Source organism: Manihot esculenta, chromosome 7 (assembly GCF_001659605.2).
Source record: "Manihot esculenta cultivar AM560-2 chromosome 7, M.esculenta_v8, whole genome shotgun sequence".
Lineage (NCBI taxonomy): Eukaryota > Viridiplantae > Streptophyta > Magnoliopsida > Malpighiales > Euphorbiaceae > Manihot > Manihot esculenta.
In genome coordinates this window covers 30,706,839-30,778,927 of record NC_035167.2, presented here as the reverse complement: position 1 = coordinate 30,778,927, position 72,089 = coordinate 30,706,839, and the positions used below count along the sequence as shown (strand labels likewise).

General features: G+C 31.3%; 6 protein-coding genes across 8 annotated transcripts in view; 2 read left to right on the top strand and 4 right to left on the bottom strand.

Annotated features, from left to right (window-relative positions):
- LOC110618546 (protein GET4) overlaps positions 1-413 on the bottom strand; it is a 7,234-nt gene extending 6,821 nt beyond the window's left edge. The window contains exon 1 of the mRNA XM_021761690.2: positions 258-413. Coding sequence (XP_021617382.1) covers positions 258-305 — 48 coding nt within the window. The 5' untranslated portion in view covers positions 306-413. The remainder of the gene's footprint in view (positions 1-257) is intronic.
- A 20,961-nt stretch (positions 414-21,374) lies between these two features.
- Positions 21,375-21,966, top strand: LOC122724077 (salt stress-induced hydrophobic peptide ESI3-like). Its single transcript, XM_043958597.1, has 2 exons — positions 21,375-21,661; positions 21,777-21,966. The coding sequence occupies exons 1-2, from the start codon at positions 21,581-21,583 to the stop codon at positions 21,858-21,860; spliced, it is 165 nt and encodes a 54-aa protein (XP_043814532.1). The 5' UTR covers positions 21,375-21,580; the 3' UTR covers positions 21,861-21,966.
- Positions 21,967-22,140: 174 nt separating this feature from the next.
- Positions 22,141-22,544, bottom strand: LOC122724076. The gene has a single exon (XM_043958596.1). The coding sequence runs from the start codon at positions 22,507-22,509 to the stop codon at positions 22,225-22,227; it is 285 nt and encodes a 94-aa protein (XP_043814531.1). The 5' UTR covers positions 22,510-22,544; the 3' UTR covers positions 22,141-22,224.
- Positions 22,545-25,632: 3,088 nt separating this feature from the next.
- Positions 25,633-27,446, top strand: LOC110618635 (40S ribosomal protein S23). Its single transcript, XM_021761810.2, has 4 exons — positions 25,633-25,777; positions 26,358-26,513; positions 26,602-26,728; positions 27,126-27,446. Exons 1-4 carry the CDS (start codon positions 25,773-25,775, stop codon positions 27,264-27,266), a joined length of 429 nt encoding a protein of 142 aa, XP_021617502.1. The 5' UTR covers positions 25,633-25,772; the 3' UTR covers positions 27,267-27,446.
- A 1,588-nt stretch (positions 27,447-29,034) lies between these two features.
- On the bottom strand, positions 29,035-31,916 carry LOC110618596 (floral homeotic protein APETALA 2). Its single transcript, XM_021761763.2, has 9 exons — positions 31,100-31,916; positions 30,940-30,965; positions 30,826-30,856; positions 30,648-30,735; positions 30,392-30,537; positions 30,216-30,319; positions 30,068-30,141; positions 29,724-29,840; positions 29,035-29,590 (listed from the first exon to the last, which is right to left on the bottom strand). The coding sequence occupies exons 1-9, from the start codon at positions 31,681-31,683 to the stop codon at positions 29,303-29,305; spliced, it is 1,458 nt and encodes a 485-aa protein (XP_021617455.1). The 5' UTR covers positions 31,684-31,916; the 3' UTR covers positions 29,035-29,302.
- A 23,774-nt stretch (positions 31,917-55,690) lies between these two features.
- Positions 55,691-68,525, bottom strand: LOC110618587 (regulator of nonsense transcripts UPF2). Of its 3 annotated transcripts, none has more exons than XM_021761752.2 (18): positions 68,344-68,525; positions 67,975-68,054; positions 67,639-67,726; positions 66,112-66,314; positions 64,994-65,344; positions 64,664-64,768; positions 64,381-64,508; positions 63,077-63,253; positions 62,878-62,959; positions 61,955-62,245; positions 61,647-61,844; positions 61,409-61,510; positions 59,928-60,179; positions 59,624-59,842; positions 58,555-58,725; positions 57,908-58,093; positions 56,987-57,466; positions 55,691-56,715 (listed from the first exon to the last, which is right to left on the bottom strand). In XM_021761752.2, exons 2-18 carry the CDS (start codon positions 68,035-68,037, stop codon positions 56,203-56,205), a joined length of 3,609 nt encoding a protein of 1,202 aa, XP_021617444.1. In that variant the 5' UTR covers positions 68,038-68,054; positions 68,344-68,525; the 3' UTR covers positions 55,691-56,202. The 3 variants fall into 3 exon arrangements, with proteins under 3 accessions (XP_021617444.1, XP_021617445.1, XP_021617446.1); XM_021761753.2 differs by having other exon boundaries at positions 67,975-68,050; XM_021761754.2 differs by lacking the exon at positions 68,344-68,525 and adding an exon at positions 68,205-68,222 and having other exon boundaries at positions 67,975-68,050.
- Positions 68,526-72,089: the final 3,564 nt, after the last annotated feature.

Genomic DNA, 72,089 nt, shown 5'->3' with positions numbered 1-72,089 from the left:
ACCCAATCCCAACCGTACAGTGCACAAGAAGAATAACAAGAAGAACAACCTTATTCTAAATTTTGATTTCTTATAAATTAGGTTCCGTTGGGGTGCTGAGAAAATGTTATTAATATACTAGGGCCCAGAATCACAAACAGCGGAAAAAATAATTCAAATAGACGAAAGTCTGGAGAAACAGGGCAACAAAAGAGAGTAAAGGATCGATTCATTTTCTCAGAAACCAAACAGAGAAAGACAATTCGTAATTCATGCACCTCTTGAACAGGAGGTAGATTGGCTCTTCTCAATCTTTCTCGCGACATATCGTCTCCTCCTCCTCCTTCTTCTTCCTTCTTCTTCGATAACAAATGGATCTAATCTGTATATCAATTTTTGTATATATATATAGGTGTTTGTGTTAAAAGCTCAGCAATGAATTAAGCAGAATTCGACACATAATGTTCTCTTTATTTTTTATCTTTTATAAAAAAAATTTTATTATGTTAAATATTCAAAAAAATACTGGTTATTTATTTTCGAGAGTATTTTAAATATTTTAATTTTTTTAATTTTTAATAATTAACTATTAAAATTAATTAATAATTTTTTAAAACTTCAAAAGTACTTTAATCTGTTTTTCAAAATTAAAAATTCAATAATGATTTTTTCTAAATTATAAAAATTAAAGAATAATTTTCTCAAATATTAATTTTATGTGTACATTATAAATTTTAATTTTTACAACCCTTAACTCATATAATGAAAAAGCATCTAAATTCTAAACTGATTAATTATAATTAAATATATTATAACTCTATTAATCATTATACTATATATAAAAATAAAAAATAATGATATTACTTAAAATGCCCTTAATTTTTTAATTATTAATAATTATATTAAAATTTTAAAGCGCACAATAATTTTTTATTTACATTAAATGAAGTTAGTAAAAAATTTGAATTTTTAAATACACACAAATACTAAAACTAAATTTTTAATATAAAATTACGAAAATTATATATTATTAGATAAGAAGTTTAATTTTTTTTAAAAATTATAAGATAACGAAGAGACCATTATAATATTTTGTGTAATACTACATAAGGCATATTTAAATAGACAGTGAATTGTTATCATAAAACAGTGTCACGTGACAAGTATCTTATCATTCTATATGCGGTCTCATCTGTAAAAAAGAAAATATGAGCATTTTAAGTCTGTCTCAAGATAGGTCAGACCCAGAACGGACAGACTCGCCCTCTCAACTTTAGGACAAGACTTCATAAGAAAGTTACCGTTAAACAACTACAATCCAATAAATTCCCTTCACGCCTACGATCACGGAATTTCCAACTAATTAGCCGGCGAAAATCCTTTATCAATAAACCGGCCACATCATCGTCAGATTATCATGAAATATTATATTTATCTTCATTTTTTTATAGTATAAAAGGAGAACTATCATAGAGACAAATATACGCTATTCTCTAATACAAATACTCTTAAATTCTCTATATTCGCCTCATTGCGTTAGAGTGGCTGTTGTGGCCACCCACCACCTCACATTCTCTTTCTCGCAAGTTTAGCCAATCACAGCACAACTTCATTTCAGTACCGTCATCAATTTAGTTTCAGCAATATCATTTGGTTTCGTAATCAGGAAACAAACATTCATAAAAGGTCGCAAGGCCATCCAGACATGGGTCCTACATATAATTCGGGCGTTGGCCTATGTAAACAAACATTTATAAAAGGCCACAAGGCCATCGAGGTATGGATTCCGCATAACCAGGTAATTCATGCCATGCCACAAGGCGAGTATACGCCAGGCCAACTGAGTGTTAGTCCCGTTTCACAAAAAGATTCTAAGGAATTTGATGCCAAGCCATAAGGCGGTTATACACCAGGTCAGAAGACTAGGTGTTAATCTTGTTTCACCAAAAGTTTCTAAGATATTTGATGCCAGACTATAAGGCGGATATATGTTAGGTCGACCAACCGGGTGTTAGTCCCTTTTCATGAAAAGATGTCAGGCCATAAGGCGGGTATGAGCTAGGCCACGCGATTGAGAGCATTGGTCCCATTTCACCCAGATAATCACAGGCATGTGTCGCTGCTCTTACAATCACTTCCAGAAATTTAAAATTTTTTGCAAGGAGGTAAATGACCAAAAGCTTGTCAAGGCTGAAAAAATATACGTAAGCCCTTTAGGGTTATAGAAAATCAAGGAGTACATCGAGGCTGAGAAAATGCTCGGAAGCTTGTGAGGACTGAAAAAAATACATGTAAGCCTGTCAGGGTTGTAAAATGCCATGAAGCTTATTAGAGTTGAAAAAAATGCTCGGAAGCTCGCCAAGCTAGAAAAATGCAAGGAAGCCCGTCAGGGCTGTACAAAGCCAAAGAGCACATCGGAGCAGAGAAAATGCTCGGAAGCTCGTCAGGGCTGTACAAAGCCAAAGAGCACATCGGAGCTGAGAAAATGTTTGGAAGCTCGTCAGGGCTGGGAAAAATACACGTAAGTATGCTAAGGCTGTAAAAGGCCAAAAAGCTGGAAAAATTCTCGGAAGTTCGCTAAAGCTAAAAAAATGTAAGGAAGCCCATCAGGGCTGTACAAAGCTAAGGAGCAAATCAGGGCTAAGAAAATGCTTGAACACTCGTCAGGGCTGTAAAAATACACGTAAGACCGTCATGGCTATAAAAGGCCGAGAAGCCCATCATGGCTATAAAAAGCTAGAAAGATCGCAAAAGCTAGAAAGATCGCAAAGGCTAGAGAATGCCTAAAAGCTCGTTAGGGCTGATCGGGCAAGAATGAAACAGCCCGGCCCAAACTAACCCAAAAAACTTTTGGACCCACTTTCCACTTAGCCCAAAATGGTTAACCTAAGTTATTTAGTAGTTTCATACTGCTATTATATACAATTCGAAATTGCCGTAATTCGCCGATGTGGGACGATTTTCCACAAGCTAGCAGCTGACCGTTACACTCGGTCCCGCTAAATTTGCGACGTCCTCGTCGCAACTAAATCGGATATAATTGCTAACCAGGACCGGACCCTTGGGTATTGTGGTTCGCTAGTACCTCGGGTGGCTCCACCTCGTCTCACACAGGTAGCCCTTTCCTCACAGGTCCACTAGCTCTGCACAATTTATCTGACCCAGGGTGGCTCTGATACCAATTGAAACAGTTCGGCCCAAACTGATCCAAATAACTTTTCGACCCACTTTCCACTTGGCCCAAAATGGTTAATCCAAGTTATTTAATAGTTTCGTGCTAGCTGTTATATACAATTCGAAATTGTCGTAATTCGCCAATATGGGATGATTTCCCACAAGCTAGCAGCTGACCGTTACAAAGAAAATGCTCGAAAGTACGCCAGGGTTGAAAATGCCAGGAAGCTCAATAAGGCTGGAAAAGACCAAGGGGCTCATAAGGGCTAGAAGACGCCTAGATGATCTCCAAGACAAGAGAAAGTCTGGAAACTTGTCAAAGCATTACTATATCACTTGGATCAATTTTTATCAATAAAATCTTAGACTTGAGTGGTTAGCAGGGCAAGTACGAAGAAAGTAAAGATATCGTGCGCATAGCCCGGACAAACAAGCCATATGCCCCATATTATGAATACAACTGTCACCTTCGAATCTATAAGGACGATACGAAAAGCTATGTATCTTCCTATTCATTTTTTTCTTTGGAATTACATGGATGAAGGAACCATCATCTTGAGGCGTGGTCATCTAGAATGACCTTGGACCTGGTGAAATATCAACTTTGAGTATGTATATATAGCTCATGTCACGTAGTTGTTGCTCAGCCAGAAGGCATGGAAAACGAGTTTATGGCAAGGTGCATTAGTCGATTGGCAGCACATGATCATTGTCTAGTCACAAATGTCGAATAAGTAAATATCATTTCTGCATGCATGAAGAAGGTTTAATTTAGAGAAAAAAGGTAACCCATTTGATTGGTATTAATCATCTTTCAATATTTATTATTATTATTTATGTAACATTATTCCAAAATAGCTCATCTAGCTATGGATGAGTCAATCGTAAGGCTCATTCAGTCATGGATGGGTCAACTATAAGGCTCATCCAGTCATGAATGGGTCAATAGTAAAGCTCATCCGGCTATAAATGAGCAATTGTAAGACTCATTTCGCCATTGATAAGTCAATTGGAAGACTCGCCTAGTCATGGATGAGTCATTATGAATGGATTGCCTAATATTGAAAGAAAATGCTATCTTTTTTCTTTGAAATTATGAAAATATTGTCATGAAAGTAGCTAGAATGAACTCTTAGTTTGTCTTCTTGCTGACAACTCATTTTAAATTGAGTTATTGTGCCAAATGTCATATTTTTCAATGAAACTAGATAACATGTGCCATCTGTATATGCTGAGAGTAAATATAGAGTCTTTTATAGAGGTTTTGTCATGATTTTATTGGGCCTCTGTTATTGATCATAGGTAACTTTAAACCATTTGAAATAAGAAATAGATACATGGTGTATTATATTATTTGTTAAAAAAATTGAATAACTTCTCAATTATAGATTACATCAATTAGACTAACAAAATATTTGTATAAGCACGTTTTTGCCTATTATACTCAAAAGGCTATAATATCCATCAAAGAGTCGATTAATGAATTCAAGGTGAAAGTCTGACAGTTCACTAGGCCATGAGGCAGTGATTTGCCAGGCCATAAGGAAGATGATAGTCTCAAAAAACTTATAAGGCAGTTATCTGCTAGACCACAAGGTAGTAATCTATCAATTCATAATCAGGGTGTTAGTCCCTATACTAAGGCAGCAATATGCCAGGCCACAAGGTGGTAAACTATTAGACCAAAATCAAGATGTTAGTCCCTGTACCAAAGCGGCAATCTGCCAGGCCATAAGGTGGTAAACCATCAAGTCAAATCAGTATGTTAGTCCCTATACCAAGATGGCAATCCGCTATGCCACAAGGTAGTAAACCATCAGGCAAAAACTAGGGTGTTAGTCCTTATATCAAGGCAGCAATCCACTAGGCCACAAGGTGGTAATCCATCATGCTAAAGTCAGAGTGTTATTTCCTATTCTAGGTGGTAAGTCACCAAGGCAAAAGTCAGGGTGCTAGTCCCAAAATTAAAATATTCTTCCAAGCTAAAAAACGCAGTCTTCCAATTCAAATATAGTCTCTAAATCAGGACACCAAATCAAGGCTAGCAAGGAGACAGTTCTCAATTATAACCATCGAGTCAAAAGGGTGATAGCCCGCAAAATAAAATGAGTATATTTTATGGATATTCACTATAGTTTAAACCAAATGAACCTAAAGATTCATACTTGAGGGAGGGATTAATGATATAATATCATCACAAAATGGCTCATCTAACTATAGATGAGTCAACCGCAAGGCTCATCTAATCATGGATAAGTAAATAGTAAGACTCATCCTATCGTAGATAAAACTCATTCTGCTTATAGATAAGTTAATTGTGAGACTCGTCTAGTCATGGTAACGACACATTTTGTAGCTTATTTATATAATATGGTAAAATAATAATAATAATAATGCAATAACCATATGTTATATGTAAATTTAAAATGGCTTGATGCATACTCTAAACAATAGACATGTTGTAAAAATTGTTTTTGAAAATGTATGGTGTGCAAAAAAACATTCACATGTCCAAAATGCTTATAATTTTTTTTATATCTTTCATCAAATAATCCAACTTTAACTTTAAAATTTTGACTAACATATATTTTATTTCAATCCAAGTTAGATTATATATAAATGTAATAAATAAATTTTGATGATATAGAATTTACATATAGGTATTACATCAGAGTAGTACTTTAACTTGTATCTAAACTTCTAGGCTTGAGCATCGGTTCCCAAAATCGAAATAACAAAACTTATTAATTATAAAAATCAAACCGAACTAAATTAATAAGAAACTAAACTAAATTGAACCGTAAAATTTTGATTTGGTTTGGTTTGAAAATTAATTTTATATCAAGCATCAACAAATCGCCCATATTTGTCAAATTAATGAAAATTGAATACAAATCAAATCCAAAATTCAATTAGAAATACAAATATGCTCATGCTTCCTTTGAAAAATTTCATCAAACGGGATTCAAACGTCAATAATTATCCATATTCATACATATCATCAAAATTGCATACAAATCATACAAATATAAATTAGAAAACAAGTGCTTTATTCATGAGCTTGCTTTCTAGAGTGAAGATTAACGAAAATCATGATTCAATGACCCAAAAAAAGTCAAGGGCGTGGACTTGAAGAATTGGTGACCATCAGCTTCGTCTCCATCATAGCATCAACAACTTTGTATCCATTATAACGTCGGCGTGGGTATTGAAATCATGACCTTCCAAAGGTTGATGTAGCTTCAATTACCATTAGGCTACACATGAAAACATATGCTATTGTTCTATATATCAAATGTCAGTCGATTTAATTTTATCAAATTTTTTAAAATTAAAACCGAATCAAATCAAATAAATGAAAGATTTTTAAATTTGAAATTGAACTGAACCAATTTATTATGTAAATCAAACCGAATTGTTAATTTAAATTGGTTCGGTCAATTTTTTTTTGTTCAAACCGAATAATGCTCACCTCTAAGAGCTTTCAATATAACTCGAAGGTAAAATCTTTGATTTGTCAATGTTATTTCTATTACAATCTCCTGAAAGAAAAACTTTTAATCTCCGTTTGTTTGCAAAAAATAACTTATAATTAGAAATGTTTTCTGTGAAAAATATTTTTATATATAAAGGTGTTAATAATAATTTCTGAAAAATGATTTTCTGTTCCAAAAAAGAAAGTTATTTTTCTTACAATGACTTAATTTTACCTTTAACAAGAAAAATATTATCTGTTAACTAAATATTTTGAGTGTTTAAAATGTTAAAAAAGGTGAAGCTTTTTTCCTAAAAAAAAAATGTTGTGAAACAAAGCCTTAGTTTCATATTAAATTACTAATCGGAGCTGGTGTTAGTTATGACGAATAAAATTTAACCACTTTTCTTCAACATATACAAATGAATCATCAATAAATTATTGAGATATTTATAGTATTATCATTAGTTACATATTTTTTATCAATTAGTTGTGAAGAATCAATATTTACATGCTCAAAATCTATTGTATATCTATCATTCCTATATATATATATATATATATTGCATAGACATAAGTGTAATATACTGATCCATTTCGACTTTCTATCTTTACGTTTTTTATAACCGCCGGGCTTCACGCGTCCCAGTAGGAGGTCGGACCCTTGAAGGCAGTATTGGCTCAAAGCCCATAAAGCTTCCCTAACAGACCGGTTCAACATCTTCGGCCCTGACTTAGGCCCACGGAGCAGACCGGATCACTCACAAACTCAGGTCCACCAACTACAAGCTCAGCCCAGTGACGTGACATGAGGAAGGACAACAGGTCCAGTCACCTCGCAGCCCTGCCTGCATGTGCACCGGGGAAAATTAAATGGTCGCCTGATGCGAAGAGGGCATTTGATGCTCCCTTACATACGGACCTGCATGACAGAGGCAGTTGATACTATGGCAAAGAGGCCATTAGGCGTCACTAGCAGACAAAAAGAAATGAATAAAAGGAGAGAAATAAAAAGGAGATGAACACCCTCCTCTCCAGCCAAACTTACATAACTATTGTAAACCCTATTCTCTGGATCTTAGAACATCACGTTTAACATATATATATATCATGGTTTTTATGTGGTACATAATGAAATCACTGACCGTGAATCTTGATATTTCAAAAATAAGTGGACTTGTATATTATGAATTGAACTCAATCATTTACCAGCCAACATTAGCTTTACCGTTATCAAATCATTTTTTAAAAAAATCTATCCTTTAGCAACCTAAACGGCTTAACGATTATATCATTAGAATTTAATATATATTAAATTTTGTACTATTATTTGGCCGATACGAAAATCATTTGAAAATAATAATTTTGGAGTTCATGATATTTGTCATACACAATATTTAACAAAATTTGATTTTTCTCTTTCAACTAGTAACAAAGATCAAATAGCGTGATAAGTTTGCAGATATTTGTAATTTTCCAATGTCAAGCTTTTGCAAGAAATCTTCTAAAAAGATTATAAATTAAAAAGTTTCAAATAGGGTAAAAAAAAAGGACTTGATTACTCTCTACACATGTCTAGTGAATCAATGCAATCACAGATGATGATCATACAATCATCAAGAAAATCTTCACTAGCATTGCTAAAGCAGCATCCCTAGTTATAAAATCACTATGTATAGGGACATCTAGGAGTGAGCATTCGGTTGGTTCGGTTTAAAATCAAATCAAACTAAATAAATCAAAAACTAAAATTTTAATAATTATAAAAATTGAACCGAATTGATTTTGATAAAAAATCAAATTGAATTGAATCAATCTGATTCTGTTTGATTCAGTTCAGTTTGATCAATTTGAACATTTAATAAATTTTTTTATTTTTTACACTTTATTTTTAGTATTTTAAAATTTAATTAGAATATTTTAATCTTGATAGAATCTAATCTCTATATTATTGAAAATAATATGCTATTATTAATCGATTTGATTAAGTTTTTTCGATTTTTTCTAATCAAAACCAAACTGAATCGAAATAACTAAAATTTTTAAAATTAAAAATTAAACTAAATCAAATCGAAATGAATAAAAAATCAAATTAAAATTTTAAATTAATTCAGTTCGATCAAGTTTTTCAATTTTAACAGATATCGAACGACTTTCATGAATGGAAAACTATTAAAGACGGTCTAAATGAAAAATACGGGTCAACAAATTGTCGCTTTTTATTGCATAATAAAAATGAATATATTCATACTCATAAATTTAGTCTGATAATAAATATATCTAAGTAAATATGAGGTTTCAGATTTTATTTCCGCAATCTTCGATCCTATTTAAAAACAAAACACATATTCAACTGCATCGTATTTTTTCTAAAAAGCAAAGGCTGTTTTACTTTCTTGTATAATAAGAAATTTAAATAGGCAATTCAAATAAATATATTTGTCTGCATAATATAATAAATAAATTCAGCAACTAAATAAATATATATAAAAAAATTTTAAAAAATAAAAATAGATATGCTTGAGATCTTTAATGATTCAAATACCCCACCAATCAAAAGGCAATGTTAGCATTTACTTAAATTTTTTATGTAATTAATATTTTTTAATAACACAAAGCACAATAGAGCAAATTAAAAAATAATTTTAAGCACAATCATTTTTAATTTTATATTTTGTTATTAAAATGAAGCATATTAAAGGCAGTAAAAAAAATTCAAGCATAAATGGCCCATTAAAAATTATATTTAAACTAACACTATATGGAAAGTAAATAATTATATCTAATTTTGCAATTTATATTCTATTAGTATTTTTTATCATAATTATAAAATATTCTTAAGTTTATAAAATAATAAAAAGGCAACATTTTTTTAATTCCAAAATAAATATGAATCAAATTAAATCAATAAAAATGTGTTTAGCAAAATAAATAAAATTAAATTTAAAGTATAATTAAAGGAAAAAAATAATTTAATTCATTCGAGCAAACGGAAGCTTTTTTAATTTAAGCTAAAACTATATGAAAAATAAAAAAAATTATATCTAACTAGTCGACACTCCCACGTTGCATGGATTTTAATTATATAATTATTAATTTTATTATTAAAAAATAAAAAATAATTTATTTATAATTAAAGGTATACCTCACCTCTAATTTTTTTTATATAGTGATTGAAGTTTTAATAAAGATAAAAAGGCTCAAATTTCTCTTATAAAATTTAAAATTAAAATTCTCAATCAAATTGCCCCACAAAATTATTAAATTTTTCAATATATCCTTTGAATTTATTTTAAATAATATTATAAATAAATTTTATTATTAATTAAATCACCAGTATCTATATTATAGATTTAATTTCTAACATTATATTAATTTATAAAAATTATGTCTATTTATTAAAGATATATGTAACATAATTATTTTCATAATTATATAATAATAATAATTTTTTAGTTAAAAAATATTTTATATGTTAGCTATCCATATGATTAATAAATATTTTTAAATTCTAGCGTTTGTAGGTTTATTGTTATCTTTGTTATATTAGATCTTTACGAAAAAAAATATAGCACTTCAAAATTATGTCATAGACTGTCCTTTCTTATATTGAACTGTGCTAAGAATTGTATGCCACCTAAGAATTTTATGCCACCTATGAATTTTCTTTTGATGTGTATAATTTCAATTTAAATGTGCCTATAGGTCGTTTTAAGTTGCAGAATAAATTGGTATATTGTTTGATGAACTGAGACCTAGAGAATATAGGGTTTACAATGGTTGAGTAAACTTGGGTGAGGAGAGGATGCCCTCTCCCTTTTATTCCTTTCCTTTTTTGCTGTTAGTAATGCCTAACGGCCCCTTAACTACAGTGTCATATGTCTCTGTCACACAGGGCCGTATGTACAGAACTGTCAGACGCCTTTTCTCCGTTAGGCAGCCATTTAATTCCTTCTGGCGCACGTGTAGACAGGACTGCAAGGTGACGTTCCAGGGCTGAGCTTGGTGTTGAAAGGACTGAGGCCCAAGGGGTACCTGACTCGCGGTTGTCGAAGCCGGTCAAAAATAACCTTTCTGGTTATCAACAATTTTACAACTGCAGATAGTGGTGAAAGGATCGAATCCACAGAGAATTGATTACTTATTTATTTTTCTCAACAAGACCAATAAAATGAACTGAAACAATAATAAATTAAAGATGAGATAAAAGACTGAAAGTGGGATCAAATGAGATAAACTGGAAACATAATAAAAATAAATTGCAATAAAAGTAAAATGGGGGGTTTGAGATTGATTGTAGTAACTAATAATGAAAGTAATAATAGAAAGCAAATAATTAAAATAAAAGAGTAAATCAATATGAGAAAAGCCTAGTTGAAGATATGGATCCACTTTGGTTGTTTGGGTTGATCATTGAAACTTAAATTATCTCGATTGGTTCAATAGATTAGTTATGGGGGTGGAAGACGCTTCTCACCACCATGTCTCTCCTTATGATTAAATTAATTAGGGAACGTCCTCTAATTAATTACTAATTAACAAATTGCCAAGGAACGTCCTTGGGCCATAGGCATCAAAACAATTGTCAATTGCATAAAGAAATAGAGAGATCCAATCCTAGCTACCCAAACGTATGGAGATAACGCTAGATCATGCAATTTCTTGGTTTTTACGCCAAGTGTTCTAAGGTCAGAATATTTCCAGCAATTACGGACTAAAAATAATCCCAACTAACAATCAATTAACTTTGCAATTAAAATCAAGTGGCCAATTTGATCAAAACAACAAAGTAATCATATAATTAAAGCATCAATTGCATAAATATTGAACAAAACCAAAGACAATAATTTATGTTCAGATCTCACAACCCATTAAACAACCTTAGTTTCAACCAATCCTCAACTAGAATTAAAAGATTTCAGCCTCTCATGGCTGAAACAAAACTAAAAATAAAAGAAAAGAAGAAAGGTAGAAGAAGAGATGTGAATTTCGTAGGTGTCTCCCAAGGGGAGCTTAAGGGTCATGTAGAGGCTCCTTATGTGGCTTTTTATAGTTGAGAAGTGTTGCCCTAGGTCATACTTACTGCCCAAGAGGTATTTTCTGCCCAAGATGTGTCTGAAAAGGAAAGAATCGCGCTTTTCGGCTTCAGAAGGAAGGCTGCGCGAAAATGCACTGCGGAAGGAAGTTGGTGCGCGCGGTTTGGTCTCAGAAAGGGAAGGAGGCGCAGATTGTGCTTCCTAAATAAGTTTAGATGCTGACCTTACTTCCTAATTAGTATAGAGGCTGCCCAAGATGCTGCCCATGTGCAACTTGTTGCCCAAGTTGTTACAGAAAAGGAAGGTGGCGCGCAGATGGCTCTCAGAAGAGGAAAGCGCGCAGATTGTTTCTGAATAGGAAGGATGCACGAATTTTGATCTTCAAAGGGGAAGATATGCTTGTCCATACATTCCTTTTTAGGTGGAGTCTCTTTTGAAATTTGAATATTGAATGCAGAAGAGGAAGAGCATCTCTTTGAGATCTTGCTGCCTAAATAGGAAGATATGACTGCTGCAGTGTGTGCACATCTTTGAACAAGGAAAAAAAGATCTGCGATTTGAATTTCAAATAATCTTCTGACTGAGCTTTCCTTGTTTGCTTTTGCTTCTACACTTTCCTCATTTAGAAACTTTCCTTTTCTGGAAACTTCCCTTATTTGGAAACTTTGCTTTTTTTGGCACTTTCCATATTTGGCACTTTTTGGCAGTTTTAAGAGCATTTTCTCCAGATTGTCTCTTTACAACTAATATCTGTAAAACATAATTAAAACCACAAAATTAAGCAGAAAAGATGTAAATAAACATCAAGAACATAATGATAAAATGGACTAAAATATGCTCTATCAAATACCCCCACACCTAGCCTTTTGCTTGTCCTCAAGCAAATAAACATAGTCAAATAAGCTTTCTTTGCTACTTGATCCTTATTTCCACTTAAGCTCTTACTCTAGACACCTATTTTGAATCATTGCAGTGAAGAATATATGCATGAAGATTATTCACCTTCTTTCCTTGTTTCCCTTTACTTACCATGGCTAGGATTTGTTTTCCTCAAGAGAGACCATACATGCACATTTTTGTTAAAAACTTTTTCTAACTTTCGGAGTGACTTGCCCTTACCTTGAAGTACTTTATTCAGGCTTTTGCACTTTAGATCTCGCTTGGAAAGGTCACCAACCTATTTTTGATTTGAAGGTTTTTATTTTTCAGTTGGTCACCTATCCAAGTGGCTACTTGCCTTGTTCATAGTCTTTTGACTATTGGAACAATTTTCAATTTGTGCTTTTGAGGTCTTTGCCTTTGCTGAATTTTCTTTCTCTCAATGATTTGGGCAAATCAACACCAATCGCTAAATCAAGTCACATTAAGTTCATTCACACAACTTTAATTTATTCTCAATCAATTGAGGGTCATCAATATATTTTTCACCATGGCAAACTCAAAGATTCAATTCAAAAGGCAATTCTCAAGCATGAATATAACCCACTGCAATTGATTCAACATAAGTTTAAAGAGTCATCACATCAATGGGGTCATGGAAAGAAAAACTCATCCAACATAGTCTATATGATGAGTAAAGCATCTCAAAAACGGAAACAAAAATAAATAAATAAAAAAAACTGTGGCTATCTGTGTGTGTTATTGAAAGCAAAACGAAAAATTGAAAATCACACTGAAAAATGAAAAATAAAAATTCAAACTGAAAATCAAAGCAAAAATTTAAAAATTCAGAAATATGCACCCCCACACCTAAATCATGCATTGTCCTCAATGTGTAAAAATAGCATAAAAGAACAAAGGAAACTGAGTACTCCCCTGGGTGTGGTGTGCATGGTGCGATCCACTAGATAAAGGCTCAAGTAATTGGAGAAGGGAAAAGAGTCCCAACTGCATTGAGCAAAAAGTGTAGCACTCTTTTTGATTTGGTCATAGCCCATCCTATTTTTTCCATGTACTCATGAAGTAACATGATTAGCTTCTCCTCTTTCAGATGAGGTGTGCCTCTAGCCCTTATGTTTTCATTTTTGAGCACTTCCGACTTCAATTGATATTTCTCCATGGGTGGCTGCAATTTGGCATTAAGTTCAGGCAAAACAAATTCTACCTTATCTGGAGGTTTGGGCAGGCATTGATCTGCATGCTCCTTTGGTTTGGGCCATTGGACTACCATTTGTTCCTCCTGGGCATGGACTATTTGCATTGGAAGGATGAAAGGAGTTTCAGTTTCCTCCTTCTGCATAGGACCTAACTGAGGTGGAAGACTGATTTGTGTTGGAAGCTGAAAGGACGCGTCTGAGAGGATTTCAGGTACTCCTTCTTGCACAAGATTGATCTGCAATGGAAGAATGAAAGGAGTTTCATGCGATGGAAGCTGAAGAGGTGCAACTAGAAGAGTTGTAGGACTGTCCTGCGGTCCAAGCTGAGGTGGTTCAGTTGGAGTTCCTTCTGACTGCGCAAGATTGATCTGAAGAGGTGTGATTGGCTCTCCTTTGTTCTGTGCGTGTTCGCAGTCCACTTGTTGCATGTAATAGTTAGTTTCTTTCAGTTCTGGCTCTTTTTGGCTCTCTTCCCTGCAAGAATCATTGTTTAGTATATCATATTGATTTGTATAAAAAATATCTTTGCTCAAATAATCAATGATATCTAAATCAACAACAGGTTCTGTTTGATCAGTTTGTTTGGACAAACAGTATTCTGGTTGTGTTTCTTCAGAGGCTTGTTCTTGTACTTGCCAACTTTCCTCATTTATCTCATCAGCTTGAAGCTCTTCCTCTTTTCGTACCATGTCTGCATCTTCCCATCGTTCCATCCACTGTTGGATGTTTTGCATCCTTTGTTGGACGCTTTGCAAAGAAATTGTAAATGTCTCCATCATCTCCTTAAGTTGTTGGTCGTAACTTGGAGGTTCTGGTTGGGCTTGATATTCTTGATAATCCTGGTAGTAGTTAGCCTCAGCATAGCCATAGTTTGGCTGGTCTCCCCAATATGGATTGTATGTGTCAGGGTAGGGATCATGCCTTGGCTGTTCATAGTATCTTCCAAACGCATGTGCTTGTTGGTCATCCTCATAAAGTGTAGGGCATTCAGAAGCTAGATGTCCCACATACGCACATATCCTACATGGCTGAGATAGCTCAAGTCGTCGAGCCCGTAGTTCTAAGACGTAGGTTTTCACACTTGAGGCTAGGTTAGGAATTTGAGAAGAAAGATTAGATGTACTTACCTCATCCATGATTCAGATCTGCGATGGAAGCTTTTTGTGCTCAAAATTTTTTTTTTTTTTTTTTTGGAATCTTAAGGAAGAATGTCCTTGAGTGCAGATTTGGCCCTAAAAGAAAAATAAACAAGTTAGATCAACTCCCCGGCAACGGCGCCAATTTTTGACTCGCGGTTGTCGAAGCCGGTCAAAAATAACCTTCCTGGTTATCAACAATTTTACAACTGCAGATAGTGGTGAAAGGATCGAATCCACAGAGAATTGATTACTTATTTATTTTTCTCAACAAGACCAATAAAATGAACTGAAACAATAATAAATTAAAGATGAGATAAAAGACTGAAAGTGGGATCAAATGAGATAAACTGGAAACATAATAAAAATAAATTGCAATAAAAGTAAAATGGGGGGGTTTGAGATTGATTGTAGTAACTAATAATGAAAGTAATAATAGAAAACAAATAATTAAAATAAAAGAGTAAATCAATATGAGAAAAGCCTAGTTGAAGATATGGATCCACTTTGGTTGTTTGGGTTGATCATTGAAACTTAAATTATCTCGATTGGTTCAATAGATTAGTTATGGGGGTGGAAGACGCTTCTCACCACCATGTCTCTCCTTATGATTAAATTAATTAGGGAACGTCCTCTAATTAATTACTAATTAACAAATTGCCAAGGAACGTCCTTGGGCCATAGGCATCAAAACAATTGTCAATTGCATAAAGAAATAGAGAGATCCAATCCTAGCTACCCAAACGTATGGAGATAACGCTAGATCATGCAATTTCTTGGTTTTTACGCCAAGTGTTCTAAGGTCAGAATATTTCCAGCAATTACGGACTAAAAATAATCCCAACTAACAATCAATTAACTTTGCAATTAAAATCAAGTGGCCAATTTGATCAAAACAACAAAGTAATCATATAATTAAAGCATCAATTGCATAAATATTGAACAAAACCAAAGACAATGATTTATGTTCAGATCTCACAACCCATTAAACAACCTTAGTTTCAACCAATCCTCAACTAGAATTAAAAGATTTCAGCCTCTCATGGCTGAAACAAAACTAAAAATAAAAGAAAAGAAGAAAGGTAGAAGAAGAGATGTGAATTTCGTAGGTGTCTCCCAAGGGGAGCTTAAGGGTCATGTAGAGGCTCCTTATGTGGCTTTTTATAGTTGAGAAGTGTTGCCCTAGGTCATACTTACTGCCCAAGAGGTATTTTCTGCCCAAGATGTGTCTGAAAAGGAAAGAATCGCGCTTTTCGGCTTCAAAAGGAAGGCTGCGCGAAAATGCACTGCGGAAGGAAGTTGGTGCGCGCGGTTTGGTCTCAGAAAGGGAAGGAGGCGCAGATTGTGCTTCCTAAATAAGTTTAGATGCTGACCTTACTTCCTAATTAGTATAGAGGCTGCCCAAGATGCTGCCCATGTGCAACTTGTTGCCCAAGTTGTTACAAAAAAGGAAGGTGGCGCGCAGATGGCTCTCAGAAGAGGAAAGCGCGCAGATTGTTTCTGAATAGGAAGGATGCACGAATTTTGATCTTCAAAGGGGAAGATATGCTTGTCCATACATTCCTTTTTAGGTGGAGTCTTTTTTGAAATTTGAATATTGAATGCAGAAGAGGAAGAGCATCTCTTTGAGATCTTGCTGCCTAAATAGGAAGATATGACTGCTGCAGTGTGTGCACATCTTTGAACAATGAAAGAAAGATCTGCGATTTGAATTTCAAATAATCTTCTGACTGAGCTTTCCTTGTTTGCTTTTGCTTCTACACTTTCCTCATTTAGAAACTTTCCTTTTCTGGAAACTTCCCTTATTTGGAAACTTTCCTTTTTTGGCACTTTCCATATTTGGCACTTTTTGGCAGTTTTAAGAGCATTTTCTCCAGATTGTCTCTTTACAACTAATATCTGCAAAACATAATTAAAACCACAAAATTAAGCAGAAAAGATGTAAATAAACATCAAGAACATAATGATAAAATGGACTAAAATATGCTCTATCAGTACCCGACCTCAAGGTTAGGCGGTCCAGGCTGGCTCGTTGAAGAGGCCCCTGACCTTTGGATCAGGGCTACTATCATGGGCCATGCTTTATACCGGGGTGGTGAAGCCCAGCGATCATCATTGTTCGATTACAAGTTTTATTTTGTATTTGGGTGTTTATGATGTTGGATATGTTAAAACTACTGAGTACCTAGACTCATTATGTGATTATCCAGCTGGTTAGAATCCAGTTTTGGCATAAAAAGAATTGATATGGAAACCTGAACTTAAATTTAAGGATGAGAAATCTAACACTAATAATATCCAGAGCCCTGCCCTTAGATTCATAGGTTCATTTGTTATACATTTTTTGGAAAAAATAAAGATCCCACCAAGCTAACAAAATAATTTGTATTTGGGTTATTTTTCCAGAATCTAACTCTACTAAGGGATAGGAAACTCTCACAAGACTATTTTTGTAATACCCGGCTAGACTCCGGTATCAGAATTCCTACCGTCCGGTGGAATCTCGGATGTCGGAAGCCTCTAGTAGGGTAAAACCATGTTTTTATGAAATGTTTTAATGCGTTTTATGTTTTAAGCATGAAAGAAAATGAGTTTTTGCATGAAAATAGCTTTGGAGGAAAACTCAGGTTCGGCCGCCGAACCTCAAGTTCGGCCGCCGAACATGCATGCGTTGCGGGTGTGCTTTAGGCCCCCGAAAGCATAAGTGAGGGAAGTCCAGGTTCGGCCGCCGAACCCCAAGTTCGGCCGCCGAACATGGCTTGCATGCGGAGGCACATTCGGCCCCCGAACGTGGTCTGGCCAGCCACTATAAAAGGGTCCCTTAGCCGAAAACGGGCGAGCTTTTTCCCCATTTTCGGCCAAGGTGAGCTCTTCGCCGTCCCTCACCCATCTTTGATGTTTTTCCTCTAAATCTTTCAAGATTTTCATTTGTTTTAACTTTGTTTTGAAGATTAAAGCTTTTGAGCAAAGTTTTGGAGCTTGGAGGTTCAAGAACCCAATCTCTCCCAACTTCGAGTTTAGGTCGTCTCCCTCTCGATCTTCAAGAGGTAAGAGCCGATCTTAAGTTCATTGCATGTTTTAAGTAAGTTTTAAGTAGATCTATGGGATAGAATGCATGTTTAGGTTATGGTTATGTTTTTGGAGTTTATGGGTATAAATGTATGTTCATGAACAATGTGAGTTACTTGATGTGTTGTAGATGGGGTTTATGTTGGTTTGAGGCCCCTAGGAACATGTATGCTTGTGTTTGTGTGTTGTAGAATAGGTTTGATGCATGTTTGATAAGTTTGGATGCGAAATGTGCAAAGGGAGCCAAGTTTCTGCCCTTTGGCAGAAATCAGGTTCGGCAGCCGAAGGATTTTCGGCCGCCGAACATGGCTGGGGAGGCAGCTTTCGGCTGCCGAAGCTTGCCCTCGAAAGGGAGACTTTCGTCTCTGTCTGGCAGTTTCGGCCGCCGAAAGTGCCGCCGAACATGTATGAGTTTCGTCTCTGTCTGGGAGTTTCGGCCGCCGAAGGTGCCGCCGAACCTGCCTGACTTTTGGCTCTGGAGGGACTTTCGGCCGCCGAACCTGCCGCCGAAAGTGCCCTGTCCAGGCCTCCTTTGCATGATTTTGTATGGTTGTTTCATGATGTTTTAGGAGGTTTTTGGGGAGTAGTTTATAGTTATGTTCAAGTGCGTTTGGTCCCTCATTTGAGTCCACCTGTGTATGTTCGGACCTGAGGAACCGAGGACCCCAGCAGTGAGTTCAGCTGCTTCGGTGTTGTCAGAGTCAGCCAGAGGTGAGTGGAACTAAACTTAATCTTTTAAATTAAATGTTTTATCATGTTTCATGCATCATGATTATGCAATAGGATGATTGCATTAGTGTTCACGAATATGCCGCATTGCATCGATTGTTGTTGATGTGGGTGAATGTTGGATGACCCAATTAGTCCATGACAGGAAGACCAGGACCCCATTCTACGGCCTGGCACGGTAATGGGACTCGAAGACCAGGAGCCCAGAGGAGGCCCTGGGATAATGGTAAGTAATGTATGTATGACAGGAAGACCAGGACCCCATGCTACGGCCTGGCACAGAGTTAGCTTGGACTAATTGGTGACAAGTTCACCCAACCCTTATGTGAATTGTCTGTGTTATGATGCATCTCATTGGAGCATAGTGTTATTATGTTTTATAGTTCAACTCACTGGGCTTTTAGCTCACCCCTCTCCCTTTTACCCCCAGGCTTGCAGGCACAGGATAGAAGAAGAGGTCGGTTAGAGTAAAGCTTGTTGTGTAATAGATAGAATGTGGACATGACAAATTGTAGTACGTTGTAATGAAAAAGTACAGTATAGTTATGTAATGATGTTTATAGATATTAGAGGTGTGCTTGACCATAGAATGTTGTTATCCCTTTTTATACATGATCTTGGATATTTTATGTCATTTATGCAAACCAACTTAACATGTGATATGTCACCCTTTGGGGGCACTGTTGAGATCCCACAGAGGGGTCAATGTTTATGAATTATGTTATATACAGTGCATGCACAGGTTGAGTATGGTCGATGTATATAGAAAGAAAAGTTTTAATTTTTATGTATGTTGTTGATCATGTATGGGATTATACAGGTTTACAGGTTAGATGTCAGGCTTGCTACGGGTCCCGGCGGCCTTAAGCCGATCTGGATCCTAGCGCCGGTAGCGGTCCGATTTTCGGGTCGTTACAATTTTTATCCAAATCTAACTTGTTAAAAATATTTAAAATGAGAAGGTTAACAGAATTATTTGTATCCACTAATACTTGCCTTACCTCGTACCTATTTAGGAGGATCTTGATGATCAGCGGGTCGTTTTGAAAGAATCCAATTGTTTTGTAACCTTACCTCCGGCTTGGCCCATGGTTTCTATTCAACTGATAGGGCATCTTCTGCTACACGCTTATTTTTCCATTTATCCTTATCAGGTCCTCCTACAATAACATGTATGACTCTAACCATTTCAATAAATAAAGGAGAAAGATCTCTTTATTCCAGAAAAAGAATAGGAGACCAGTCGTAATCCAAATGAACAGAGAGAATTCAATAGATCTTCTAGCAGTGAAACTAAATGATACAACTGAAAAACAGAATTGTACTGTAATTGACTACACCTACAAGAAAGAGAACATTAGGTGGTGGATGCCCATAGCAGCCAACTCTAATACTCAAATTAGTATACTGGAGAATAGAGTGAACGTACTGAATTGCTTAGAGATTGAGTAGTGTAAAAATGACGTACATTTGCTTCTGTGATCCTTTTTCTTTTATACTATAAGAGAATGAAGATAAATATAACATTTTCTAATAATCCGATAATGATGTGATCGGCTGCTTAATAAGAAATATCACCAGTTAATAGGTCGGTGATCCTGCGATTACAGACATAATGGAAATTCGCTGGACTGTACCTGACGGCGGTAACTTTGTGTTTAGACTCATCCTATTCAGGAGAGGGCAAATCTCTTTCTTTTCTTGGGTGGGATCGTATTTTCCATTTATTATATTATTATCACGCGATCATATCTCGTGATGCAAGCTCATATCTTATTTTTGTGATCATTATATAACATCATATATATGATAAAATTAAATTATTTTTTATCAAAAATTTAAAAAATAAATTAAACAAATTTACATTATGTAAAAAAATTTAAAAGATAAATTAAATGAATTTAGATTGTGTAAAAAAATTAATTTAAATTAAATTAAAAGATTATTAAAATAATTCAAAAAATAAAAAAATTATTTTCTTATTTTCCATCTTTATCGAGAGCTTACTTTATATATATATATATATATATATATATTAGATTTTGCTATTTAAATTATTTTAATATTTGTTTATACAATTATAAAATAGACAACCTTTTTTATTGAATTTCAAGATAAATATAAATTAAATTAAATCAATGAAAATATTAAAGAATAAATAAAATTAAATAAAACTAATATTAAAGAACAGAAAAGTAATTGGCATTAGTAAAATCAATTGCAATATCTAAACTAACATTGTATGGAAAATAAATAAGTATATCTGATTTTGCAATTTATAATATAAAAATTAAAAATAAAAGGCTTAAAGTTGAAAAAGAGCCATTCAAAAGATATACTTTAAAATGTTAGGAAGTTGTAATGTATTTTTTAAAATTAAAGATTAATTAATTAATTTTTTTATAATATAAAAATTAAATAATAATTTTTTTATTTATTAAAATAAAATTTATAATTGAATTTATGAAAATTTATTTGAAAAAAGAATGGTTAGAGCAGCAAATTTTTCAATAGTAAATACCTCAAAAACCCAATATTCTCATCCAAGTGTAAACAAAATTTTCTTTCTGAGAAAATGAAAGAAAATGAAAATTCTAAAGAATAGGAACAATCTGTTGTGGACTCAGTGGATGAGATCCATATCCAGTCCCAGTAACTACAATGTAGCTAAAGCATCACAGGTGTTAAAGAGTTTCACACACGTGTCATCCTAAATCTCTGCAACTCTGCCACCTATTCCATCTGAGCTGGCTCTTCTCCTCTACTCTCTTTTAATAGCAGAAGCAACAAACCAAATTTAGCAGAATCAACCAAAAAAAAGAAGTGTCTCCAAATTTAGCCAGCAGAATCACAGCCACAATCATCATCATCAACAAGAATAAGAAGATGGGTTCAGAGACTTTTCTAGAAGTGATATTGGCCATTCTCCTGCCTCCTGTTGGTGTCTTCCTTCGTTATGGCTGTGGAGTAATGTTTTCTCAACTTTAAATTATACCCTTTTGATCTTTCTCTTTATTTTTTTTTAAAATCTTGTTAGATATAGTCTGTGAAAGTTAGCAATCTCACGTCTAAATTAATGCAGGTGGAGTTTTGGATAGATTTGCTGCTGACAATATTGGGATATATTCCTGGGATTATATACGCCATTTATGTATTGGTTGGATAGTTAGAAGGTTTGAATTTCTTTTTTTTTTCATTTTTTTGTTGGTTATGCAGTAGATGATGAACATATGAATGCTTGTTTGAAATGAATATCTCTGTTCAGTCTGGTTTAGAATTAATGCAGATTTTTTTTCTTGTTCTTGATTTATCTGTCTCAAAGTTTTTCTCTTGTTTCAGACCTTGTTTTCTGTAATTTCAATCTACTAATCAATATAAATTATAAAATCAAAGAATTAGATAAAGCTCAATAAATACAATGTGATCCCATGAAGAACCCAGAAATCTGAACATGAAACCCAATATCTATAATCAGAAAGAACAAATGAATTGTAAAAGAAAAGGGAAGAAAATGAGAGAAAAAGAAGGGATCAAAAATGGCAGCCACAGCAGAGGTAGAAGAAACAGAGTGTGGAAACCAGAACAATAGCTTCAACAACGTAAAGAATTTTGAATACCAAAGTATCGATAATCTTCAACTGAAAATCAAGGCGTTTCCACTTGAAAGAAGAGATTGAAATCCTCCATGGCCATAGCTGATCCTTGTTGATCCCTACCTTCTTCAAAGACCAACTCTTCTTCGCCATAACACTCTCTCTCTCTCTCTCTGGAGTTTGATGGAAGTTCTTTGGAGGCTTGTGGTGTGTTATATACATGAGAAGAGGAACAGAGGTCGGCTCCGCCTTGGTTTCTTCGAGCAACAAATAGAAAACAGAGGCTTTTTGCTGGCTTCCTTTTAGATATTCCAAGTGGGTATTTTTTAAAATGTTTAATTTTAATCTTTGTTATTTAATTAAAATTAATAAATGTTCTATTTAATTTTTATAATACTCATAATTTTATTAATTTAATTAGGAATATATTTACTATTTGTGATTTGGACATTTTCAGTTGTGGGATTTAGTTGTTGTTTGATGATTTGGTCAAAAGAAAGAAATTGTGGTGCAACGGCTACTTCATAACGATAAACAAATAAATAATTAAAAATGATGGGTAAAGATTGTTTATGTTTGGTCCACTTTACTTGCTTTAGTGCTTTTTTTTTTTCTTTTTAATTTCATGACAAGGAAAAAGGAAAATTTTAATTGGAAAATAAATAGAATGGGCAAAGCCTAATTGCTAAAACCCCTAATATTGTTCATGCAATAAAGATTAGATAGAAAATAATTTAAACAAATAAAAATTATTGAAATAAAGGTTATAGTAATTTTTTTTAGTTTACTATATTGAATTTTTTAAAAGTCAATTAGTTTTATCAAAAATAGGAGATTAAATGCAATTATTCATAGTCAATGGGATAATTTATTATATTACTATTTTTTTTTTAATTTTCTTTTTACAAATGTTACATCTTGATATCTTGTAATAAAAGTTATCATACCTGTTATTAAATAACGGGAAAGATGGTGTCAACATTATAGCCCATTCTCTAACGTTCGTCCGTTTTCTAACGGTCGTCATTGACCATTTGGATGGGCATTCTCATATAAATTGTAAATTTAAAACTCGTTTGAAATGAATTAATTACCATCGTTTTAATTTTTAATTTTAAAAATTTTAATTATTTTAATTTAATTTAATTAAAATAATTAAATTAAATGGATAATAATAATAATATATTATTAAATTAATTTTTAATTTTAAAAATTTTAAATATTTCGATTTGGTTCGATTTTAATAAAAAAATAAAAAAATTAACTCAAATCGATTGGTAATTATATTATATTATTTTAAATAATATAAAGATTATACTATATTGAAATAAGATTAAGTGTTTATTAAAAATTTAAATCGATAAAATCGAATTAGATCGATTTGGTTTAATTTAATTTTTAATTTATTCAGTTTAGAAATAAAACTAAATTGACCGAATGCTTACTCTATTCACATCGATTAATATTTCTCATATTTTATTTTCTCCTCATATTTTATTTTCTCCTCGTATACTCTATGGATGGCGACTAGCATGACATTAAATCAGATTGAATTGGTTTAATCATGAATCGATTTAATCGATAATATAAAGGAGTAGATCAATTTTTTATATTTATCATTTATATTATTTTAATATAATATATTTTTTATTTGTTATTATAAAATTTAATTATAAATTTTTCTCCATTCCTAAACTATTTGAATCTTAATATTTTAATCTACTTATTTTAATAATGATTTATTTATAAATAAATAAGTTTAAATATAATAAAAATATTATTATTAATTATATAATATTTATATAATAATATAAAAATCAAATCTTTAAACGCTTAACTCTCTTACTTCATTAGTTGATTGATCAAATTGTATTTAAAAATATTGTTATTATTATTTTCACCCAAAATAATTTTTATTTTTATTATATTTAATTTTTCTTAATAATAACGCAATGATTTTGCATGTTTAGAACAGATTTCAAATATATTTTATTAATTCTTTCACTATAATAAATTTTAAGAAAATAAATTATTTTTCTTAAAAGCTTTAGTTTAATTTGATCCAATAACTAAAAAAATTTATGTAAAAATACAAGTTCGGGTCTCCATTTTAAAAAGAAATAAATTGTGAAATGTACTCTACCATACACGAACCGATATGGCAAAATGCATCTAAATAAATTTGAGAGATCTAAAGTTTTACTTTTTCAATTTTTAATTTTTATTTTAAAAAAAAAAAAATAGCTGCACGCCACACACTAACAGCCAACAGAAACGGATTAAGATAAAAAATATATATATATATATGCAAAGCAAGAGAGAATTTTCCCTCCCTCAAAAAATTAGAAAACATAAGTGATAGAGATTTAAAGATGTTAATATAACAACCGGTGGTAATAAAAATACTAAAAAAAATTGATTAATTAAAAAATTATTTTAAATTAAAAAAATAAAATTATATTTAAAGAAAATAATTCTGTTTTAAAAAAATAATTTTCTACCTTTTAAAAATTTTATTATAATATGCCATTTCAAAAAAAAATATTATAATATTAAATATTTTATATAAATCTTATTAATAATTTTTATTTTTAATAATAAATAAATAATAAAAAATGAGTTATATTTTGAATAAAAAATTTCTTAAAAAATTTATATATACAGAATATTTTTTACAAAATAAACAGAATCTAAAATTCAAAAATTTTTGTAATACATATTAAAATTAAGCAACAGTAATTAAATAATCTCGTACTCTGAAGCATTTTGGTGAAAATAACATGCAGTATTTAAATTAAATTGAGCAAATCAATATGCGATATTCAGATTATGTTAAGCAGGAAATTGCCGCAAAGAACCCCATTGAACAACGACCGTTGGATGCAGGCGACTACGCAAAATTAGTATTCGATTTAAATTTAAAATAAATTAATTAAATTAAATTAATTTAAAATTTTATTTTAATTTTTTATTATTTTGATTTCCATCAATTTTTAATTTTAAAAATTTTAATTATTTTAATTAAATTCAATATTAATCAGAAAAAAATCAAAAAAATAAATTAATTAACGATAATAATATATTATTTTTAATAATATAAAAATATTAAATTATATTAAAATTAAAATATTTAAATTAAATTTTAAAATATTAAAAATAAAATATAAAAAATAAAAAAAATTATTAAATATTTAAATCGATTAGATTAAATTAAATTAAATTAAATCGATTTAATTTAATTTAATTTAATTTTTAATTTATTCGATTTCATTTAATTTTGGATGGAATAGGTGGAATGCGCCGCACACGGATGCGAGCAAGGGCAGAACCGTAAAATAAAACACTATCGTCAATCAACACAGAACTAGGATAACCTAACTATATATATATAATCGCAGACCCTAATTAGGGTTTATTTTCACTCGGCCGGCTTCTTTCCCTGCCTGTCAAGCTTCTCCTCCTGCCTCTCAGTCGCCGCAGCCACAATGGGGTTAGATTATCACCTAATTTTTCTTCTGAGCATTATTTTGAATGTGTATTTTCAATGGTTTTAATTGATTTTAGCTTCTGATACTGGTGTTTTATTGAATTCTCCCGAATCTTCTTTGTGTTGGTTGTTTTGAATACTGTACTTCGTTTGGTTTCTGAGAAAGCAGCGTAAAAGATAGAAAACTCTGTTGCAAATAACCTACAATATCATTAATTTGAACTGCGTTAATGATTTCTTTTATTTGATAAGTATTTGTGTTAAATTCTTTATTCTTAGCTGCCACTATATTAATGTTGGTGCGTTTTTTAGTGAATAATCCTACTTAGGGTGTCATTTTCCTCCATAGATTTTGAATACTCAGTAAGTAGACTCCATAGATTTCGAATGCTTAAAAGTAGCCTTGGATGATCAGCCATATGTAGTAAGACTTGGTGTATGGCCAAGTATGTTCGTCTGAATTTGTTTTTCCCATATTTAAGCTTTTTAGCTTACTCTTCTATTAGCTTTGTGGTTACTTTTATCAGTCTCTTCATCTGTACTATAGGCAAGTAGAACCTTATGATATGTGAATTTATTGCAGGAAAACACGTGGAATGGGAGCTGCTCGTAAGCTGAAGTCCCACCGCAGGAGGCAGAGGTGGGCTGACAAGGCTTACAAGAAGTCCCATCTTGGGAATGAGTGGAAGAAACCTTTTGCAGGGTCATCCCATGCCAAAGGCATTGTTCTAGAAAAGATGTGAGACTTGTTTCTCTTTTTGTGTTGCTTTAACACATGTTATCTCATTCACAATACTTATAGTATATTTGCCTGTTGGCTTTTGCAGTGGAATTGAAGCTAAGCAGCCAAACTCTGCTATCAGAAAATGTGCTCGTGTTCAGCTTATCAAGAATGGGAAGAAGATTGCTGCCTTTGTACCCAATGATGGTTGCTTAAACTACATCGAGGAAAATGTAAGTGTTCAATTTGAAAGTTTCTTAAGGAAGAAGAATACTTGAAACTTCTTAAAGTTTCAAGTGAATTAACCCAAATTCTCTCTCTCTTTCTCACACACACACACACACATGCTGCTATGTTTCTTTCCCTAAGAACTTATTTTGCTAAGCTTCACTGTTGCCCGCAAAACTGTAATGATGTGCTCATCTAATAACATTAGCAATGTTGCTTTCTAAATTTTGCTTGTTTTAGTAAGAGGTTCTCAATCTGTACTTGTTTCATTTTCAGTGCAATTTTCCCTGCATTTACATGTCAGGATATTCTGCCTATGCCTTATTTATATTGGGCTTGGAATGCATTTTTTTATTGAGTTTCTCTTTTGTTGCTAGACCTAATAAGTGCTTGTTGGCACAGGATGAAGTATTGATTGCTGGATTTGGACGGAAGGGGCATGCTGTTGGAGATATTCCTGGTGTTAGGTTCAAGGTAGTGAAGGTTTCTGGTGTCTCCCTTCTGGCACTGTTCAAAGAGAAAAAGGAAAAGCCTAGGTCTTAAGTTTCAAGGAAAGAGTTTGTCTTCTATTAACTCTCTACCTAATTCATGCGTTCATAGAGATGGTAGTGAGAATTATGTAATGCAGAAATCTGTGAACTACTTATCTCTCAAGTTAGAACTTGAGCCTGTTTTTCTTGAGAATTGGAAATTTTGGAATCGCAAGAAATTGATATTATTTGATGGGCATGGTGTTATTGTGTTGGTATTCTATCCTTGAGAAATTCCTAGGACAGGCACTTTTTCACCGATGGAGACTGTTCATAGTATTTCTCTTCTATTATTTGTTGATTGCATTGATAAGGCAAGATGCACCTGCATGTTCATTGCTAACTTGAGCGAACATTGAGCATGCGCAATCTAATTAGGCAAACTTAAAACTTAATTCTGTCCAATGTTATTGCCATGCAAAAGTATTACCAAATAGGATCATAACCTTATAGAAGATAAATACTTGTATGTAGACATTCACCCATTACATTTTTGTTGAAACTCTTAGAATGATTATAACAAATACCCTTCTGTGCAAATTGCAAATTGTTCCCAAATTCGCTAGAAACCAAATGCAACCCAAAGCAAAAGGCCCAAAGGCCATAAACAAAGCAACTGATAACCAACAAACCAGGAGGCTAGAGAATGTGGGATTCATAGTAGGGGTAATATGGTAACTTTAAAGAAACAGCAAGGCAACCTTGTCATGTGTGGTTGTATTCCAGACCAGATGGTCAATAATGGGGCTTAGAATTTCTCATTCTGGGTCTATGGTCTTTAAAATAGAGCTTATAATTTAAGCCTTCAATCAGCAGTTTTATTGTTTTTAGTATATGTTTTTAGAGATGTAAACGACTGCCAAATTTATCATATTCAAATCTGATTAATATTATTAATATTTAAATATATCTCAAATTAAATTAAAATTTATTTTAAATTCATTTCAAATTCAATTATAATTATTCAAATTTATTTAATATTATATATTTTAATTAATAATCTACATATAAATATATTTTTCATTTTTTTATTTTTAATATAATATTTCTAAATAATATTAAATTTTATTTTTAAAATGAAAATATATAAAAAATAATTAAATGGTTGAAAAATATTTTTGACAACAATGTCAAAATAATTCTGCCAAATTACAAACAAACTACTAAACAATTTAGTGATTGCATGGTGACTTGAAAATTCTAGTTGGTATGATTTTGGAGCTGAATAAATCAATTAAATTTCTTATTCAATCACTATTTCCATTTTCCAAATTACCTGTAAAGAAATGAGACTTCAGGGGTGTAAATAATGTTTTGTCACATTTTGCCAATCACTAAGACAATTTCTATTGAATATTTTTTTAAGGCTAATAACTCATTTTAAATCATTCTTTACAAACTGACTAGGATTTTTTTTTATATTTATCTAAATCATTTTTTACAAACTACTCTTAAATTTTAAATAATTCTTTATATTCATCCTTATATTTAATTTACTAATTTGAGAGTCAAGGTGCCTATTATAGGCCCCAGCTGCATCATATCTTCTTTCTTATATATTAATCAATTACAATTTTATTTCAGTCACATTAATCAGTTATATCAATAACTTTATCCTATTTGATTGCCACTATATTTTTATGCATGTAAATGAAATTTCCAACAAGAGCAAGTTGAAGTCAGGCTTGAATTCAAAGATGTCAACTCAATTATTTATAGGGAGGCTGCCAATTACTAAAGTTTGAATGGAAGTTGCTCTGCCCACATCGTTGGTCATACTTGATCATCTAGTTGTTTTAATCATTACATACAAATTCTTTGTCAAATGAAGCTTCGGGGGGAAAAGTCTCATCTTCCCTTTGCTTGAAGCCATTAATGGAAGAATAAAAAAAGGATTTTTACATGGCAGTGGTGAAGACAAATCTTTCCTTCAGATTGTATGAAACACTCTAAACAGAAAGTGGGTCCTACTGAATAATAATTGCTGTTGCTCAACTAATATTCTAAAGAGCAAAGTGACAAAAGCTAGCACTCTTAAAAGTGTTAATGTCAGCTTCTGTTGGAGTAGTAATGGTAGGAGTTTGTGGTTGGTGTTGCAAGGCAAAGATTGTTCATAGAATTATTATCAGTTTGCTGGTTGAATGCAAAGGCTATTGAAGTAGTGGCAGTGACTGTTGCTGATGAAGAGAATCCTGATGATGCTGCAACTGTTGATGACATCTCTGAAACTTTAGCAACATTATTAATGTTGTTGTTGTTGTTTCCATTTATTTTCCATCCCCAGCTTGAGCTTTTCGTCGTAGAATCCGGTTCGATCCTCTTCTCTTCAGCCCTTTCCTATATCAGAATGTACAACATCAGGCTTTAGTAATATGCAGATATAACCCTACGTTAAAAGGGTGAACCACGTTAAAATTTTAACAAATTTCCTGTAATCTAGACAAAGAGACAAGGAAAAGAAGTGCACTACCTGATTCCTTTGTAAAAATCCAGGATATATGCCAGACAATGTTGGAAGGTTCTTTGATGCTATTGGCAGACTATGAAGTGTCTGTACACCTTCTGGTTTAGAAGCAGAACTTTCAACCTTTTAAAAAAATCACAAAAGGGCATCAACTCCCAGTAGCTAGATTATAACAATAGCACAACAGAAAGGACTAATACTTTTCAATATGCCTAATAAAGAATGAAAACTAAGACAAGAATATATTTTTAACAGTGTCAGAAAGCCATGAATTGCAAGCATATTACAGCTGCTGGTCTCTCTTTGTTGGGTAATTCCAAATCTTTGTAATGAAAATTGCAGTTGCTTACTTTGTTATTCGCCTTCGAATCTTTAGTTACAGCAGACATTCCAAGGCTCAAATCAAGATTATGGTCACTCATCCCTGGATATATCGTCAGGAAATTCATTATCAGTGCTAAATTCGCGACGAAAAATGGTGTATCAGTCTATTAGTACCTCTACTGCTTGGACAAAAAATGATCTCCCCTTCATAAACACTGGGTTTAAAATTGGTTGCTGCATCTCTTCCATTACATTTGATAGCTGCCTTATCATAAGCCCTGCATAATCAGTAGCATAAGCCTTAGCTTAATCAAGTTGCATAAGTAAACAGAAGGGGAGATTTTTCTTACATTTTTGCATTGATCTGTCCTAATCGAGCTTCCCATCTACCACATTCGTGAAGAGTTAAACCTCTGTATTTCGAGTTATTACGAGCGTATCCAGTACTTTGGCGACGAAGAGTATGAATAAATTCTTCTTTACTGAGGTTTCTCATCTGCACACCAACTAATATTGCTGTTAATATAGTTAAATAAATCCTAAACTGTAAAGATTTCGGAAGAAAAATTTATTAACTTGTCATTTGTTGAACAGACTATTTCTCACCTGCTTCATATCTTCATCATAGTCTCTTAGATCAAAGTTGATATCAGCATCAACTCCTCTGAACTTAATTGCAGCTCTATCATATGCTCTGAATTTATAAGATCCAAATTTAGTAAAGTTTATAAGAAAAGAAAATCATATCTAACAAGAAAGGAAAATAAATAACAAAAATCCATACTTTGCTGCAGCAAGGGCAGTGTCAAATCCACCTGATAAAGAGATAAAAACAACAAAATTAATGATGAAAAATATTATAATTAAGAATAAAATTACAATTTAATCATCTACTTACCTAAATATACTTGCTTCCCACAATCCCTGCACACAGAATTAACAAATAAATCCCAACAAAACCCATGAATTATATCATCCAGACATTCATAGAAGAGGATGAACATGAATAATTTAGGAAGAAAATGAGACATAGAAATAAAAAATTTATAAATACTCACCAAATATGAGATTCCCAGCGGCCAGTTCTTCTGTAAAATGTTACTCCTCTATACTGAGAGCTTCTGGACCTGGGACCTCGCCTGCTCTTCCTCATTTGCTGCTGTTTTTGCTGCACAATTTTCAGCTCTGCTTCACCACTAGGCTCCATCTGTGATAATTTCAACCACTGTGGCATTATCTTAGGAAATCCAGACTTGAAATCCAATTCAAGCCCAGTATTTCTCTGAGGAAAAAGTTGGTGGGTGGTGAAATCTCGAAGTGGGTTGCTCTCTTTGAAAGCATTATTGCCGTGGTTGCCATCGTTTAATCTCTCTTTCTTCAAGATATCAAAAATCAATGCAGAGTTTGAAGAGTTCTCGTCATCTGCTGGGTTGGTTAAAGCTTCTTGTACGTTGATGATAATGGAGGAGTTAGATATGGCTGAATCCTCCATTTGAGCTCTGCAAGCAGCTTCTTCTGCTTTGAGTTTATCATTCTCAAGCTCTCTGCATACTAACAAATTCTTGTTCTTGTTGCTGCTGAGATGGTAACCATCGCAACAAGACTCACTAGAGATGATATCAAGATTGAGATCCAAGTTCATGGTGATCTTTTTTTTTTCTTGTTCTTGCTTTGATTTCTAGTATATTGATCTTTAAAGCAAGCTAAAGGAAATGAAAATCAAAACCCATTTGTGTAGTGATATCTTGTTGAGGAAAAAAAGATTGAAAGAGGATTTCTTGAGGGTAACGGATGGGATCAAAGAGAAGAGAAAGAAAGAGAGAAAGGGTTAGGTGTGAGGAAGAAAGCTGGAATGAGAAAAATTGAGGGTGGTGAAAAAACGGCCGCGTGTAAGATTATATGGACAAAAAGGAGAGGGACAGTTAATGAGACCGAAACTGAAGAAGGATAAATTTCAATAAAAAAATAAGAAAATAGCACGTGATTAAATTATATTTAAAAAGAAAAATATAATTACTCCCCTATTCTAAAATTATGACCCGAATAATTAAAATATTTTTATAATTATGTGATTATATTTAAATATTTTTATATTTTTAAATTTTGCATTTATCATAAATATTAAAAAATGCTACTAAACTTTTAATTTTACAGTTTTTACAGTAGCGTAATTATTAACGATTTTTATTCCTATTAAAAGTCAAATTTTCTTATTAACACTATAAAAAATAAAAATAAATAATTATAATATTTTATCAATAAACTATCCATACTTATTTTTTAAATAAGTAGTAAACAATTGATAATTTAAATTTCTTCACATTTATATTCAATCTCTTGAATATTTTTGTAATAAAAAATTAATTAATACAGAATAATTAATTTTAAATTTTACGATAAATTTAAATCGAATTTAATTTTTGCTACCGATATTTGATAAAGACTCACAGTAGTTTTTTGAAAAAAAATTTCGAAACGCATCAATTTCAAAAGTGTAACAAGAGTTATAAGACCTGTCATAAAATTCGATAGAAAAACTTTACTATTTAGAAAATTAATTTTATATTTTAATTATTTTTTAAAATATTTTTATAATTTTACATATTAAAATTTTTTTTAATTATAAATAGCCATTTTAGCTGTTAAACTATTTGAGACTGATTTTTTAATTTTAAAAAATTTTAATTCAATATTAATTAAACTCATGATGAAATCTAATTAGTTCTTAATATTAAAATTTTTAAATTTATAATCTTAATAGAATCCTAATTATTTAGCAAAAATATATTTTATATGATAATTTGTAGGTTTTTCTCCAGGAATTTAGAATCCACTATTGTCTTGATGCAACTAAATACCTAATTCACCAACTTCAATCAGTTTTAGCCTTTTAAAAGTCTAAAATGCACAATTTAAAATCACAAGATGTTTCCATAATTAAATTGATAAATTCAAATTTGAATTTCTGTTTTTTTAAATTCATACTTCAAACAAAAATTCCAAATTATTAATGAGGTGTAATTATCTTTATTTTTCAATTTTCATTAAAGGTTAGATAAGTTATAAACAGCTCAATGAAAATAAATATTTCCTTTTCACAATGCTATATTATAGATTTAATTGCAAATTGTTTATATATAATTAAATTATAATCATAAATCAACATTTAAAAAATTAGAGTATATATTTACAGATTTAATCTGATAGTAAGTAAATCTAAATAAATTTAAAAGGTTAATAATATTAAAAAATACATTTACACATTTAATCTAGTAGTAAATAAATCTAAATAAATATAAAAGATCTCAGATTGTACTCTTTTAATTTTTAATTTCTATTTCAAAAAAGAAATACTATAATATAATTACAGTTTATTTATTTTTTTATAAAGAATATTATTAGATATAAAAATTATACAATACTTTTTAATTGAGAGGACTAATTAATTTGTATATTTTTAAAATTAAAAAATTAATTATTAAATTTTTTTATATTAATTAAATAATAATATATTTAATGATTAAAATTAATGAAAATTGATTAGTAATTTTTTAATATATTATAAATATTTTAATATATTTTTAAAAATTAAAAATTTTACTAATAAATTTTTTTATTATATAAAAATTGAATAATAAATTACCCAAAAAATATAATGGATCAAGTTGACTATTACCATAAATGGAACTCTATTGTTAGACTTACTAGTTCAACCCCACAAAAGTGGGTCACACCCTTTAAATCATAATTTAATAAAGCTAATGGAAAGTGGTCCCTACATAGTATTAAAAGGTCAAAAAATCGAACGATTAGGCTTGCACTCAGACAAAAAATTGTGGGCACCACAGAGATAACAACGTGACTGTAACGCCAACCTGGCTCTCAGTTAAAATAGTAAAGGTACAGCATGACGATTGATGGACAGTCGACGTACGAGATCTTTTAAGAGTTGGAGAGTGGAGGATAGTAAAAAGGCGGCAGTGAAAAAGACCGGGAAAAGATATTATACGGATTTGTCCTTTCCTTAAATTTTATGACCGACGTGTCCTTGACGTTTCTCCTGCTTTGTACTTTACTGCGCTGTTATTTTCTTTTTACTATTTACTTTAAACTCTGCATCTGATTATGCATTTAGTGGTATAAATTAATTTATACCTTCAATTAATTAAATGTTTTAATTTTAACTTAAAAGAGTGTATAAACTTAAATATATTTACTTATAGATTTAGTCTGATAATAAATATATTTAAATAAATCTGAAAAATATTAAATTTTATTTTCTTAATTTTCATTGAAAAAAAAAACTTAAATATATGCAAGAAATTTCTTTTTAAACTGAATTTTAATTCTCTCGAAATAATTGAAGGGTATTTTGGTAATCTAGAAATGACAAATCCATATCAATTGGGTGGAAAGAGAGAAACCTTAATGGAGACAGAGGAGTCTTGTCAGTTGTCAGTACAGGAAAACAATAATCACAACAGACCACTTACATCAACCAATAAAAAATTAATTAAAAAAAGGTAATAGAAACCATCCACATCTCACATCAGGGCCGTTCATTTTCCTAATCTGGAAACAAGAAAGTAAAGGCCAGCCAATAAAAGAAGGAAAACAATGGTGGTGATTGGCTAGAAAAAGACAGAAAACACAAGAATCTTTCATGTCCTCTCCCACATAGAACCTTACCTCTTATGGTAATCTCAATTCAAGAGTTATCATTAAAAATCTCATTTATTGTATTCCTAACTCTTATTGGCTAGTCCCCCACAAGAATTGGACTTCTCTACCAAATAAAAAAATTGCAATTGTTCAAGTATTGGGTTATCCATCATGACAAATAAAGTTGATGGATTAAAATGATAATTTACCTTTTAACTAGGTCACAACAATATTAAATTTCATCTTATAATTCAAATTTAAATTTAATTTATTTGACAAACGTAAATTTAAATCGATAGATAAAATTTATTTATTTTTGCATCCTATAATTTAGGACTAAATTTTACATTTTAGTTTAAGTCTCTTACTTATCGTAGCTTAAAATGTATATATTCATTTAAGAGTGTGCAAGTATTCGATTCAAATTTAAAAAATTGTTTAAATCGAATTAATTTAAAATTTTAATTTAATTTTTTATTCATTTCGATTCGTTTCGTTTTGACTTTTAATTTTAAAAATTTTAATTATTTCAATTCGGTTTGATTTTAATAAAAAAATTGAAACGAACCGATTAATGATAATAATATATTATTTTCAATAATATAAAAAAATTAGACCATATTAAAATTAAAATATTTTAATTAAATTTTAAAATATTAAAAATAAAGTATTAAAAATAAAAAATTTATTAAAAATTCAAACAGATCAAACCGAATCAAATACGATTAATTTAATTCAATTTCTGATCAAAATTGATTTGATTTAATTTTTATAAATACTAAAATTTTAATTTTTAATTTATTCGATTCGATTCAATTTTAAACCGAATCGATCCAATACTTACTCGAAACCATTGACTTCATGTATGATCTATTTAATTTTCGGTATTATTATATACCAAAAAAATTCAATAATTACTCACTACTATTTAATGTTTTTCTTTTTCAACTAATTCAATAGCAAAAGTCTCTTTCTTATTAATAAGAAAGAGATTAGCACCCAATAAAAATTAATTAATCTAATTAATTAGAATAAAAGTCTCCTTTTTCTTACTAAAAATAAATAAATCCATTAACAAATGCTATATACAAAACTTATTTTGTCAAAGATTATTCATCAATTTGCAAAATTGAAGAGTATTAATTAATTTTTTAATTTTCTCTTTATATCCATTAAACAAAATGATTATATTTGTATAATTTTCTAAATTATCCAACTTTTTAGTATAAATTAAAATTAAAATTTAAAATTTTTAAATATTTGTGAGAAATTGAAAAATCGGTTTATTTTAAAATTAAATAAAATCAAATAAATTAAAATTTTAAATTTAAATATTTATAAAAATTAAATCGAATTAGATAAAAAATTAATTTAAATCAAATCGATTTGATTAATTGAATTTTTTAACGAGTATTTTTTTACACTTTAATTTAAATATTCTATGATTCAATTAAAGTATTTCAATTTTATGGATTAATATCTCAATATTATTACATAAATATAATATTAATAAGTAATTGATTCGGTTTGATTTTTTCTAAATAAAATAAAATTGAAATAATTAATTTTTTAAAAAATTAAAATTAAACTAAATCGAATAATTTTTAAAATCAAATCAAAATTTTAAATTAATTTAATTCAATAATTTATTTCATTTTGAACCGAATACACTTTACTTTATATATATAATATGATAAGTTAATATAGATAATGGCAGACAATATTTACAAGTGCCAACAAAATATTTACGGTAAGGTTCAACATATTTACTAAAATAAGATTTATATTTAATATAAATATGCTTTTAACAAATTTAAATTCAACATAATTATGTTAAATTAATTATAAATTATGCTAACTTAATTATAATTTAACAAAAAATAAATTTTTAAAAAATATAATTTTAATTTATTAAATTTAAATTCATTAAATTTTTATTTAGTTAAATTAATTAAAAAATCAGCTTCTTAGACTTTTTCTTACGTAAAAAGTTTTTTTGAAAAAATAAAATTATTAATTATATTAATAAAATTTTATGAGAGAGACAATTATCAATGATAGATTCTTTAGGTAAAATATGAACAGTTAGAGTAGTATTACCACCAACTCATTTAACAGAAATATGAGTTCTAGAGTGTAACAAAAATTTACAATCATTCAAAATTAAACTCCCGTATGAGATAATTTTGCAAAATTGCTCCTTAAATGTCTATTTAAATCTTTGTATAAGATAATTTGGCAAAAATGCCCCTCTTCTTTCTTCTCTCTCGAGTATAAATCATTAAAATCTCCCGAATAAAATCACGGAAGATAGTTTCTACGAGATAAAATTCGAATAAAATTCCAAAATTAACATCATCGTTGCGATTCTAAAAACCCATAATAACTATTAAACTTTCATTGAACATTACCTTCGAAATCAATAAAATTTGAAAAAAAAGCCAACAATAGAAACAGACCAATAATTATTCCACATTAACAAAAGGTCTCCTCCCAATTCTTATCTATTGACTGAGAAGTAGCTATCAAAATATTATACGAGAACTAAGAGTTTTTGTTTCCATCAAAAATAAAATATCCAACTTGTAATTAGAAACCAAATCCTTTAATACAATAACTGTCCGAGAATTGCTGTCATAAATCTACCAAAAAGGTCTGTATATTCTGAAAATTGATTGAATTGTATACGAAAAACATCCCCATCATACAAAAATTATAAATGATGATCGGAATATTTTTGAAATTTTTAATAAGGACAATAATATCTTCTTCTTAATCGATAGTCAATTGACGCAGATCGTCTTTCTACAAAGAGAAAAGAAAAAGTTATATTTAAGAAAGAGAAAAAAGACGAGAGTATTGAGTCACAAAGGGATCAAATTTTTTAAATTGCGTCGAAAATACTTTTGAAATTTAATTTGTAATATAAAATTTATTTAATTTCATTTTAATACTCATAATTAAGTAAAAAGGTTAAACGTAGTAATATATTAAAAAATTATATTTCATATATTTACATTTAAAAAATTAAAATTTTACGAGTAACGACGGGCGACTGCCCTTACCTTTACTTGTCTCTTGTAAGTCCGTCACTGAATTTAGTTTGCCAATAGAATATATACATGAATTAGCTATTATATAATATAATTTCCATCTGAGCCGATTACAATGAAAATTTACAAAATTAATTTCCATTTGAGCCAATTACAATCAAAATTTTGCAAAATTGTAAACATTTATGATCTGCAAATTAGTTTCACCTTAAACTATTTTCAATTTCTCATAAATAGTTTTAATTATATATGTATAAATATTAAGACTATTTAGTTACTTTCAGTTCTTTCATTTTTAAGAATTATATTTGAAATTAAATTTTGATACGATATTAATACGGTTCTACACAATTTTGATATGGTTTCTATTCAGTTTTAATTTTAATTTTAATTTCAATTTCAATTTTAATTTTTTAAATAAAATTATAATATTATTACATTTATTTTAAAATAATAAATAATTAACATCAAAATAATAATAATAATAATAATATATATTTTATATAATTTTTAATAAAAATATTATATTAGTTATGTATAATTATTAATTATATATTTTTAATGCAAAAGTTTATGTATAATTAATATATAAAAATATATTACATTATTAATATGTGATTCACTTATATAATATAATTAAAAATTATAAAATGAGTAATATATTTATAGTTGAAATAATATATATATATATAATCTATTTAGATAGAATAAATTATAATTAATTAATTAAATTATTTAAATTATATTGTTAAAAATTTTTAATAATTAATTAAATTATATGATTATTTTATAATATTTTTAATAATTATTTAATAGTTAATAAAGAGAGTTATATTTAAATTATATGAATAATTTAATTTATAAAAATAATTAAAGAGAGTGTATATATACACATAAAGAATTAAATTTTTATTAAGTTTAGAATAACTCTCAAATAATTATTTTATTTATACTTTTACTTATTTATAATTTTTTATTATATACTCTTTAACAATTTATAAAATTAAGATTTAAATTCAATTCTATAATTCTAATAATATAAATTATAAAATATTAAACATATATAAAATATAAAATATATTATTGAAATTATATAATATAACTATAATATCATTAAAATTATTTAAAATATATATATAATATAAATTTTTTGGTATGGTGTCAGATTTTAATTTAATTTTAATATAATTTTTAATAAAAAATAATAATTAAAATCCAATATTAATTTTTTTTAATTATAATACATTCAATTCAAAACTCAAAAATTATGTAGAGCCACAATAAATATGATAAATTATTTAAAATTCTAATTAACTTGATCTTCTATTAGAATTCTCTCAATATTATTTCATACAAAAGTTCCATAAAATAATTTGCTATATTTGCTTATCGTAGGCTAAGAGCGGCCTAGGGCATTGTTATATGCCGGATAATTTATTAGTTTGATTTAATTATATTTACTATGATTTATTTTTTCAAATATATAATATTGCCAGTATTCGATTCAAATCGAAAAAATTGATTGAATCGAACCGATTTAAAAATTTAGTTCGGTTTTTTATACATTTCGATTCGGTTCAATTTTTAATTTCAAAAATTTCGGTTATTTCAATTCGGTTCGGTTTTAATCAGAAAAAACCGAAAAAACCAAACCGAACCGATTAGTGATAAAAATATATTTTTTCAATACTATAGAGAAATTAAATTATATTAAGATTAAACTATTTTAATTAAATTTTAAAATATTAAAAATAAAAATGTAAAAAATAAAAAAAATTATTAAAAATCGAAACCTATCAAATCGAACCGAATCGAACCGAATCAGACCGGTTCGGTTCGATTTGTGTTCTGACCAAAATCGATTTGATTCGGTTTTTATAAACACTAAAATTTTGATTTTCGATTTATTCGGTTCGGTTCGATTTTGAACCGAACCGACCGAATGTTGACCCCTAATATTGCCGCCTCAAAATAAATATTTAAGAAATTAGCACAATTCATAAGAATTTAATTATAATTATACACAATAATATATCTAGGAATTACAACTGATCAACGTTAAAATATAAACTTCTTTTACAATTATATAAAAATAAAATAATTAATTAATAAATTTTTAAAATTTTAAATTTTCGACTCTTAATTGACGTGGCAGCTTTATCTGGTCAAGATCCTTCGCATCATTAGGGACCCAATCGTTGCTTTCCACGTGACATAACATAATATTTTAAAGTAAAGGATAAGATGCAGTTGGCCATCGCAATTGCTCAATTAACAAAAGAAAAAATTATTTGAATGATTTTAAAAGAAAAAACCTTAAAAATAAGAATAGGAAAAGTCACACGTGTATCACATCCAATTGATTAGGTCACTGCTCACGTCATAATAGTTTATTTTAATCTTCTTTTTGTTTTGACCAGTTTACTGGATAAATTGAACAACTATCAATCTTCTAATTTTTTATTATAAACTTTGAATTTAATAAAAAAATATTTTCAATTCTTTTCAAGAGTATGGTGAAAAGTAAAGATATTGTATTTTGTAATGGGAATCAATTTATTTTCATTATCTATTTAATTTAATAGAGAAAATGTAAAAGTATATGTTGATGGTCAACAAGAAAATAATATTTTCTTAAATTAAAAGTTGGTTTCATTCTTTTCGGCAAATTGACCAATTCTTAGGAAAATGAATTTTGACTCACTTGAACAATATTGAGAGATTTACAAAAATGTTAATTTTATTATACGCTGCATTCAATTTTAAAAATAATATATTCTGCATATTCTTTTTAATTAAATCTTAAACAAATAGTTATTTAGTCTATAAAATTTATCAATTATTAATAGTTTTGATGCATATAATTTTAATATATATATGATGACCGCTGAATTTCTTCACCTCGGTCTGGGGCCAGGCCCATGGTACAAGCTCATTATTTGGAGGCCTTCAAGTCTCTCGCATGAATCAGGTTCGGTCCACTCAGCTTTAAGACCGGACTCCAGTTAGCTTTCTTAATCAAGCCGACCCAGTCCATACGGCCCATTAAACAGGTCCTATTTGGGCTCATCATTAATCCTATCTTTAGACCCAGCTCGAAATCAGGAAGGGGATCAACCTATCTGTCTTGTGGGTCCATCCGCATGCACACCCGAAGAAATCAGAGGCCGTTATGCATGGGGCATGAATCTGATTTTTTCGTATGTCCGTATCAACATGACAGGGACATGTGGTCCAATGACAGACAGTTTATTATACGTCACTAGCGGACAAAAGAAAACAGATAAAATGAAGATTGCCCTCCTCTAAAAGGGGGTTTTTTGGCTAATTTTACAAAATTCTAGTAAAACCTTATTTTCTGGGTCTCAGATCATCTATATATATATTTATATATATTTTAAATATTCCTCCTTTATAAGAATGTTTCAGTTTTTGTTTTTAAAACAGTTTTTGTTTTTAAAACTACTGGTGTTACTAAAAATGAATGGAGTATGATATGATAATATGCAAAAAAAGTAGGTGAGATGATTAACGTTTAGTGGCCAACGGTCAAATACTGAATTTTTTTAATAATGGTGAGTATAAATAAAAAATTTAAACGTAAAGTAAAATATATTCAAATATATAACTTCAACTTTATATATTTATTTTTATAATATAATAAATAAAGTTAATCAATAATTTTTAAAAAAATTTAATTAGTAGATAAGAGATTATGTAATTATAAATGTAATAAAAATCTATTGTAAAATATCGTTTAACCATAATTAAATGTTATGAGAGATTCGATTAGATATATGAGATGAACTTTATATTCTTTTGAGCACTGATTAGATTTGATGTTCTGGGATTCGGAGGATAAAATTTTGTGTGTGTGTGTAAGCTTCTTTCCTTTTGGGATCCTTCTTCTCCTTTTATTTTTTTCTTCTTGCATGCCATTGGGGCCTAACGGCTTTTCTGCTACAGTTAGAGGTGAGCATTCAGTCGGTTTGGTTCAAAACCGAACCGAATAAATCAAAAATCGAAATTTTAGTGTTTATGAAAACCAAACCGATTTTGGTCAGAAACCAAATCGAATCGAACCGGTCTGATTTGGTTTGATTCGGTTCGGTTTGATCAGTTTTGATTTTTAATAATTTTTTATTTTTACACTTTATTTTTAATATTTTAAAATTTAATTAAAATATTTTAATCTTAATATGATTTAATTTCTCTATATTATTGAAAAAACATATTATTATTACTAATCGGTTCGGTTTTTTTGGTTTTTTTCTGATCAAAACCGAACCGAATCGAAATAATTAAAATTTTTAAAATTAAAAACCGAACCGAACCGAAATATATAAAAAACCGAACTAAATTTTCAAATCGGTTCGGTTCGGTTCGGTCGGTTTTTTCGGTTTGAACCGAATACTGCTCACCCCTAGCTACAGTGATGACTGTCTCTGTCAGGCAGGCCCGTACTGTCAGTCGCCATACCCATGTCAGGCGGCCATTTAATTTTTCCCAGTACGCATGTGAACATGGCTGCGAAAGGACGGTGCTTGCTTGTTTCTCCTCATGTCCCCTTCTTGGGCCGGCCTCCTCCCCACTGGGCTTGGACTTGTCAATGACTCGGCCCGTTATTCGTGTTAGAATCTGGGCCGAAACCACTGGGCAGGCCGATTTAGGGACGTTCCGAGCTCAAAGCCTGATATACTTTTATGGAGCCTGACTCAGTCCAAAAGGTGCGAGATCCAATGGTTATCAAGATTATTTTTCTTGTAGGTGAAATTTTAGTGACAGAGAGCTACGGTTTATTAAGATTTTGATATGTGATCGTATTATATAATGGCTCATGCGATACACTTTATTAATATTATTACATTTTTAAAATAAAATTAAACAGTAAAAAATAAGTTGTTTTGTAAAAAAATATTTTTATTCACAAATAATACTTTTTATAAAAAATATTTTCTATGTACACAATATTCTCTGCAAACAAACAGAGTTTAGTATTATTCTTATATATTTTAAGACAGTAATCGTTGAAGGAGAAGAAATAATAATGAATAGTGTAACGGCTAATAATATTTAATAGAAAGTTAATAAGAAAATTTAAATAAAATTATATAAATATTTATTATTATATTTTTTAATACATAAGTGTTAGTGTTTTGAGAACTACAATTGCTATTTTATATCATGACTTGTTTTATTCTTTTAATTCTATTCGTGATTTCGAAGTCATTTCTCTTTAAATTTATGTATTATGTTTAAATTTGAACAATTTTAATTTATTTTATCATGTTGATGGGATTTTATTTTAAATTTAAGATTTTATTGGTTACAATTTTATTGTAAAAAATTTTAAGAATATATTTCAATGTGTTATTTTTGGTTTTTCAGAAGATAACGGTACGTCAGTAATTGTTGGAACTTTAGTTTTCCGTCACTGCTTACTTTTTTGCGATGAAATTTTTATCATTTAATAGTTACATTCTTATGAACTGTTTGCAATTAATTCAAACTCTTCTATCTCTGTATTTAGACATTTCTAAATTTGGTTTGATTTTAAATAATTGTAAATTTTTGTTAGACTCTATAACTGATATTTCTATTAGATGAATACGTCATTATGCCCTGATCATATTTTAACTAAAGAATTTATTAAATATAATATTTTTTCTTTAGGATGATAAACCTTTATTTATTTGATGAAATTTTATTAATATATATAGTAGTTTTACTTAAAAAAATGTTATTTATTTGTGAATAAATTACACTTTAAAAAAAATATTTTTTTTATTTAATTATAATTTTTACATTTACATGAGCAACTTAAAAAAAATTAACATAGATAAACATGCAAGATATTATTTAAAAATTTAAATATATAAATGAAATAAAAAAAATTCATATTAGTATTTATCGAGTTCTATTAATTTATTTTATAAGGTTAACATTCAACTTCTAAGCGATAAATATAAAAAAGTAATATCATATTAACTCAGAATTTATTTGAGTCTTAATAAAAATATATATATTTAATTAATAAATTATTTTTATAAAAAATATTGAGTCTTAATAAAATATATTTATTTGAGTCTTACCCAATTTTGAGGTGTGGGCATAAAAGAAGAAGAAGATAATGGGTTTTTAGGGTGTGGGTGAAAAAGAATTGGAGAGTGGGCATAAAGAAGAAGAAGAAGATAGTGGGCTTTTAGGGTGTGGGTGAAGAAGAAGAAGATAATGGGTTTTTGGGGTGTGGGTGTAAAGACGAAAAAGGGCTTTTGGAGTGTGGGTGTAAAGAAGAAAAAGAGAATGATATTAATAATGGGTATTTTAGTATTTTAACTAAGACTAACGGTGACTTTAACTGAAAATCTAATGGGAGGGACCAATGACATAGTTTTTAAAAATCACAATGACTAAATTGACGATTTTTTAAAATAGAGGGACGAAATATTGTATTTCACTAAATCAGAGGGACTAAATTATAGTTTATCTAAAATTTAAATTGAATTTAATTCGCTCTTAAATAAAATATAAAAATTTAATTTAACTTTATTTTTAAAAAAATCACATTCTAAATAGGGAGATTCATTATTTAATATCTGAATATTTTTATTATTAACAAGTTAGTTCTTATATTTTTTAAAATCTATTAAAATGTTCTTATTTTTTATTTTCGTCAACGAAATAATTTTTATATTTTATTTTTTCGTTAAAAATAAATGAAAAAAAGAGAAAAAAATTTTAAAACTCAATTTTGCTTTTAAATAAAATTCTTTATTTAGTTTCTGATTATTGCCATTATTAACAAGTAAGTCCCTATATTTAAAAAAAATTATTAAAATATTTTTTTTCTTAAATTTATTAAAATATTTTTATTTTTTTAATTAACGAAATAATATTTTTTTTTAAAAAAAGAAAAAAAGGAAGAGGAGAAGGCGGCTAGGAAGAAGATTTATTTAGAAAAAAAAGAAAATAAAAAATATTTTGAAAATGAGGAGAAAGTATGCAGATAAAAGAAGAAGAAGAGGGGTAATTTTATTATATTTTTAATAGAATTATTTTATTACGGAAAAAAGAGATAAAGAATATATTTTAATAAATTTTTAAAAATATAAAAATTAAATTATTAAAAATGATAATATTAAAAACTAAATAGTAAACATCTCATCTAAATAATAAAAGGAAAAAAAGCATTAAGCATGATAGAGTTGGCTATCTATCGCTCTCTCATGATTTTTCTTTTCTTTTGAAGTAAGGGTGTCCATGAATTATTATAATTCATATATAGTCATCACATCTAATCAATATTATTATTACATTATAGTAATTAAAAAAAATAATTTTATCACATTATTATATTTTAGATAGATAGATAGTGGCAGTTAGATCAGAAACCAATGTTTTCATTTTAAAAATGTACTTGTCGGCAAGGGTACGAGGTTTAAAAGCCACAGAGGTGACGTGGCTGCTTCACTTCCTTTCGTCCCCAAGTCATCCCTCGTGCTCCTTACTTTTGGGTCTGATTTCAGCTTTTATTTACAAAAATATCCCTATTCGATAAATTATTATTGGTCTTTTGAAATATAAATATTTTGGAATGTACACGTAGGAAATTGGACTAATAGCCAAAAAAAAAAGCAGAAAATTAATTTCATTGTTGAAAAAAAAAATTCCTAATGAAATTTCGTTATTACTATCTTAATTATGATTGATAGTGAATGTTCAATTTAATACACTTATAGTTTAAAAGTCAAAATCTCTTGTGATTACACATAAGAGCACTCCAAAGATTTTTTTTAAAAAAGAAAATTAAAGTGATGGATGTGAAGTTTATGAATTGAAAGAACAAAAAGAGAAAATGGAAGTAATTATAAAATATTGAATGCGAAATCAAACATAAATTACATAATTTATTTAGACTTTTGGCTTCTAGAACATCATCATGTCATCACATTGAATAATAAATTCCATAATTATGCATCAACTTTTTTTATTAATTTTGGTGAAATTTAATTATCACCGGATTTTTTTTATAGACTCAAAACTCATTAGGACCCTCTAAAGCAGATCGGTTCAACATCACATGCTCTGACCCATATTCAGAGCAGGCCGAATTGGCTACACGTGCAGATCCACTAGATAATATGATAAAGGATAGAAGAGCAGGTCCAATCATCTCGTAGTCTTTTACAGTATGCATGCCAAGAGAAATTAAATGGCCATTTGACAAAAAGAGGTACGCTGATATATTCATATGTATAAATTTGAGTGACAGAAACATGTGGTATGGAAAGTGGTTACGCATAACTAAAAACTAAGAGAAAAAGAATAAAATGAAAGGGAATGATTTACCTAGATACGCTCAATCATTAAAGAATAAAAGAAAAAGAAACAAGGAAAAGAGATGATTTACCTAAATAAACTCACTGTAAATTTTATTTTTTGAATTTTAAAATATTAAAATTCATATATGAATTTATATTGTAATTTAAATATCACTTTTATGACTTAAGAATATATTTTTATTATAAATAAAATTTTATTTTTTGAATCTTAAAATATTAAAAAGTTTATAGGCTCAACATTACATAACTGAAAAAAATGAGCTTAATGGGTAATTCTTAACAAATTCAAGGACTAAAAAATGAATGTTCATTTTCAATCATATATTTGTCAAGAAGGATACATATTTGACTTGGATTTATTACTCATTAGTTAATTAGTTTCTCTTTTCTTGTGGATAAAAAATTGATAATGGAAGATAGGAGAACGAAATTATTATTGACCAATGAAAAATCAACCCTTCATGCAAAGATATTTTCCCTTTTCTACAAATTATTTAATATAAAAATTTATAATAGAAGTGAATATAATTGGATTTAGACTGAAATGCCCGATCAAATTGAATTTTAATTTTAGTTTGATTTAATAAAAAATTCAATTTAATTTAATTTTTACTGTTTAATTCTATGTTTAAATATAAAAAACTGATTTAATAAAACTAAACTAATACTTATATTATATTAATATTATATATACATAATTAGCCTTTGCCACAGTGGTTGAGTCTAATAGCTAACCTCTAAATGATTTTGGCTTCAAATTTGTGGCAATGTTCTTTCATTTTTTGAAGTTTTTAACTTAAAATTAATAAGATCCTGACTGTTCCTTTTAATTGAAGGGATTTGAGCCATTCAACATACCTTTAATCATTTTCTAATTTTACTCTCAATCTAGTTATCGCCCTCTCACTACAAGAATTCACAATTTCACTAACGGATTTCACTAACGGATGGTAAATCCGTTGGTATCACTAACGGATTCACCAACGGTTTGAAATCCGTTAATGATACTAACGGATTCACCAACGGTTTGAAATTCGTTAGTGATTCTAACGGATTCACCAACGGTTTGTGATTCCGTTAGTAATACTAACGGAATCACTCTAACGGACTACTAACGGATGAAGCCATCCGTCAGTAATCCGTTAGTGAAAATTTTGGAGCTAAAATCCCAGTCCTTAAAATCAAAATCACTGAAATCTGAAGTTGCCTCTAACCTTTCCGTCGTTAACTGCCAAGTGCATCCATCGTCAGCCGCCATCAACGGTTCGCCGCCATCGACCGTCGACAACGGAGCTTATTCTCAGCATCAATATCCACGGGCTCACTGAAATCGGAACTTGGGTCCAACCTCTCGGCCGTTCACTGCCCTGTTCATCCAACGTCCACCGCCATCAAAAGGTTCGCCGCCATCCACCGTCGAATTTCCCACTCCACGATTTAAAATTTCTTAGATTTTTTGTAATTTTTTGCTTGTTTAATATTTTGCTTGTTTAATTTTTTGCTTGTTAATTTTATGATACATTTATGCTTGTTTAATTTCTTTGCTCAACCCGTTCCCATCATAGATTTTTTTTTCAAGCCCTTTTTTTTTTCCTTGCATTTTGACATTGCACCTGCTGGTGCACTTGGCAAGTGCACCAGCAGGTGCACAATTGGAAATGCACCTGCTGGTGCACTACGCAAGTGCACCAGCAGGTGCATTTTGAAATTGCACCTGCTGGTGCACTTGCCAAGTGCACCAGCAGGTACACAATTGGAAATGCACCTGCTGGTGCACGTGCCAAGTGCACATGCTCCAGCCATTGCTTGTGCTTCTGCCTATGCGTCGTTGCCGCTCTCGCTCTCGCCTGCGTTGTTGTACTCTCGTTCTCGCTTATGTTGTTGCTACTCCCGCTCTCGCCTGCATTATTGCTGCTCTCAGTGCGTCTATGTCATTGTGCTCTACTCTCTTTCTCGCTTTTGCACTCTTGCTCTCGCAGTGCATCGTGGCTGCTCTCTCAATTTCATCATTGTTGTTCTTGATCTTGCCGTTGCTCTTACTTTGGAAGCTATGAAGCCAGACGTAGGCCATCTCTAATTTATCCGGTCTCCCTCCCTCGTCGTCACTCATTGCTTATTTTTCTTTAAATTTACATTTTTGAGTTTGTGGTCGGATATGTAACAAAATCCTTGAATTAGTTTGAATTTATAATAAAAATATTAGACTGATAATTCTTATTTTGTGAAAAAATTTACATTTTATATTTCTAGATCCGTTTGTTAGTAAATTTTAAATGCATTGTTTTTAATAATGATAGAAGTTTTTTTAAATTAAAAATGATTATTTTTGGGTACATAAAAAATTAAAATTATAAGAGTTTAAATTTTATATTTCAAATTTATTCTATTGTTAATTTTTGAATGAAAATTTATTTTTAATGCTGAAAGGGATTTTTTGAATTAAGAGAATTTTAAATCTAACCATTGAACTAAATCGAAATTGAACCGAATCAAATTAATTTTTTTTATTTAATTTAATTTAGTTATTATTAAAAATCAATTTAATTCTATTTTATAATTTTAATAAAATTAATTTTTTATTTTTTGAGTTTGTTTCGATTTTGAATGGAATGCTTACTCGATCCATAAACACAATAATAAGGCTTCTCTTTTAAAAATAAATAAATACATGAAAAGGGAGAATGTAAATTAGGAATGCCATGGATCACATGGAAATGGAAAGGTCATTTGTGCCCCCAGCAATCAAGTGACCAAAGATTTATTTCCTTTTTCAGGAATTATTTAATATGAGAATCTAAGAAATACAATAATGGATTTATCACAATAAAAAATAAAATTAACAATAAAAAATTTACTGTAATATAAATTTTATTACTATAAAAAATATAATAATAATAAAAATTATAAATATTAATAAATAATTTTTATAATAGCAATATTTATTTTTAATAAAATATTTATAATTATAGTTTTACAACAACAATTTGCAAACCGTTCATATATTATTGAGATAAATTAATAATGATGGATTTTATATTTTTTAATAATAATTTTTTACTATTAATTTTAATATTTATAGTATTCTTTTAATAAATAAATAAAAGAAAAAGGGAGCATGTGGATTAGGAATGCGATGGATCACATGGAAATGGAAAGGTCATTTTGTGCCCTAACAATCATGTGGGTCACCAAGTTTTTTTTTTTTTTTTTAATCAAAATGAGAGCTCAGCTCATATTATTAATATCAAAAGATAATGCGTCGTACAAGAATAAATGAGGACATACCCCCAATCAAAATCAGACAAAAAACCAGCCGCCCTTACAACTGTATGAGCAACTTGATTCGCTGATCTCCTAAAAAAGCAAACGAAACATACTGCAGCTCATGAAAAACAGCCTTACAATCATTAATCAAACTCAAAATATGAAGAATCAGAGTGTGGAGAATTCAAAGCGTTAACAACCAACTCACAATCCGTCTCCACACAAATCGGAAAATAATTTTTAGACTTCAACCAACTCAATGCCTCCCTAAAACATAACACTTCACCCAATAGAGGATCCATTAAATGATCAAGCACGACCATAAGTTGACCTTCACAACAGTACCCCAATGAATTTCAGACCACCATACCCAATCCATATGAACCATTAGTCTGTACTGAAATGTCTATATTGCATTTATAATGTCCAAGGTAGGGGTGAACAGTATTCGGTTTAAACCGAAATAATCGACCGAACCGATTAATTTTAAAAAATTTGGTTCAGTTTTATTTTTAATTCGGTTCAGTTCGAGTTTAATTTTCTGAAAAATCGGTGATTTCGGTTCGGTTCGGTTCGGTTTTAGATTTAAAAATTTCGATTAGACCAAACCGAACCGAATCACCTATACTACGTCGTTTTGAAATGTACTCTTATTTGCCCTAAATTTAAAAGCCATGCCACTGAGTAGAGTTCACGCTAATCTCCATTCCATGCCGCCTCACCCTCATGTCACACACAATGCCTGTGCCTCTTCTCCGAGCACTGAGCTCCACCACTTCCAGCGGGTCTACCGTCCGCCTTCCAATCTCCACTCTTCTCCCGGCATCGACTGATTAACCATCGCGGCTAACCCGGGTCGTCGCTCTTGACTACGTTGCGGATGCGCGACTTAGCAACGCGGACTCCTCCTCACCTCACTGTCGCTCTCTAGTCTCTCTCTCCACGCAATCGTCGGCGTCGGCCATCGCTTTCCAGTCTATCGGCTCTCCGCATTGCTCTCAGAACCGAACCGAAGAGGGGTGCTTTGGGAACTAGAAAATGTGAATTTTTCTCTGACGAGACTGCCCTCGGCAAAGGTACCATCAGCGATTCAGCGTAGAAGTAAGAATAATGGCATAAACGGTTCTGGTCTCAAGAAGTAGGAGGGTAAAATCGGGAATCCTCGGCTTGCAAAGAGGGTGAGTGCATGGTAAAACGGAGAAGGAAGAGGAGAGAGAAGGATCAAACGCCGCCGTAGGAGGAGGCTTCTTAGGAGCCTTGTTATGGCACTGAATCCAGGAGAGAAGCTACCAGTGTCCAAAACCATTTGCTGAGTCTGAGGAGGAGTCCCAATTGGAAGAGAGACGATCAAGGCCATGGAGTACTTGAAGGTGGATCTGTAGTTATAGGGTGAGGTTTTGATTGGTGGGTTCTGCTTGGTTTGCGAGACAAAAGAAGAGACAAAAGAAGAGTAAAACGAAGGCTCCTAAGAAGTTTAAAAATCGGTTCAATCGATCGGGTTCGACCAAACTGAACCGAACCAAATCGGTTCGATTCGATTATTCCTCTTATTCGGTTCGGTTCGATTTGTGTAAAATTCTACATTTTGATTTTCGGTTATTTCGGTTCGGTTCGATTTTGAACCGAACCGACCGAATGCTCACCCCTAGTCCAAGGGGAGGAGGTTGCCAAACTGCTGCAGCTAGTGGTTTTGTACGAGAATTTGAAATTCTAAAATGTAACCGAGCGAGCTGCATTCTTCCAACACTGCTCTAGCCCTATTAACCACGTAAATAGGCTGCTGAAAAATCTGATTCCACACAACATCATTACGGTGTGCCCACAAGCTCCATATCAACATAAAAACCTCTTCACGTTGAGACATAGGCAAAGAAGTAAGAACATAAGACAACATAGTGTTGAGAGAAGAAAAGGATACCCAACCTAAATTTGACAGCAACCAACAAGATCTTGCAAAAGAGTAACCATAGAGAACATGAAAGTCTGTTTCCAGACCAACACCACAAACAGGACAACACTCATAAATATCCATATGACAAACTCAGATTATGTTTACAAGGCAAAACATTTCGTAAAATACGTCAAATGAGAAGCTTTACCTTAGCTGGAATAGCAACTTTCCAGATGAGATGCCACGGAAAACTATTATCAGATATAGCAGCAAGATTATCCTCCATTGACACACGATAGCCTTCCTTCACAACATACTCACCCTTTCGATTTAAAGCCCAGCACCAATCATCATCGCATTCCCTAAGCGATAAAGGAATACGCAAAATATTGTCAGAATCATGCTGCTGAAAATGAGTCCGAATTAGCTCGGCATTTCATGTCCTGTTCAAAATCAAATCGGAAACCATAACAAAAGGCATGTTCTCAGCGACCTCAGTCCAAATATAAGGATCACCTGCTTCTAAAATCCAAGGATCAGTCCAAATGTGAGTGGAACGCCCATCCCCAATCCATCGCCTGCAGCCATAAGTTAAAATAGAGCGAGAAGCACAAATACTTCTCCAAATCTGACTCGAACCATTACCCACAAGAGCTTGGAAAAAATCAGAATGGGGAAAATACTTCGCCTTTAACACTTTAGAAGCCAAAGTATTAGGATACTTCAAAAGTCTCTAACCCTGCTTAGCCACTAAAGCAAGATTAAACTGTCGTAAGTCCCGGTACCCTAAACCACCAGCGACCTTTGGAATTGCAAGTCGTTTCCATCGAAACCATCTTATACCACCCCCAGTGTTATTTCCATTGCCCCAAAAGAAACTATTCATTATAGTCTCAATATCTTTACAAGTATCCATTGGTAACAAAAACAATGACATAATATAATTGGGAACTGATTGCGCAACAGTACGCAAAAGAATATCTTTCCGAGCCTTAAAAAGAAATTTCGTTTTCCATCCTTGGATACGCTTCGCCACTTTGTCCACCACATAATTAAAAATTAATTTCTTATCTCTGCCAACAACCGAAGGCATGCCAAGATAATTACCGTGATTTTCCACCTCCTGTACTCCCAAACATTGACAAATACTTGCACGAAGAACATAATCCATATTAGGAGTAAACATCACTGCCGACTTATCATAATTTATCCTCTTCCTAGATACTTGTTCATAAAGAGACAAGCAATACTTCAACTGATGCGCTTCCTCATCCGAAGCTCTAGTAAAGAAGAGGGAGTCATCTGCAAAACTTCACGTGTAATGTTTTTTAAATTTATTTTAGAATATCTCTTCGTTCATGTTCAAGAATAATATATTTTTATCAATTCAACAGAATCTACATCTAGGAATTATATCATTTGTTTTTGAAAAAGTAGATAGATTTTGATAATAATGTAAGGTATAAAATGTAGTTTGTCTATTTTGAACATTTTTCCAACAAGTAATAGAAAATTGATACAAGATTAGATGAAAAACATCCAATTTAATAGTCAAAAGAAAATAACAAGAAATGAAAATATAATTTATCCGAAAGAAATAAAACTATCTTAACACATACTTAATCCCAATGAACTACTTGATTGGTGAATTTCTTTCAATATCTCAACTCCATTTGTTTTCAAGAACAACTTACTCTATTATTTAATTTTAATTTAAAAATAAGAGATATTTACAATTTAGTCCTTGAGTATTGCCATTATTAACAATAGGGTGAGCAGTATTCGGTTCAAACCGAAAAAACCGACCGAACTGAACCGATTTGAAAATTTGGTTCGGTTTTTTATATATTTCGGTTCGGTTCGGTTTTTAATTTCAAAAATTTCGGTTATTTCGGTTCGGTTCAGTTTTGATCAGAAAAAAACCAAAAAAACCGAACCGAACCGATTAGTGATAATAATATATTTTTTCAATAATATAGAGAAATTAAATTATATTAAGTTTAAAATATTTTAATTAAATTTTAAAATATTAAAAATAAAGTGTGAAAAATAAAAAATTATTAAAAATCGAAACCGATCAAACCGAACCGAATCAGACCGGTTCGGTTCGATTCGGTTTCTGACCAAAATCAGTTCGGTTCGGTTTTTATAAACACTAAAATTTCGATTTTCGGTTTATTCGGTTCGGTTCGGTTTTGAACCGAACCGACCGAATGCTCACCCCTAATTAACAAGTCAGTCTCTGTATTTTTAGAAACCTATTAAAACGTCCTTATCTTTTCTCTCCATCAATAAAATAGTCCTTCCGTCTATTTTTACCTTTAAAAATATAGTAAAAGACTAAATTAACCCCAATTATTTTCTTCCTCCTCCTTCCTTTTCTTCTTCATCGGAGGAGGAGGAAAGAAAAAATAGGGACTATTTCATTGATAAAAAGAAACGATAAGGACATTTTAATAGATGTGAGAAAAGATAGGGATTATTTTGTTGACAAAAAGAAACGATAAGAACGTTTTAATAGATTTCTCAAAATATAGGGAGGGACGATTTCATTGACGGAAAGAAACGATGAGGAATGACTATTTTGTTGACGGAAAGAAACGATAAGAATATTTTAATAGATATGAAAAAAGATAAAAACGTTTTAATATATTTTTAAAAATGTAATAACTAGCTTATTAATAATAATAATATCCAAGGACTAAATAAAAGATTTTATTTGAAGGTAAAATTAGATTTTAAAAATTCTCTCCTCCTTTATCTAATTTTAACGGAAAAAATGACGGAAGGACTATTTCGTTGACGGAAAAAAAATATAAGAACGTTTTAATAGATTTCTAAAAATACAGGGACTGACATGTTAATATTGGCAATACACAGAGGCTAAATTGTAAATCTCCCTAAAAATTATTTATATACAAAATTCTACTATTAACATATAAAATTTAAAATATTTGCTTTAAAATAATTTAATTTTTCCTTTAATTAAAAAAATATTTAATTATTAATTTTCTTCAATATCCCAAACACAAAAAGAAAATTAAAAAAATATTTTCCGTAACCTTAATTTTATACTTCATAATTTTTTCAGTACTTTGAATCTGATATGATCCTATGTTTCATTATCTTTGAGATTTTTCACCTTCATCCGCAGGACGGCATTTATATTAACAAAATTAATCAAAACAATTATCAGCAACCAAGTACTAAATACTACATTCTCAATTTCCCTTAACCTTTCTAATATCATCTCTTCTCTAGAGTAGACATTAATGCCACTGATCAAACAAGATCAAGAGCCTAATCAAAATAAATCAACATCTCAGCACAGATTGTAATAATATTTTGGGTAAACTGTAATTTAGTCCCTCTGGTTTAGTAAAATACAAACTTTCGTCCCTCTGTTTTAAAAAATCTTCAATTTAGTCACTGTAATTTTTAAAAACTATACAATTGGTCCCTCCCGTTAGATTTTCAGTTAAATCACCGTTAATTTTAATTAAAAGACTAAAATACTCATTCTCTCTCCTTCCTCTTCCTCTTCTTCTTCTCCTTCCCAATCTTCTTCCCGATCTTCTTCTTAAAAATTTCAAAATTTGGCTAACTACTGATTACATACTGAAATAAATGGATTGCGAGTACTCTGCGAGACTGCGATTGCGATGATGCTGCTTCTGCTGCTGTCTCGCGAGGACGCTGCTTCTGCTGCTGACAAATCCGAAGCACGAACAGTCGCACGCCACACAGCAATGATGTGAGCTTCTCCTCCTCAGAGAAACTCATTTTCTCTTACTGTTTTTCTGATTTCTAGGTACCTCTTTGTGCTTATCATTATAAGCTTCTTATTTTCTATCGCCCTTATTTTTCAATTCTTTGATTAGTAATTATTCAATTTCTTCCTTAATTTCTTATTTTCATTTTTATGTAATGCTAATACCCATTCTTTGCAGGCGCTTTTTGGCATTACCCCGATGGTAAAGGCTCGGAAATTGGGATTTTTCTCAAGGGTTCTTTGCAATTTTCATTTTTTTCTACTGGTATACGGATAAAGATCCCTTACTAGCAAACTGACCACATCATCATCGGAAAAGTGAAGAAGAAGAAGAAGAAGAAGATCGGGAAGAAGAAGAAGATCGGGAAGAAGAAGAAGAAGAAGATCGGGAAGAAGAAGAAGAAGAAGAAGAAGATCGGGAAGAAGAAGAAGATCGGGAAGGAGAAGAAGAAGAAGAAAAAGAAAAAGAAGAAGAGGAGGAAGGAGAGAGAATGGGTATTTTAGTCTTTTTAACTAAAATTAACAGTGATTTAACTGAAAATCTAACGGGAGGGACCAATGGCATAGTTTTTACAAATCACAGTGACTAAATTGAAGGTTTTTTAAAACAGAGGGACGAAAGGTTGTATTTCACTAAACCAGAGGGACTAAATTACAGTTTACCCTAATATTTTTGTTAGCAATTCGGTGGTCTATACATACAAACTGCAGTAACTATAGTTGTGTCAAGACGAAACCTTTCACTTTCGACAGATTTACAACAAAGTAACTGATTCACCAAGTCACATACTGGACACTACATTACATGCACCCCACTCGGCACATCTAAGAAATCACCATCCTGCAAATCATGGGTGACAATCTTCTTTATGGTTGCATACACTACCTTCCTCCAACAAACACACAAAATTCTGGACACCAACTTCGTCGATAAGCACTGTATTGACATAGCTTATGCATAACTAAATTGGATACATAGCGGGAGTAAATGTATCACCTCACCGGAGACCTCAATGGGTAATGCAGATGACCAAGCAAGATTTTGGGTGCTATAAATTTGCACAAGCCAAACTATTTCCGCTTCTTCTGCCATTAAAATCCCATTTTCATTCGTAAAAGATTCCAGTCTTTCGACCAGCTGCGCGTGACATTAACATGCATAATTTCTTCAGATCACTCACCTCCTCCTGCCATGATAAACCCCACTGCCTGAATGATGCTGATGCTGATGCTGATGTCGATGTCGTGATCCAGTGCCCCTACCACTGCTTCCTTCCCACATACTGCCACGGCTGCCAACTCTGTTGCTACCACTAGGCATCCAATTCAATGTCTGGGTTCCTAATCCATAATTCTCCTCCTCTTCTCTGTCATTATACTCCAAGACAAGCCTCTTAATATCTTGTTTCTCTTCAAACTCAGCTGCTTCTTTCTGTTTTGTGCTCTGCACAAGAGTGCAATCCCTAGGAATGTACATCTGCTTTGTCTGTTGCTTGTTCCCACGCTTCACAAGTACTTTCACCTGAACCTCCTTGCTTCCTCCAGTCTCATCATCCAATGCCTCATCACCACTTTCCCCTCCAACCCCCCTTCCATGATCTCTGGTGGACCCCTCAAACACGCTCATAGGTATCACCATATTTAATGTCGGCCGACCCCGCAACTCTTGCCTGCGCTGCTCCATGCTTTCCTGCACTCACATCAATTGAAGCAATTCAGCTACTATATAAATACAATTCCAACATTTCTGATCGCTTTATCTGTAATTTCAGCAGAGACAATTCCTCTCCATAGAAAAACATCAAATAAAAGCCATAACACAATAAGATCTAATTAGCTTTTTCTGAATGTTTATTCACGAATTGACTTTGACTCCTTAACAATGCCAATAAAAGAATATTCACAATATCGCATGCCAAGTCACTTACAATTGTGAATAAACCTAAAGATCTAAATCTTACCTGCATTACTGCCCTTAGCTCCTGCTCAAAATTTGCAGCTTCCACAGGATCCACCTCAGCAACTTTTTGTCTGACATGGACTTCATCATCCTCCTCAGAAACAGGTTCACCCCCATCATCATCATCATCAACATCCTCTGTCTCAGATCCATCATCATGATTCTCTTCGTCCAGCTCATCATCATCATGACCCTCCTGCTCAAGGGTGCCACTGCCTGAATCAGTGTCGCTGTCACCAATATCCTCGTGGATTCCACCATTTTCCTCACCACCATTCACAAGATTTTCTCCATTGGCAGAGAGGGCATTGGAAGGATGCCTGCTAGAAGGTTTTTCAGTGTCAGAGTGTTTCTCACTATTGAGCTTATCAGTTGAACTTGAACCACTTCGTTCATTCTCCTCAAGTTCTATAAGAGCTGAATTAACTTCATCAATGGATGAATGTCGAGTCATGCTAGGGCGTAATTCAGCAAATAAGTCCTGCAAATGCCTTAAATATTAGCATACCTTACATGAACAAACATGCAATTAAAACTATCAGGACCAACTCTCAAGAAAAGATCACTAGGACAAAATAAATAATTCTATAAAATAAACAGAATAAGGAAGTTAATTCTCTTTGTAGATCTCAAGACTACAGTTTCCCACAAGTTAGTCTAATGACATTTCCGCACATGATAAAGTGCAGAATTTTGCAGAATACTCCGCTCCCCATTAGCACCCCCAGAAAATAAATGTAAATTGCTTATTCCTAAACCCTCCCCTCCCTATACCTAACAGGAAAATTTGCAAATCTACATAGCAAGGTTCTTGGAATAAATAATTTACCACCAAATCCTGAAGCCAAGGCTCTTATGCTCAACAATACCTTCCATTGTTAGGAAAAATAAAAATGTGTACCGAGGAGTCTGAATGACTGACCTGTAAGTCAAATTCAATGTCAAGTGGTAGTGCACCTTTGCTGAGAACATATCTCTGGAAATGTATTAGAAATCGATCAAGTTTCCTCTTAGAAGAACCTCGGTCAAAGTAATGTCCACAGGTCTCAAGAAGAGTGATAACCATTCTGATGCGGAAACAATCCTCTGGTGGATCCAGTACATCTTGCTAAAACCAAGTATAATAAAAAAAATCAAATTAGACAGAAAACAAAAGGTTATCATAAATTTCATCCAAAAATGGTCATGTATAGAAAGAGAAAGAATGGTTAGAATATACAAGTGATACCACACATTGCTTCAATTAAGCATTCACATGCTTGCTTCACAATTTTAAATAATTAATTTATTATCCAGTAATTTCTAAATCTACTGTTCACATTTGAGAAGCATAATGTTCTTGATAACAAGAGATAGCTACATGTCTTATTTTCATTTCAGCTAATTCCAAACACTCAACTAATTATTTGCAAGTTCACACACTAATACACACTTCAGATATGCCTTTCATTGAAGCTGAATGGATGGGAAATCATTAGGGAATATGCACTCATGAAATCTTTTTCACCTAAAATCTTACACATATCATGATCACATACATTCATGAAAATTATATGATGAACGTCATACCTCTGGTGTGTCATGACCAAAAACAAGGATCAAATAGAGCGTCTCAAAAATTACAGATGAATCCACAAGTTCATAGTTGTATAGCTCTCCTAAGAATCGCATGTGGGCAATTCGCCTCTGCTGCATCCCATAGTCATTTATTTCTAGCCCAAGCCTAATCTCCTCCAAAACCTGGAAGCAAAGACAATTGCTATAATTCAAAAGAGAACACTGCAAACATACACTAATACAAGTTAATGCATGTTGCAGATAGCCTTAGTTAAATATGCAAGCAAAATGTGGAGTTCACAATATTTCACACTTCAAAACAAATACGGTGAAGTGAACAGAAAACACATAAAGACTTTTCTGCAATGATCCTTTCAAGGCTATGGCTTAAAATAATGGCAAGAACTCTAGACAAAACAATCTAGGGTGGTTGCACTGATTGCAGCTTCAGAAAAAGCTAAGGAATGATGTGCAATATGAATGGTGTTTATTAACTTGTCAAAATAATTAGGTGCAAGCAAAATAACAGAATTAGGTTGGTATTAAAGAAAGTCTATCAGACCAAATGGAGAAACAGAAAGAAAAATCATGATTTAGAGATCCAACAGGCCTACTCCTATCGACTGGATGACTAACCAGAAAAAACTTTATCCATATATTTACCAATTACAGAAGAAAAAAAAAAGGAAAAGAAACTACGGGATGAGCATAAAAGTAGTCGGTCTTCATTTTCCCAGCTCCTAGAGAAGGCACAAAAATTCCTGATCTAATGATGCGCCATTTTCTTAAAAGGTTTCCCTAGCCATTCAAAGTGATGTAGGATCAGTGCACCTAAAATACAGCTTCAATGCTAAGAGAGAAGTGGCATTATTGTCCTATCCATTCCTGCAAAAATGAGTCAATAGAACAGCACCTCCTACAAGACTAGGACTAACATTATCAGTGACAAAAAGAATAAGAAACATTAAACAATCCAACATTCCAACTGCCTAGTGCCTATCACAAAACAATAGAAAGCACAAATATATCTATATCAACAAAAATCAAATAGTAATTGAAATATAGTTCTGAAAATAATAACCTCGTCAACAACAGCAACTGCAAATTCATCATGATAGCGGCTCAAACCAGCAGTAAGAGAAGCAATTAAGTTTATTTGACCATATTTTCCCTTGTGAACTTTCATAAAGCACTTCAAAAGGTATGCCTCACATTCATTCCATGGTAATTTACGAAGTTGCCTCAGCACATGCTCAATGGAAGACTTATCTAGATCCGAGAAAAGCAGCTTTCGAATATACTGCATTAAGAAAATTCATAAACTAGAATAAATAGATCTTACATAAGAAAAAGGTTGGAGAAGACATACATTGACTGATTTATACCTGATATAGAGGAGGACGGACTTTAGACACCCGTGCAGATCTTTCAGGTGGTTTGCACAGATAGTAAGCATTTTCTACAAGGGTGCTATGCCGGGGATCCAAATTTTTTACATTTTTCAAGCGCATTAAAATCTCTAACATATTAGCCATCCGCACAGTAGTTTCAGGAGAACGATAAAGAAAACGGCCACATGTCTCAAGCAGATTGCAAGCAACATCAATGTTATGATGAGTAAAATCATCTAAACAAGCCTGTAAGAAAGAAAAGCATTGATCCATATGTAAGTCCAACAACATGTCTTAATCTCAGTGAAAGCTATCTCATGTCTTTGACCAGAATGAATTCATCTTCTAATTGCAAAAATAAACAACTCTGAGGTTGGACAAACAAGAAAAATGGCTACAACCTTACAAGAAATTTACTTGGAAGGCCCAATAAAAGACAATATTTCCAAGGACAAGACAAAAACAAAAAGATATGGATAGATCAAAAAGAAAAGAGACAATAATGCAAACAATAGTTATCAGCATCTTTGTTGTGAGAAATTAAATGTATTTCCATTCTAAATAAAGTTTGCCCCATCATATTTATTTTGTATGAATATTTAAAAAGATGTAATAAAAGAATAAAAGCAAAAAAATACATCTTTGAGATAACAAATAAAATATTTAATTAAAAATAAAAATATGATTTTTGTATAGCTCATACTGTTGTTTGGATCAAAACATTAATTATAGGGTTCCGGCAGCTTCTTATTTATAATTTAAATTTTTTATGATTCAAGTTGGACATTTTAAAGTTCAAATAGAACTACTAAATAATTATGGTCCTATTATGGCTAAATTTAATTTTAATAGTACATAAAGACTTGGTTAACCTTGATAACTTTTATTCACAAAAAATCATAATATATGAGTTTATGACAATTTAAATCCTTATGATCCAAAAGTATCATATGGAAGCCATAAAGCATTTGGTACTTGGTAGTTTTAATTTGAGCATTTAGATCACTATAGTTATTTCTGTATAGATTCTCATTTTTTTCCATTTGAAAAAAAAAATTGCTTAGATCTTTAGTTGCTTCTATATATACAAACTAAAAATTTGTTTAAAATGTTCTACATTATATAAAAAGTTTAAAAAACTAAAATAAATTACATCAATTATGTACATCAATTTCTTACACATTTAATATTTAAATTCTGTTATTAAAAATTACTTTTTAATAAATTATTCTTTTCAAATAAAAGAATGAAAATTTGAGAGGAAATTTATTATTAAAAAAAAACAAATGTTACATGTGAGTAGAACTATACCCTCCCCCCCAAAAAAAATCTTGGGTGCAGACGGATGATAGAGCATGCCCACATAATTACCATAAATCTCAATTGAATTCAAAAACAAATTCATTGAAAACTGACAAACTATTTCACCAATTAAAAAAAAAAATCACTTAATCAATAAGCTTCTAAGCATATACCTTCAAACAAGTGAAGACAAGACCGGCTGGTGCAATTCTAAATTTGCAAAGCTCTCCAATAAATCTAATGTTTCTGATCTTTGTTTCAATGTTCATTTGATCCTGCAGAAAATTAAGATTGAAAACTAAAATTATAATATTTTACAAGATGCAAATGAATACATTAGCAACAAGGGAAAGAAAGAAGATAAACTGCATCTTCTCTTTTCAGTGAAACATATCATCATGCAAAACAAACCTTCTTATTTAACAAGAAATTGAACTCCTCTTCTAACATCTGTACAAGGATAGAAGAAACATCCTTCATACAAGTTGATAGTGTGGCAACCATTCGAGAGTAGTATGGTAGCAGTTCTAGAGACGTTCTAGGCACATTGAACAATGCTTTTACAAGCTTTTTCCGATTTGATTTTGAATTTAAGTAACAAAACTCCACCTGAGAAATTATTCAGAGGAACACAATAATAAGATGGTCATGGAAAGCTGCATAACTGCTAAAAGGGTCACATAAAATAGCAAGTCTTGGGAAGGCAGCAGTATGATTACAGTCAATTGATCAATAAGGTCACGACTGACGCATCCAGGAAGTCTTTGCAGTAAAGCATCCAAGCTTGTCCCTTCAAGACCTTTAACTTTCTCCTTTTCAACATCTCCTTTTCTTTCTGCATCCTTTTCTTTACCCTTATCTTTTTCTGGATCCTTAGCTTTTTCTTTATCCTTTTCTTCCTTATCCTTTCCTTTCTCAGTGCCTTTTCCCTCCTGCAAAGTACCAGAGTCTGCAGAGGACTCCGCAGTATCTTGACTAGGTTGGCCTTGGTCTGATTCAGGTGCCACCTCCTTCAATAAAATGAATAAAAGAATAAAGAAATAAAGAAATAACCTTCTTTGCAGAAACTTTTTCACTGACAATCACCTGACCAAGTATAAAACAGAAAAACACAACTCAAAATGGTCAAATTAAAACATGGATTTCCATAACATGCATGTCCACAGCTAACAGATATAGACTCTAGAGGAATCTGTGTTCAGTCCTTAAACTTTGACTGCAAATGTGCTATAGAAGAGGGCTAATTGGACTGTCAAAGCTTTCATGACCCTGTAGAATGTACTATTACATCCTGGAAAGCCAGCAATTAAAAAGGAGAGGGAAGGGAGGTGGGAAGAGGGAGGGACAAATAAAGGCAATAACTTCTGCGACAGAAAACAAATGTCTACTGGTAATTTCAAAAGCAATTTAAGCATGAGAAAATAAGTGTGAAGAAAATAAAAGCAATCAGCAATTTACGACTAATTTAGAAGATCATGTGAACACAATATGAGGTTATTTTAAGTAATTAACTCACGTAACTTGTGAGCAATGCCGGATATGGTTCCAACAAAATTATAAGCATTAGCAGATGCTTAGTTAATTCACCAATTTCTGCCACACCCTAAGCCTGTTATATAACTTCAGTGTTTTAAATCCTTACACTTGGTTGCTCTTGAGCCTTTGCAGATTGTTCATTTACTTTCGGCTCCGCTTCTCCCAATAATACTGCTGGAACAAATGCTCTAAAAGAAAATTTATCATTTATTACTTAAAGTTCTAAGGAAAAGTGACTGCCATCAAAGCAACACCTTAATCAATATAAAACACACGTAAACAACAATTATCCAATTCCACTAAACCTGAGATCTGGTAAGCATTCATAAAATGCTCTAGTATCTTCATCATCCCACAAAGCTTCAAGCACAGAAGAATCCTTCCCAGCAGCAGGTGATGAGGAATCCTCTCCAGTTGTAACCCTAGTGGTGTGGCCATCTTCAGGCATCACTGGAGGTTGCATGTCTAGGGCTTCAGCCAAACTGCATGTCAGGAATCTCTGTGTCAATTGAAAGCTACAAGCTAAAAATTACGCGAGAAGCAAGCCAAAGAGACATTGGTTTTCAAATTTCAAGCCTTCAAATAAGTAGAAAGTGCTGGGATCCAAGTGCAGGTTGATATAATTGAATTACCATTGAAGCAACATGCAACCCAAAAGACAAAAAAGAAAAGAAGAAGAAAGAGAAGAACTTTAATCACTGGAGAGCTAAGAACCTGGCAGGTTAACCACCTCAGAACCACTTGGCTCATCCATACTACAAAAATCATTCACAAGCATCTTATTCAAAGCAATTACATCATTCTCAGCACTCCCAGACTCTCTCACGGTAAAAATGCCTCAATTTGTTTTATCCCCTGTTGATGGCTAAGAAAAACCATGGAAGTGAAGATTGAGGCCAACAACAGAAATAAAAGTAGCCTTTATATCTGCACATCATCCCATAATGCCCCTCTACTAAGTGATTCAGCTGACAACAGTTTTCAGAAAGCCTGCACTATGCCAACACACCATTGGTGCTTCTCATGTAAATCTGAAAGAGTGAAATCACCTTGAACCTTTTTTCATGCAAGTATCTGCAGCTCAGTAGTCCTCTCAACTTCAATATATAATTCTATTACAACCAAAGTACTTTTCAGAAAGCCTGCACAATGGCCAACACACTACCAGTTTTTCTCATCTAAATCTAAAACCACCTTAAACTTTTTTTTCATGCAAGCATTTGCAGCTCAGTCGCCTTCTACACTTCAATATATAATTCTATTACAAGCAAAGTACTAGAAATTTAATGTACTCACAAACATTTCTAGATCGGTTTCTCTCCTCAATCTTACACAGCATTCATAATCTCTATCTCAAAATCATTGCTTGTAAGACTAAGACAAGCTATGACATGAAAAGTTCTGTTATTTAATAGGGTCGAAGGTCAGTGATTTACAAAGTGCCATATTAAGAGTAAGAGAAGAGGGAGGGACTCAGTTGGGCTGAAACATTCAACACTTTAGCAGTTTAGCTTTTGCAACATGATATCTTACTGTTGGAATATCTCTGCTTATCTAGTCACCATCAGCACAAGTACAAGAACAAAATGAAATCAATAAGCAAACTTACGATGAAACATTGCGATATAAATGGTCATAAGATTTTCGAAGCTTTTCATATGATGCAACATTTTCATCACTGAGTTCTCCCTTAGCATTCAAAATCTTCGCATTTTCATGCTCCATTTGGCGAAGAGACTGTTAAGAAATAAAAAAACTGAAATTACAGGCATCTTCAAAAAATGAAAGCAACAGAAGAACAAAAAAAAATGCAAGGAAAGAATTTGACTTCTATCAATAGAGCATGTATAAAGAACTCTATAATCAGAAACTACTGGCATAAAAACTCTTACAGCATGCTCAGACTGAAGTAGTTCCGATACAGCATCGAAATAAGCATTAAAGGCTTTCCTGAATATTTTCTTCTGATCTGCTGTGATATTAAGGCCCTTGAAAAACTGTGAAAAAACATGTAAGAAGATAAACTACAAACTATATCAAAATTGGCAATGTAATTCTAAAAACATCTAACTGCTAAAGAACAAAAATAGCAGTAGTAGACACAGTGTTATAGATTATCATTAGAACAACAGAGTGAAGGCAAGAATATCATCATATCCTAATGAAACTCCACCAATAATATTATACAAGAAATTAGAATGGAAGAACAACGGAAAGTAGACCTCTTCATAAATTTCTTGTCCAGAAAGAGGCAGTCCTAGGAAAATTCTCCCTTGTCTAGCAAAACTAGCAAGGAGAGTCAGATTTGTCTGAGTAGCATCTCGATCCTTCAAGTGTTCCACACTAGTAAGAGTAAGATCCTTAATGATATTGATAAAAATACTGCTGTCTTCTATTACTCCAACAAAGTATAGTTCCAAAAGGAGTTTCAAGGTGCTCCGCTTCTTCATAGCTTTTGAGTTTCTGTCCACTTCCAAGTCTTCCCCGGATTTTCCAGGAAAAAAGACCTTCAAAAGCCCTTGCACCAGACATGGTGAGAAGTCTTTGTACCTTTGATGAAGCAAAGAGCATATCTTTGCAATGGATAAATGTCAGAATAGTAAAAAGAAAAGATAAAGCACTATTATGACTAGGCTGCACCCAATAAGTTAAAAAATGCACCTTTAAAAATAAATAACAGAACTTGCAAACTTGATGCATATGCTCCAAATAATGGCCTACATGCAATTTCTTACTGCCCAAGAAATTAAAATATTGACTGTACTCCAACAAGGACTTCATAAGATATGAACTTGCTGAACATTAATACAGGCTAGACCAAAACAAGTAGAAGGACAAGAAAAGGCTACCAAACTTTATAAGCAGACGATCAACTACCTTAGAAACTTTAAAAGATTATTGGATATTTGTCAAAGCAAAAAACTAACGACATTAAAAATGAATGAATTTCAGATTGACAAAACGAGTAGAGCACTGAAGCCAACAAAATAAGTGTAGCTATAATCAAACAGTAGAACAACAGATAATTCAACAACATCACTTCTATGAAAGCTGTTAACAGCATTAGACAATTTCATTACGAAAAACTTCATGATATTGAGGATGATGTAACCCAGTTAACATTATGCCAAGGATTTAAGGAATAAAAAATTTATTGTGTTTTAGGGGGAGACTTGGGGGGGGAGGTACAAACAAGGATAACGGACTGTTTAACTAATTACCAGCATGCAGGCCCTAGAGAATGTGATCAAGACACAAGGAGATGGTTAGTAATTTAAACAATATTTGCAGAGACAGATAGAATCTAAAGAAATTTTCAGTTTAGAACTGCAAAAGCTACCTGAACTGCTGCTTGTATGTCAGAAGTTCTAAGCTTTGCATCACAAATAGCTGTCACAGCTTCACTAACAAATTTGCTAAGGTTTACATTTCGCAACTCGTCCATTAGCCCTTCCTTCTGCTCTTCATTTATCTGCTTTAATTTTTTAATAACTGCTGTATTTCGCTTGATGCTTGAATCCAATGTCCTAAGGAATCCTGAATCTGGTAAGAGTAATAAGTTGGATCAATATTTCTGCAGAAGTAATCATATCAAAAGGCTAAAGATGTAATCTACCAAGAACTGCATTAAATCAAGTCACGTAAAAGTTACACATTAGTGGAATATATTTAATAGACTGGAAACAATTGGATTCGCTGTTAAGGACAGCAGTATTGATCTCACATTTCAATCCAGAATTACATGAAATAAGGTCCTTAAAACTAAATTTAAATACAGAGACAAAGAGATCAAACCAAAAGCAGGCAAAGTAATCCATTTTGCATTATTATGAATATAGGGAAAATAAGGAAACATATATACAGCTATACAAACAGCATTTCCTTGTCATGATTAAAATCCTAATGAACACCAAAGAAAAGTGCAAAGTCCAGCAATAGATAATAATGGCATTTGTATAATATTGCTATATGGCTTTAAACCTGATGTTATGTACCAAAGACCCCAAAAAATGCAGTAAATGGAAAGAATTAAAAATGCAAAATATTCATAAATAAAAATAGAAAAAAGAAATCATCTTTCCGTTAATACTGCATTTGTTACTTTCCTAACAAATGAAGAAGTGAAGAACCAGGACTTAGTTGGAAACTTAAACATCATATTACCACAGGCACTATATTTGGATCACAAACTTATTTCTACTAGCTTGATAAGGTTCTCCCTCTCCTACTCTATCCACCAATATGCTAAAAGTCTCCTCATCTCAATTTTCTAAAGAGAGATTAAATGCTAAGCCTACCCCAGTAGAAAGTCTTGGTGTTGAGAGAAATGGCAGAATATTTCCTAGGTCCAATCAGACACTATTGGAACCTACATAAGAAGTAGAAGATTTTGCTAAATGGTTTCCTAAAATATATCTATCCAGAATTTTCCAAGAAAGGGAGTTTTAGGAAATTATTAAAGTAGAATTCAAGCTAGTATAAAAAAATGCACAAGAAAAATGACCTAACATAACAAAGACATGTTATCTTTCCACATGCCTTCGAATGAGAGAATTATTAACTCTTTTCTGCATTCATATCCACCTCCCTTTTCCCTTTCTGGTTGCTCCATGATTCCCAAATCACCCACTAAATAAAACCTCGTACCTGACTATTCTATTGGCAGCCTACAATTATAGAATATAAGATGCGCTACAAACCAATTTGTTTTCTTTTCCTCATTCGTGATCGAGCATGAAATACAAAGTACTAAGTCCTCCCTGAAGGAAATGTAAGAAATTCAATATAAACAGTATGTTGCAGGTCTTATCTATTTCAGCAATTATCAGTAATTAATTTATCCTAGAATGCTTGCAGTGTTACAAACCAGGCCTTTCAGGATTCAAATTGCTTTGACGAAGAGCAACTTTTGCCTCAATAGATTTCTTCATTTCCTCAAGTCGAGCCACAGCTTCCTGACAATGAAAAATAGCCATCTTGACAATGTAACCATCCATACAACTAAAGAAAAAGCAAAAAAGCAACCAGCAAATCTTCTGACATCAGTTCTTTGACATCCCTTTATAAAAATTTGAATCTTAATCTATCTGAGATACACTGGCATCAGTTCTACAGAATCATTCTAATCAATATCCGCAGGTACTAACCATCTAAAATGAATTTTACAATTCAGTAACTAAAAGAGGGGGGAAAATCAACCCACCTCATCCTCTTGCTTGGCCTGTGGTTCAGCTGCAACTCGGTACTCATCTTCATGGTGATCCATCTCTACTAATTAACTGCCTTTGCAAATAGAAACCCCCCAAAATTATTATAATAAAGTATTAAATCACTTCAATTGAACAGAAAATCCACAAAAGAAGTAACGAAACATGAGAACTAAATCGCATAACAATCAAAACGCACTAAATAAGAACAAGAAAATTGCATTACATTCCTGGATCCTCTAATCACATATACGTATAAATTTAGAGAGAGAGAGAGAGAGAGAGAGAGTGAGAGAGACAAGAAGAATGAGTAGGTATATTCAAATAGAAGAGAAGAAGTAAGTTAGGTTAGGGTTATGGCTTACCTGATCGGAGATCGAACGAAAGAATCCCGGAGACGCAAGAAATTCACTAGAAAGGAGGAGAGAGCGAGGGCCTGAAGCCCAGGTTTCGTTTGGGTCTAACAAAATTCAACCCTCGAATTTGATAAACCACTTGGGCAACCCGAATGCTTCAGGTTCTCAATACAGGTTAAACCCGTTTCGCGGTAATAAGCAGGAATGTAAACCGATAAACCTTAAAATTAAAATATTCGAATATAATTTATATTAATAATACCTTAATTTATTTTAAATTTTATTAAAAATTAATATAAACTGCTTGCAGTCATTTCAAATCAAATTATTATTATTCAAAATAAAGCTTAAATTATTTAGTCTTATATATTTTAATTAATATTTTATATTAAAAATATTTTAATTAATAATTTTTATTTAAAATTTTAATGTTTTTAAAAAAATTAATTTTAATTTTTAAATAAAATTATATAAATATTTTATAAATATTATTATAAAATATATATTTATATTAAATTAATTATTTATGTAAATGAAATTAGATGGTAAATACTTTATAAATAAAACTTGAATCTCATTCAAATCTAGTATAAGTATTAATTTTTAAATTTGAATCCATTTCAAATCTAATTCTCAATATTTAAATTCGGTCTATTAAGATTTGATCGGATAAGATATAAAAAATACTCCATTTGTTGCCATTCCTAATGATGAGTGATGATGGGGCAATCGCAAATATATGGATGTGATTATGCATATGTATATCGGAAATTTTTGTTTTTGTCAATATGATAAATATTATTAAATTATTATAATTTTGACCTAATTAATTAAGTAGAGACTTAATTGAATTTATCTAAATTTTATATGACTTGTTTATTAAAGTTATAAATTATATTTATAATTTAGTTATTTATTAGTTAATAAATAAATAAACATTATTATACTAAACCCCATAAATTTAGTATAAAAGGCTCTCTTATGAAAGTATGTTGCTACTTCTATTAGCATAAAAATAGTTGAGAGTTAGCATCAAAAATAGTTGAGAGTTAGCATCAAAACTTTTTATCATTTCCAACTCTTAGAACTGTTACAAGGTTTTTCGATTAGTATTATATATAGATATCGTTAGAAACTACAAACTTATTAAAAAAAATAAAAGTGATTTATTTTATTTACCTTTTATTGCTTTTTTTCATTTAAACATGATGAATATTGATAGAAAAAATTTTATTTTTCCTATTATTTTTGTAATATTTAATCCCATTAAAATTCAACAATCGGTTCATACTATGTTTAGAGCAAGTTTTTTTGTTTTTAAAGTAAAGATAAGATTTTCAAAGTAATATATTTGTTTAATGGAAATTTTTGTAAGCAATTTAAGATATTTGGAGGTTTCAACACTTTTCTAACTCACAAAATTTTTTTTTTAAGCAATTTAAGGTTTTACTGATAGAGTACATATTTTGTTAACATTTTGATATTTTATTATTATGAATTTAAAGTAAAATGGCATTTGCATAAATTTATTTGTTGATATTTTATTTTTTAAAAGGTGATTGGTAATTAGAAAGAAGAAAGCAAGACTCGATACCAATTTTTGACACTCAAAAGTTGAACATTGGTATAATAAAAAATACAAGTAACAGAAGTTTTCTCGACCTCTAATTATTAGCGACATAACATACCTCATAGAAAAAATCAAAATCCTATTTGGAAAGCTCATTGACATGTGAACGAAGATATCTCTCTTATTAGATTAGCAAATATTCCGTTTTTAAGGAAATAAGACATCAAATTAAAATAAAAGTATAAATATATCAAAATACACTTTTCTCTGTTCGATATAAATCTCTAGTAATTAGATTAATAATTTCCGTTGGTATTTAAGGATTGTATCCTATGAGTAGCCATAGCTTTTATTTTAGGCAATTTTAAATGTTTAAAACTCTTTTCCTATTATTGCATTTTAACTATGACTACAAGTAGTTAAACTATTCTTTTTAATAAGAACAATTGAAGTTTCAGTCCAATTGATAGTAAGATTTAATTGTTTTATTTGCTTCTTTATTATCTTTGGCATTTATATTATCTTTGTGCCTATTGATTATTATGATTTTGTTAGTTGTTGCATTAAGTTATTAAATTAGATTAAATCCTTCATAAAGAATTGAATAATATACTATAAATGAACCTAGTGTCTCATGTTTATTTGTAAGAATGAGGTTATTTTGATTTTTTTAGATCAATTTAGTTTATTATTTTTATTAAATTAATTTTTATTTTACTACAATCAAAATGTCTTTTTTTTTTCTGTTTTACTGTCTTTTTTTTGGAAGAATTATTTTCTCTCATTCTATGTGAAATTAACCCCTTTCAATACTATTACAATTTATTTTCGAAAGGTTAATTTTTTTTTTTTACGAAGATAATTTCATTCATTAATAAAAGACTTTAAAGTCTACAAGAATACAAAAGGCTGAAAAATAAATTCACTTGAAGCCCATACTAAAAAATAAGACCCAAACTTACAAACCCAAAAACCAAAAGCCTAAAGTCAGGAAAAACCCTAGTACCAAAATGCTTCCTTGAGAAGATTTTGGTTCCGCCCTCACCTAAGGAAAGCTGAGAAGCACTCACCGCCAGAAAATGGCTAACAACTCCAATAAGTAAAAACAAATGAGGACCATTGAACTACTAGGAAAACACATGAGAGCATTTAGCTCTTCAAAATGAAGAGCACCTAGTCATGAACACAAGGAGTCGTCCAAGCAAGGGATGTGACATTAGATTCGAACTCAACGGCGACTTTTCTTGTGCCTTGAGGATAACCAATCCACATAAAAGGAATAGCTATAAGCCCTTGAGATATTCAACGTTGCAACCATGAATAAAATCCCTCCCAAGCAATCTACAGAATAAGACATACTGAAGTATGAGGGGACGATTAACTCAAAGATTTCCACGGCCAAGAATTGATAACCAACCATTGAAGCTCAAGAAAGCGGCGTAGATGAGTCTAGAAGAAAAGTGGTTGTTTCGATAGAATCATACCTGCATTCAACCAGCCCAAATGAGAAACAAGAGAAAAAACACAATAATGCATTAGAAACAAATAAAAGCAAATAAAAAATAAAACCCTGTTCCTTAAGCTCAATCTTTTTTAAGCAAGGAGAATTATTTATTTACACAAAACCACGCCCAAAGATGGGAAAGGGAAATCCACTTCTCTAGGTGAGGGGAAGGATGACCGTCCCCTACCCAGAGGGGGCAGAGGACGACCACACTTGATAGTAGCATAGGACCGCCACACTTAATAGAAAGCGGAACGACCATAGAAGAAAAAGAGAGAAGATATATAATTGGTCATTTAAATCAATTAACCTTTTAAAAAATATAATTTTATTTTTTATTATTTCGACATTGTAACAGCCCGAAAACCGAACTGCCACCGGCACTAGGATCCAGATCGACTTAAGGTCGCCGGGACCCGTAGTAAGCCTGCTATCCTGACTGTGAACCTGTGACATCCCATACATGATCATATAGTTTCTGTAAAAACATAAAACTTTTCTTCAGTCCAAGGCTTAACCTGTGCATGCACTATCTCTGTTCTCTACCAATCCCTACTAGAGCTCCTCATTGCTCTAGGCGGATAAAACTCATAATGTTAAGCCTAGTTTTCTCATAAATATACAACAATATATAAACATAAACTGATCATGTGAAAACACAAAAATGGATTACAACTCTTA

Coding starts and splice junctions, on each gene's coding strand:
- LOC122724077 (XM_043958597.1), top strand. CDS start 21,581: ATGGGTTCAGAGACTTTTCTAGAAGTGATATTGGCCATTCTCCTGCCT. Junction 21,662..21,776: donor TCCTTCGTTATGGCTGTGGA/GTAATGTTTTCT, acceptor AAATTAATGCAG/GTGGAGTTTTGGATAGATTT.
- LOC122724076 (XM_043958596.1), bottom strand. CDS start 22,509: ATGTATATAACACACCACAAGCCTCCAAAGAACTTCCATCAAACTCCA.
- LOC110618635 (XM_021761810.2), top strand. Junction 26,514..26,601: donor GGCATTGTTCTAGAAAAGAT/GTGAGACTTGTT, acceptor TGGCTTTTGCAG/TGGAATTGAAGCTAAGCAGC. Junction 26,729..27,125: donor TAAACTACATCGAGGAAAAT/GTAAGTGTTCAA, acceptor TTGTTGGCACAG/GATGAAGTATTGATTGCTGG.
- LOC110618596 (XM_021761763.2), bottom strand. CDS start 31,683: ATGAACTTGGATCTCAATCTTGATATCATCTCTAGTGAGTCTTGTTGC. Junction 30,966..31,099: donor CGCTGGGAATCTCATATTTG/GTGAGTATTTAT, acceptor TTCTGTGTGCAG/GGATTGTGGGAAGCAAGTAT. Junction 29,841..30,067: donor ATTCGAAGGCGAATAACAAA/GTAAGCAACTGC, acceptor TTTTTTTAAAAG/GTTGAAAGTTCTGCTTCTAA.
- LOC110618587 (XM_021761752.2), bottom strand. CDS start 68,037: ATGGATCACCATGAAGATGAGTACCGAGTTGCAGCTGAACCACAGGCC. Junction 63,254..64,380: donor TTATATCGCAATGTTTCATC/GTAAGTTTGCTT, acceptor CCTGACATGCAG/TTTGGCTGAAGCCCTAGACA. Junction 62,246..62,877: donor AGGCTCAAGAGCAACCAAGT/GTAAGGATTTAA, acceptor ATTTTATTGAAG/GAGGTGGCACCTGAATCAGA.